This window comes from Erpetoichthys calabaricus, chromosome 8, assembly GCF_900747795.2.
Source record: "Erpetoichthys calabaricus chromosome 8, fErpCal1.3, whole genome shotgun sequence".
In the NCBI taxonomy this organism is placed as follows: Eukaryota; Metazoa; Chordata; class Cladistia; order Polypteriformes; family Polypteridae; genus Erpetoichthys; species Erpetoichthys calabaricus.
The window spans coordinates 1,681,976-1,754,064 of NC_041401.2; the positions used below are offsets into that span (position 1 = coordinate 1,681,976).

A 72,089-nucleotide genomic window follows, 5' to 3' on the forward strand; every position below is an offset into this window, starting at 1 on the left:
AAACTAAAGTACATGATGTGGCACGATCGGAATTTCGTTTAGGCGGCACGGTGGCACAGTGGGTAGCGCTGCTGCCTCGCAGTTGTGAGACCTGTCTGGGTTCGCTTCCCGGGTCCTCCCTGCGTGGAGTTTGCATGTTCTCCCCGTGTCTGCGTGGGTTTCCTCCCACAGTCCAAAGACATGCAGGTTAGGTGGATTGGCGATTCTAAATTGGCCCTAGTGTGTGCTTGGTGTGTTTGTGTGTGTGTCCTGCGGTGGGCTGGCACCCTGCCCGGGATTGGTTCCTGCCTTGTGCCCTGTGTTGGCTGGGATTGGCTCCAGCAGAACCCCGTGACCTTGTGTTCGGATTCAGCAGGTTGGAAATGGATGGATGGATGGAGGGGGGCGGGCTTATTGCTTGGACACAAATGAGACTTCATGGGACCCCCAAAGACCCCACTCAAAAAAAAAGCACAATCATTGGGGACTTCACGGCTTCAAAATGGTGCAGCTGGAATAAGTCAGGGGCTTATTGTCATTTATACTATACTGTATAAATATACCGTCTATATACTATACTACTATATAATATACTGACTATACTGTCATTTGCTTGGTAGTGGCACTAAGGTCCAGAAGCTGCCATCGTCACCAAAGTCAACAGCTCCCTGGACGGGACCTGGCCTGTCACTCGCCATCCTGTACTCCTCTATGGAAGCCTCCTTGTCAAAGGCTCTACACAGTACTGTGCAAAAGTCTTTGCCCCCTAGATTGGTATGCTGCCATTGTCTGAGCTGTTTGCTCTCCTGCATTAGCACAGATTCCCAAAAGATCCGATGTTAAGAGAAATCCATGCATTCCCTTCAAAAAAAGTAACCCGTGAAGTAAAGACCTGTTTACATTTGATGCATCCTGGTCGACACAAGGGTCCACATGACACAACCTTTGTCATTAGTCCTGGTGTGCAAACCCTCGGCGTTGGCAAGCACATACAGTACCTCCAGAATTATGTAACCGTGTTGGCACAACCCCATGTGTGCCAACTGCACATGCGCTAGGCCAGAATGCACGCTTGTTGGTGGAACGGTGTTGTGATTTGCCACTACCCCACACCATCCACCCTTAAAAGCACACAGTGATAGCCCACCTGTCCACAGATTCAGAGGCAGAAATCTCACAGACCCTGGGCACAGATGGCAGTTTGCACAAGCAGAAGTGGGATTACCCGTAAAATGGATATATAAAGGCAAACAAAAAAGTCAGGTTAAGATAATAATAATAATAATAATAATTCATTACATTTATATAGCGCTTTTCTCAGTACTCAAAGCGCTATCCACACAGGGAGGAACCGGGAAGTGAACCCACAATCTTCCACAGTCTCCTTACTGCAAGCAGCAGCACTACCACTGCACCACCTGTGAGGACAAGATGAGGGATTCTGTAACCTCACAGTGTCATGCAGGGCCGCACACCGAAGACTTGAACTTCAGACAGATGAGGGTCCCGCCGTCCACCCCGTACCAACACATCTGCTGTGGCAAGCGTTAATGGGCCTTAACTGAGCCATTTCAGATCAAAATGTGCCCACTTTGTAAGTGCCAGTGCAGATTTAACAGAGGTGTCCTTGATCAATGCAGAACAGGCTGACCGAGTGGGAGCACAGCAAGGCAGGGGTAGTAAGGGAGAAAGAAACTGGGAGTACTGGGACATGTGAATGAAAAGGGTATAGGGTGGACGGGACAGCTGGACCTTCAAGTCATCAAGTCAAGAGCGAGCAGAGCAACATGACACAGGGTGGGCAACCCGCATCAGCGAGGGCGCTCCCAGCAAACAGGAGTTTCAAGAAGGGATTTGGGAAAGACCAGAAATGCAGGGGTCGGACATGGAGATGGAGTGAAGCAGACAAGAGGAACCCCAAACCAACATTAAAACTATTCACAGGAAGCACCGGAACCCAAGTACATCCTGCCGACAGTCCAAACAAGTCTCAGCGGAGGTGGTCTTCATGGAAGTGCTGCTACCAAAAAGCCCAAGGACTTCACTACATAGACGACAAAATAAATAAATAAAAAACATACGAGGACTGGAGTGCTGGACTGACGTGTCCACATCTGAAAGGTACTTCATGGAGAGCTGGACAAGGAGGAGTGGAGCCCCCTGCAGGACACGAGCTCAGAAAAGCAGTCCAAGTGGAGGCCGAGGACAGCAGCTTAGCAATTCACACAAACACTGGCTGGGCCTACAGACGCTCATGGAGCTCCTCTACTCTCGCACTGGACGCTGTTTATGCCCGCTTCAGTCGCCATAACAGACAGCCCACCATTCAGTAGGCTGCAGCACCACATGACTTGTCTTTCTTTGTCCTTACCCAACAAGTTCACGTCCATAAAGCACCAGGATTGGACTGAATGTCAAGGGCGTGTTTTAACAACCAGCAGCAGACTTGAGTGGCAGACGGCTTAAGGTGATGAGAGGATTGAGCAGCTGCCAACTGGGCGGGGTTAGATGCATGGGTGGGGCTGGAGAGGTTAAGAGGACCCTCCCATTTTCAAAGGTCCACTGAAATTCTCCCTCACATGTGCTAATCAACACGTAACAAGTCACCACTTTCCAGCTCCATGCTGACCGGAGCAGAGCGACCAGATGGGGCTCTTGGAACTTCTGAGGATATTTCAGGCCAGGAAGGCAGAGCCTGACATGAACGCCGTCTTTCAGGGTTGTGTGCTGACCCTAACCTCACATTCACAAAGAACAGGATTGGCATAATCGCATCCATTTTCCTAATCTGCAGGGCCGCGGTGCAGACGGAGAATATCAGAACAAGCCTCGGGGCGGCAGGGCAGAGAACAAACCCCTAGGCGGGTGCCATTCCAGTGCAGGGTGAAGGGGTCAAGTTTAGCTGCTCAAATCCACCCTAAGCTGCATGGCAGACAAGGGGGCAAGCAACACGATTAACAAACAGGAGGCACGTTCAGTCAAAGCCAAGTGTATCTAGCCAGGCTTCACCAGTGGAGGGCCTCCAGCCATGGATCACAATGTCCTCCCTGTAATCTCCACATTTCAGCACCTCATCCTCTAATTTGAGGGAGCTCACATGACACCCCTCCCTCCCCCCCATTGGGTTTCTTAATCCCTGCCAGACATTGGTGCCACTGCTGAGGGTTTATTTCAAGCACAAAAACGATGTCAGCTCGTCACATTAAAAAAAACACAATGTCATATGACAAAATCATGACCAAGTATGAACTAATGAAAAACAAGGCATCCTTTGATATATCCGAGGTAATCTGTGGATGCCCACCTGTTTCAAAATAACAAGTACCTGAGTGCCAAAGAAAACTCCAAGTGCATGACCACAGGACTGGTGGCACTCACTGCAAACGTAATAAAGCACCAGCACACATTAAGGAAACATTCCAGATCGTCCCACTCTCGTGTCCAGTTCCCATGTCATCCCAGCCAGTCCAGAGAGTTTGCCTCCCCTGTCTGGATAATAAGATCTGTTACACCAGAGTCCACTTTATATACTCTGTGATGGTTAAGGGGCTTTGGACTTCAATCCCTGAGGTTCAAATCCCACTACTGACACCACTGTGTGACCCTGAGCAAGTCACTTTGGGGTGTCATCGACTGTACCGCAACTGTTGCAAGTCACCCTGGAGAACGGAGACGGCCAAAAACGGTGCAGTGGAGCACCGCCACACCAAACTCCATGGAGGACTCTGCACCACTGCTTGTTTCGAGGGGCTCGTCCCCTTCAGTTTTTTCTTCAGCCTATGAAAGGACTGATCAAGTCCAGTGTGGCCCCAGCAGTGTGTTTGGCTCGTTTTCCTGTTGCAGGACAAAGCGGCGCCGTCCAGTGGGGTAGGAGGCACCAACTGCAACTTGAGCAGATCAGATGTTTCTCTACACCTCAGAATTCCACTGTGCCACTGCCAGCCCCAGTCCCATCATCAATGAAGACCAGTGTGCCAGGACCCATGGCATCATCATACACACAAACTCCGAGCATTCAAAGGTTTGGAATCGCCCAGAACTTTGATGTTTCTGATAGAATCGATATGCTGATAATAAAGCACCATTAAAAACAGACTGAACTACACCCAAGGCATTGCTAAAATTACAAACGGCTATTACTGCTTGCAGTGACCGATTTTTTAAATTTATTATTCACCTATGACCACAAAGCCCCATTTTCAGCAGCCATGCCAGTGTCCTAATGGTAAACTCTTCTAGCTCGTCAATTCATCAATCCGATTTATTTATTAATTGGTTACTAGGGGGCTTCGCTCACCAACCCTTTTTCCCCCTCCGCCAGCGCTACGCGTTGTTGTGAAGAGGGGGGCTGAACGCACCCCAAGGAGACGCGGTCGCTTCTCTGAAACCCCTCTTAAACGGTGATACAGCGGGAAACAAATATTTTTTTTTTTTTACCTCCTCTTTGGTTGATCAACTGCTGGTTGCTGCTGCCGTGCCACATGATCTGCATTTCGTGCAGCGCTTTAAACGTTTTAAAAGCCTGTACAGCAGCTGTCCTTTTGTCTCACTGCCTTGTCTCTCTTCTCCCCCAGACATCCTCAAACACCACGAGATCTCTTTCGCTGTTCTGTTATTTCACCAAGTAATAGTTTCCATTCGTTTGCACTAATGTGATCTTTCCTCTCATTTTCTGAGACTTTCCAATTTTCCTACTTCCATTATCTCTAACCTGCTCTGCATGTGTATCACGGGACTTGCTTCCAAAGGTATGACGTGACTTGACCGTTTCGCGGAAGAGTGAAAGTGTCTCTCTGTCTCGCAGAAAGTCAGTCTCGTATTGTCGCAAGGTTTTTTTCTATAAGAGAGATTAGATGTGGAGACAAGTTAAGCAAAAATGGCCCCTTTTATTGGCTAACTCAAAGATTACAAAATGCAAGCTTTTCAAGGCAACTCAGACGCCTTCTTCAGGCAAGATGGGGCCTAAGTTGCCTTGAAAGCTTGCATATTGTAATCTTTCTAGTTCGCCGATAGAAGGGGTCATTTTGCTTAACTTTTCACCACATCCATAATGGCTAACACGGTACAATACCTTGGTTATTAGAGAAACCTTTGCAGTTATATGAGCACAGCTGAAGTCTGCCATTGTCTTTCCTCACAGGTGGCGCAGTGGTAGTGCTGCTGCTTTGCAGTAGGGAGACTGTGGAAGATTGTGGGTTCGCTTCCCGGTTCCTCTCTGTGTGGATAGCGCTTTGAGTACTGAGAAAAGCGCTATATAAATGTAATGAATTATTATCATTATTCCTTGGGTTGCAAGGTCCTGGTGCTGCTAAAGTTCAATATGGCAGGCAGGGTGGTGTGGTGCGATGCTTGTGGCTCTGGACTTTGGAGTTCAAGAGCCTGAGGTGGTGGGTTCAGATCCTGCTACTGACACAGTCTGACCCCGAGCACGTCACTTCAACTGAGCAAACAAAAGAAATGGAACCAATTGTTTCTCAAATGTTCTAAAATGCCTTGCATGGTTCTAAGGTTCTAAAATGGCCACTGACAACAAACTAAAGGTTTCATACAAAGGTATCCACTAAGAGAGCAAACTGGATCCAAGCAGCGGACGGCCCAAATGAAGGCCTGCACAAGAGGAGAAGGACATGAGAGTGCGCAGTGTGAAGGTTCCAGAGCAGGATGCTTTCCTAGTGACACATGAAAGTCACAATTCCTCAGCCAAAAAATCAAACACCACAATGCAAACAAAAGGGGGGCCTAACATGGACCACTGAACCACACTGACATCACATATCAACTCGTATCATAGCCAACGGGTTGCAAGATGGCAGTGCCCAGGAAGTTTTTGGGGGGGGACGGACAACTTAAAACAGCAAACATTTGACAGTGAAGTTCTGAGGAAACAAAAATGAAGTGCAAAAGAAAAAAAATCCTATTGAGAAAATCATAAGAATGTACACATGATGATAAACTTGAACTTGGATCTCAAGGTCTGGTCACAATGGAGGGAAACCTGGGAAGTCCAAGCCAGGGGGTCGTCTGATTGGTCTCCGGAACTAAGCCAGGAGGAGCCAAGCACTAGACGAGACCACCACACAGGCAGAATCAGATGACCCAGAGAGAGCCCGAAGCCCACGAGACAAAAGCCAAAGGGTGCACAGAGAAGGGGGGGGGGGTCACACCAACTACTAAGCGTTACATTTTTTAGATATTTACAAACTTTACATTTTTTTTTTTTTTTTTTTTAGCTTTATATGGTTCTTTTTTAAATGGACCTTAAGAGTTCTGCACAGTGTTGTGTCAAACAAGTGCAATGGTCAAAGATCCCACTGTCATACGGCACTGAATCTTTTTTTACCGGTTTTATTTAGAAAAAAAAGTTTTACAAGCTATCAGAAATTATTTTTCACATGTGAAAATTTAACAAATGTAAAATCAAGAGCCCCAGAAAAACATGGAAGAAAAAAAAAAAAAAAAAAGTAAAAAAAAAAAAAAAAAAAACAAACCACGACGAGTGCCTTTTGCTTTGAGACGTCCACAATAATGCCACGAGAGCAGGCCCGCCCACCCACCCACCCACGGTCAACTACATGCACCACACTGGCGGCCAAGGGGAGAGGCGGCAGAATCAGCAGCACTCCGGGGCGCCTCCAGGAAGGCACGCTCCGGCTGGCACACACTCCGGCCTCGGGCACACTACCTAAAGACACTGAGCTCCACACCTTCAATGGGTTTAACTGGATATGGGGACGGGGGGGGGGGGGGGAACGGGTTGGTTTCGGGTTAGGGGACAAAAGGGGAAAAAAAAAAAAACACAGAGAGGCTCCAAGGCTGAACTGGCTCAGCGCTACACCTCAGGGGAGCCCCCAGCCTCGCATTAGTGTCCATGGGAGGTCCGCTGGCAACTTTAGTCCGCCACCTTTTCCACTGCCTACTACTTTACAGGTGGGTGTCATGTGGTCTGTTCCCATCAAAGCACAGCAGCGGAGCCCTGTTAAAACAGAACCTTTGGTGGCAGCGTCATGCGAGAAATCAGTGCAGCGGGTGGATACCACAACTCTGGGGATGGCGTCTCGTCACAGACCATGTGACCTCTCATCACTCTCTATTACCAGTGGCCTGCAGCGAGGAGATAAAGGGAGGAGTAAACGGAGTTGCCGATGTATTTTAAACAATTATGGGGAAAAGTGCAGTGTGTCCGGGGCACGGTGTGTGTGTGTGTGTGTGTGTGTATCAGAGGGGCAGGGCTCACTGTCCAAGTCACATAAAAATAGAAGTGGGCTGATCCATCCATTCCTTTAACACTCCAACTCCCACCCCCCCAACCCACCATATGCCTTGCGCCATTTCCAGTTGTCCCCAAGAGTTGGGGAAGGGTTGGGGGGGGGGTACAGGGAGTCGTCTAACTAAAAGGAGCTCCTCTAAACCGGGTGGCTCAGGCTTATGTCTAAGAAAACCAAAAAAAAAAAAAAAATTTAAAATAAAAAAAGGCAAGAAAACCAAAAACAATAAAAGTCTAAATGTCCACATAGCCTCCCGTCTGTTCCTGGTACACCTCAATGACGTCTTCATCCTCCATCCCCAGCTGAAATGAAAGAGAGGAAGTCCATTAGTTGACCCTCTGCTACACCATCCCAGTCGGGGACCCCGAAGCTGTCTAACTGGGAAAAGCCCCCCCCAGAGACTTCCAGTCCAGGAAACTGAAACCTTCAAGTGGTCTGTGTTCTAAAATGAGATGTGCTGACATGATGCCCATCATGGCTGGGTGGGGGGGGGGGGGTTTCGGGGCCTGACTCACAGCCCTTTACCTCTGGGAGCCTCCAGCCAGAAGGTGTAGATGTGCCAGTGAGGCTCCATAGTGTGTGTGTGTGTGTGTGTGTGTACGCAAGCGTCACTCAAGGAAGAAAATGGAATAAAAAATGGCTTTGTTCACCTCTTTAGGAGTCTGATTGTCGGCGATTCTCTGTCCTTCAAAGAGAAACCTAAGAGAGTTCATGGGCACACCCTGAAAAGAAAGAGGTTGACAGGAGTTAAGACACATCGAAAGAAAGACAGAGTGTGCATTACCCATAAGCCCCTTCCCTCCACAGAGACCTTGTAAGGAGAAGACCTTCATGAAGGAAATCAAGTTAATCAAGGCTGTCTAAGCAAAACACGTAGAGCACCTTGGCAAAAGTATTCCACTCTCCGGATTTCAGAAGATCTGCGCTCCTAGTCTTCCAGTATATATATATATATATATATATATATATATATATATATATATTTTTTTTTTTTTTTACTTAGCAGTTCATCATTAAAGCCAAAATAACTCATTTCTCAAATGTATATTTCTTAAAACTGAAGAAGCACTGCCTGCATAAATACTACAAGGCGGATTACAATTTGGTTCCTCGGTTTTGTCTTCTTATATTTGTTAATGAGCTTTCACTGTTTATTATCAGTTTAGTAAGTGAATGACGCACCGGCCTCAACTTACACTTGACTTTACTGCTTTTTGTGACTATGAAAATGAAAAGGTTTTAGCCCCCATCTTGTGCTCCAATATTTTTGCATACACATAACACACCGGATAAGGTGAATAACCCGGTTAAGGCCGAAACCTGGTTACTTAAAAATCCGCATTTATGTGGGCAAGGAATCTTCTTTGTCAAAACATTCCTCCTCTTCTTCTTTCGGCTACTTCAGTTAGGGGTCACCACAGTGGATCATCTTGTTCCATATTTTCCTGTCCTCGTCATCTTGTTCTGTCACACCCATCACCTGCATGTCCTCTCTCACCACATCCATAAACCTTCTCTTAGGCCTTCCTCTTCTCCTCTTCCCTGGCAGCTCTATCCTTAGTACCATTCTCCCAATATACCCGGCATCTCCCCTCTACACATGTCCAAACCAACGCAATCTTGCCTCTGTGTCCTAATTGTCCAACTTGAGCTGATCCTCTAATGTCCTCCATTTCTAATCCTGCCCATCCTCGTCACACTCGATGCAAATCTTAACATCTTTAACTCTGCCACCTCCAGCTCTGTCTCCTGTGTCACCATCACCAGCCCATATAACACAGCTGGTCTGACTACCGTCTAGACCTTCCCTTTCACGCTTGCTGATACCCGTCTGTCACCAATCACTCCTGATACTCTTCTCCACCCTTTCCACCCTGCCTGCACTCTCATTTTCACCTCTCTTCCAAAGTCCTTAAACTTCACCAAAAAAGTCATCATCAGCCTTTGTGAATGTGAAAATAAGTAGCAGGCCTGTGATAATGTCCTTGTGTTTTACAAACATGTCAAACTGGCGCTTTATTATGATGTGATTATTTTTGATTCCACACAGCTCGCACTTTTCTGCTTCGCTGTGCGACTTCAGCCCTAAAAGTATGAGCTTCACACCGTACGCCCAGCGCTGGTGGTACAACAACGCTGCTGGTATTCTTATGTATAAGGCTACTCATTACTTTAAAAGGGAACTGAAATACGTACCACATGTCAGGTTTAACGTGTTACCCTGTAACAATAATAATACATTTTATTTATATAGCGCCTTTCCCATGCTTAAGGCACCCTACTGCTTTCCAGATTGTGTTGCTGATTTTAGCATTGGATGTTCAGCTCATCAACCCAAACATACAATTTCTAAAATACTGAGAGGGATTACTTCAGCCAGGAGAAGGAATGATGCGATTACTCAAACATTTGCCTCTTGGGGACGCTTCTACCTGTAGCTGCTGAAAATGTGTGCCAAGTTAACATGTGCAGACTGACAGTGTGCAGTGGGCACACGCAGGCTACAAAATCCTTAACAGTAACACGGTTATGGGCTCAGATGGTCACGTAATCGGGTTATTTGTAGAGAAATCTACCATTGTTACAGAAACCAGGTTATTGACCCGTGTAAAAGTCCTGGCTGAGCAAAATACGTGGCGTTTTGGAAATTAGGGTTCTGTGAATAACCGGGTTATTGAGACACATGTGAATGTGCCTAATGAATGGACTCGGATCTTTAGATAAAATGTAAAAATCAGATAAGAGGAATCAGAGTAAACACACAACATCATCATTTCTAAAAAGCTACTTAATAAATGAAGTCATAAGGCTATCTAACACCTGCACTGCACACGTGAAAAGCTACTCTCCTCAAACTGTTGAGCACAGTTCAGCGATAATTCAACTCGGCCCACTGAACACAGCCAGCCCTATTCATCTAAACCTCACCAATTACAGACCATCACCATGACATGGAAGTCAATGCCACAAGACCACCACTGGGCCTTGAGCAAAGAAAATTCCAAAGAGAAGTGGGGTTATGGGAAGGCTGAAACTTGTAATCGGTTTAGGGTTAACAAAGCCATTTCTAAGGCTCAGGGACTCATGTACACCAAGTTGAGTGCCTCATCTCAAACAGAGGACATTTGGAACAGGCTGGCCTGCCAAAATGACCCCAAGAACACCATGACAACTCACTCAAAGAGACATTTGGTTCATGGGGAGAGTAGAGAGGACAACACCTCGCCTATCCAAGAGGAACCACCAGAGCAAAGAAATTCAATGACCTTCAAGCCTTTAAAAATAATGTGCTACGGCCAAGCAAGACAAACGTTAAAGGCTCTGGACGGCACAGAGTCCATCAGACCTACAATAAAACATGATGTTGCTAGTGTGATGGTGTGGATAACTTACACAATTCCTGGTTCATTCAAAAATGGTAGCACATTAAATGTCCTAAAGGAGAATATCCACTCATCTGTCTATGACCACAAACTAAAGCATAACTGGGTTTATGCAGCAGAACAAGGAGCCAAATCACAAAAGCAAGTCCACAACTGAAAGGCTCAGAAGAAACAAAATTCACGTCATGGGGCGGCACAGTGAAAGTTCTGTCTTGGACCACAAAGAGAGGCTGAAACAGGAAGCTGACGCTCACAAACTCGCCAGTGTCTCTAAAATTCAAGCAAAGAGTGGGTGAAAACTCCCCCAAAGCGATGGGGAAGACTAATATCAAAGTGTTTAGTTGTGATTATTGCTGCTAAAGGTGCTACAATCAAGTGCCAACACTGTGATGGCCAGGTCATTCTCACATGGGTGATAAAAGTGTTGGGAGAATTACAGGCCTGCTTTAAAAACCACACTGTGTGTTCATTCAGGGCCGCCTACTCCAATAGTGCATTTCTCTGCTCCTCAGGGACAAGCTGTTAGAGATGGGAGTAGATTCAAACCTGGTGGCATGGATCGTGGACTGTCTTACAGACAGACCTCAGTATGTGCGTCTCAGGAACTGCAGGTCTGACATTGTGGTCAGCAACACAGGAGCGCCGCAGGGGACTGTGCTTTCTCCGGTGCTGTTCAGCCAACATACATCAGACTTCCAATACAACTCGGAGTCCTGCCACGTGCAAAAGTTCTCTGACGACACTGCTATCATGGGCTGCATCAGGAGTGGGCAGGGGGAGGAGTATAGGAACCTAATCAAGGACTTTGTTAAATGGTGCGACTCAAACCACCTACACCTGCAGACCTATAAATACCTGGGAGTGCAGCTGGATGATAAACTGGACTGGACTGCCAATACTGATGCTCTGTGCAAGAGAGGACAGAGCCGACTATACTTTTTTAGAACGCTGGTGTCCTTCAACATCTGCAATAAGATGCTGCAGATGTTCTATCAGACAGTTGTGGCGAGTGCCCTCTTCTACGCGGTGGTGTGCTGGGGAGGCAGCATAAAGAAGAGGGACGCCTCACGCCTGAACAAACTGGTGAGGAAGGCAGGCTCTATTGTAGGCATGGAGCTGGACAGTTTGACATCTGTGGCGGAGCGACGGGCGCTGAGCAGACTCCTGTCAATCATGGAGAATCCACTGCATCCTCTGAACAGGATCATCTCCAGACAGAGGAGCAGCTTCAGCGACAGACTTCTGTCACCGTCCTGCTCCACTGACAGACTGAGGAGATCGTTCCTCCCCCACACTATGCGACTCTTCAATTCCACCCGGGGGGGTAAACGTTAAAATTACACAAAGTTGTTGTCTGTTATACCTGCATTGTCATCACTCTTTAATATTGTTTTTTATCAGTATGCTGCTGCTGGAGTATATGAATTTCCCCTTGGGATTAATAAAGTACCTATCTATTTGGTCTAAAGGCCCAGGGACATTCAATATGTAAAATATGCAAAACCAAGGGATATTAGGAAGGGGCAAATATTTTTAGAAAGCACACAAGTACCACAGCAGCTGCTCCACTGCAACCACTGGACACCAATGGCTTTCTGGTGTGAAAGGTGCCATATAGCTCCTAGCCAGCCGCCAACTTCCATTTTGTATGAAAGCACCCTGCACTTCCTGAATGCAAGCGTTCATCTGGTTGAGGATGGATCTGAACCACTAAAGGCCTGCCAGCTGGCCAGACCACCCCTTACGGTCACACATACCTGTCTCTGGCAGTAGGACTCTTTGAGCTTCTTTAAATGTGTTGTCATCTTCACTTTAAAATGGATCTCGCTGTTGTCCTGAAAGCACATGAAAGATTAGTGCAATTTACACCACATGCAGCAGGCCACACAAAACCCCAAAATGGCCGGCCAGCCTGTTTTCAAGACCACATACTAATAAACTCTCTGCCCACAGCACCCCTCATTTCAATGTAGTTCATCTGGTTTTACTTGTGCCATTACACAGCTCTCTGGCACCCCCTCCCATCAAACAGGTCTTCAATTTTTCCCCACTTACTGAGCCAGGGATGCCAACGTAAATGTAGGAGTAATGTAAAACTGACTACTACAGGCAGACTTCTGGTGCAAAATGCCGCTGCTCGATTTTTAACTGGTACAAGCAAGCATGAGCACGTTACCCCGATTTTGGATTCCCTTCACTGGCTTCCAGTTTGTTTTCAAATCCATTTTAAGATCCTTGTATTTGTTTTTATATCCTTTAATGGTTGTGCTCCATTTTATTTGTCAGAACTGCCGCACCCTTATGTACCGTCACGCTCTCTCAGGTCAGCAGACCAGATGCTTTTATTTGTTCCTAAGACACAAAGCAAACTCCAAGGTGATCGGGCTTTTATCAGTTGCTGCTGCAAGTTAGGCAGGCTCCTTTCACTTACAGTCTTTAAATCGAATTTAAAACCACACTGTGACTCCCTGGCCTTTAACCCAGTATGATTATGTTGACTATCTATGTACTTTTTATTGTGAATCTCTTCAGCTCTTATGTGTTTGTGTTTCTTTTACTATTTGGTTATTTTTTGTCTGATCTATTGGGGTTTTTTTTATTATATATCACTTTGGTCAGCCTTGATGTTGTTTTTCATGTGCTTTATAAATAAATAAATAAAAAATAAATAAAATAAATAGACTTGAGTCAGGCAGGAGAAGAAAGGCTCCTGGACAATAAGGACGTCAGTGGAGGCAGCCATGATGTTCAAGCAACACACCGTGTGATGCGCTGCTCTGGGTATTCAAGAAGGTGTGCGCTCACGTGACCTGTTTAGGAAATATCATTCTGTCATGTGCCATATAGATTTTATTTCTAATTTCCATAACAAAACCAGAAACACATTATTATTATTATTATTATTATTATTATTATTTCAATCACCCATGGCCTGCTGTTCCTTTTCTCATGCAATTCCTGCACTTTCTTTTCACTGTAAGGCTCTGCATCGCTCTGTCGTGGTGAAAAAGGAGCTGAGCCGTAAGGCAAAGCTCTCAATTTAGCAGTTGATGTATGTTCCTACCCTCACCTATGGTCATGAGCTATGGGTAGTGACCGAAAGAACAAGATCGCAAATACAAGCGGCTGAAATGAGATAGGGTGAGAAGCTCAGTCATCCGGGAGGGGCACAGAGTAGAGCCGCTGCTCCTCTGCATTGAGAGGAGTCAGATGAGGTGGCTCGGGCATCTGATCAGGATGCCTCCGTGGTGAGGTGTTCTGGGCATGTCTAACTGGCACGAGGCCCCGAGTAAGACCCAGGACACGCTGGAGGGACTATGTCTCCCGGCTGGCCTGGGAACACCTCGGGATTCTCCCGGAAGAGCTAGAAGAAGTGGCTGGAAAGACGGAAGTCTGGGTATCTCTGCTCAAGCTGCTGCCCCCCGCGACCCGACCTCGGATAAGCAGAAGAGGATGGATGGATGGATGGATGGTTGGATGTAAGGCTTCTCGGTTTGTGGAAATATCAAGAAAACTCTTTGTGTCCAGAGGTTTCTAAGAAAAAAAAAAAAAAGTCAGACATGGACTGGTAGATGGCACCAAAACAATACTGTTTTAAATTAATAAACATTGTTAGCCCACCCTGACACTGAGAAGCCAACCACTGCAGATCTCTGGGCACGCTGAAGCACTTTACTGCTTGCAACTTTTTTATGGATTGGAATGTTACAATTGGCGACACGGTGGCGCAGTGGGTAGCGCTGCTGCCTCGCAGTTGGGTGATCTGGGGACCTGGGTTCGCTTCCCGGGTCCTCCCTGCGTGGAGTTTGCATGTTCTCCCCGTGTCTGCGTGGGTTTCCTCCGGGCGCTCCGGTTTCCTCCCACAGTCCAAAGACATGCAGGTTAGGTGGATTGGCGATTCTAAATTGGCCCTAGTGTGTGCTTGGTGTGTGGGTGTGTTTGTGTGTGTCCTGCGGTGGGTTGGCACCCTGCCCTGGATTGGTTCCTGCCTTGTGCCCTGTGTTGGCTGGGATTGGCTCCAGCAGACCCCCGTGACCCTGTGTTCGGATTCAGCGGGTTGGAAAATGGATGGATGGATGGATGTTACAATTTCTTTGGATGTGTTGTTTTAGCGAGTTAATACCAATGTTGGGTCTATAGAGGGATTGGAAATGTGTAACGAGAAAAATGCAGACTTGTTGAATGCTGATTTGCCCACCACATATAAGACAGACCTCCATTACTGGCAGCAGACTCTTATCTTGTCAGTATTAAATATTGCTGCTGGAGACCGACACAAGCCAAAACAAATTCATCTGCAAAAGTGAATCACAGTGCTGACTGGACAGAGTGGTTGATGTCCTTCAAGGAAACTTAAGAAGTCCAACTGCCTTTTTAAACAAAAAGTTGCTATATAGACAACTAGCCATCCCCCGCAGCTTTGCCCACATACTAGTGAAACAGGACAGTGAGGAGGACCCTGCCCAGCTCTGTATTCCTGACGTCACTCTGCCGCCTCCCCTCGGCCCGCAGCCTGTGTCTCAGATTAGTGCGAATAGATCGCTCCTGCAAGCGAACTATGATTCTTAGCGCAATGAAAGAAGTCGCAAAATCAACCGGAATACGAGGGGGGGACCCAAAAATAACTGGAATTTTGTTGTTGTTAGGTTGGTACTTGTAGTACGTGGTTGGGCCGCTAGGGCGATCTAGTTACACTCCTCACAAGTCAGTCTGCCAAGTGCCATCAGTCTGGAAGGTTGTGCTTGTGTTCAGTGAATTTTTTTGTAAAAGTAGGTTGCGCAACAGTGTGAGAAGGAAACGCGCTGATTTGTGGGAGTCGGGCGATTGGTTCTTTCATCATGACAACGCTCCATATCTCACACTGCTCTCAGCATTGGCCAATTTTTGGCAAGAAACGGTATGACAACCCTGAACCACCCACCCTACTCACCGGATTTAGCTCCGTGTGATTTCTTTTTGTTCCCTCGGATGAAAAAAGACTTGAAAGGAAGGCGTTTTGCTGACGTCGAAGAGGTAAAACAAGAAACGACCAGAGCATTAATGGGCATTACTTCAGACGAATTTAAAAAATGTTTCTTACAATGGAACAAACGGTTAGATAAGTGTATTTCCGCCAATGGAGAGTACTTTGAAGGAGACTAATTGTAGTTTGTACAGAAAATTAAATTAAACATGTTTTAAAAATATTTCCGGTTATTTTTGGGTCCCCCTTCGTATATAGAAAAAAAAATCTAAATCCGTGAAGTAGTTCTCTCGTTCGCTAACTAAGTGGAGTTAAGGTTACATACGCCCTGAGGCAGACGCATGAGTGAGGAGGGCCACGACCCGCAGCCCGATGAGTCTCTCTCGGATTCACGCTAATAAATCGGTAACGCAAGTGAACTATGATACTTAGTGAGAAAGTCGCAAAATCAACAGAATGTTCAAGCAAATTATAGAAGAAAAAAAAACGTTAAATCAGTGTAGTAGTTCTCTCGTGAAAAGCGGACAGACATACAAACAGGACTAAAAAACTATCAGACATTTCACGCATGGAGCACGAAATTTTTCAAACCGTTTCTTAGCAAGCACCTATGGGCCAAGGGTAACCTACATTCCAAATTTCAAGTCCCAAGTCTTCATGGTGCGGGAGATTTCGTGATGAATGAGTCAGTGGGATTTGGCTTTTATATAAAGTATATAGATAAATCACATAAGACAGGCTGGTGGCCAAGCCATAGAAGAGCCAAGGAGAACCCTGGGATCTGGGCATAGAGTTGCTGCCCCCGTCCACACGTGTGAGACTGGTAAACAACTGCTGGCAAGGGGGAGTGTGACAAGACCAAAAGCTGGCAATTTCATGACATGAAAGCAGCTGTCTGTACTCTGTCAATGCAGCAAAACTAAAGTGAAAAATCATTAAAATGTAACAAGTACATTAGAACACTGTAGGTGAGAACAGGCCATTCAGCCAAATGAAGCTCGCCAGTCCTATCCACTTAATTCTTCCGATGTAGTATGCGTTTCTGGGGTTCTTAGGGTCTGTGCAGTGAAATCCTCACTTGCACTTGCTAATTAACACACAGACCCTCGCTACTCTAACCACAAACATTAGTAAGCAGAACTACCCGACCTCGAAACTGAAATAACCTTGAAGTGATGGGATCATACCTGACTACTGTCAATGATGGAGAATCCACTGCATCCACTGAACAGGATCATCTCCAGACAGAGGAGCAGCTTCAGCGACAGACTGCTGTCACCGTCCTGCTCCACTGAAACTGAGGAGATCGTTCCTCCCCCACACTATGTGACTCTTCAATTCCACCCAGGGGGGTAAACATTAACATTATTCAAAGTTATTGTCTGTTTTTTACCTGTACTTTTATTACTCTTTAATATTGTTTTTTATCAGTATGATGCTGCTGAAGTATGTGAATTTCCCCTTGGGGATTAATAAAGTATCTATCTACCTACACCGCCCTCTAGTGTCTGAACTCTGTAATACGTTTATAAGGTCCTCACTAAAAAGAAAAACAACATGCAGCACGTCGCCACTCTCTAGTGACATGATGAGCGTGTAGAACTACCTGATCTCAAAACTGCTCTCTGCCTCACCTGAAGAATCTCTCAATAGGTTTGCCATAGCAACACTGATTTAAGGTCGACATTTAGATTTCTTCATGAAAGGCGCAAGAGATGGGATGGAAAAGGGAGGACCCACTAAGTAAGTCATTTGCAGTGATACATAGATATTTACTGGTCATAAGCAGCCGTCATGACTGAAGAAAACAAGAAAAAGCAGCATGACTGACCGACAGACTGACAATGTTCTTTTTTTAAATTGTGGTACTTGATGCATGTTGGTCAGACATGCAAGTAAAAGCCTCATACCACCACTACCAGCATTGCAAGCTATTTTCAAGTACAGTCATATGAAAAAGTTTGGGACCCCCTCTCAGCCTGCATGATAATTGACTCTCCTTTCAACACTAAAGATAGCAGTGGTATGTCTTTCATTTCCTAGGAGTATTGCTGTGTTCTCCGAACAAAGATTTTTAGTGACGCAGTATTTAGTTGTATGAAATTAAATCAAACGTGAAAAAACTGGCTGTGACAAATGTGGGTCCCCTTGTCATTGTGCTGATTTGAATGACTGTCACTGCTCAATGCTGATTGGTTGATGAGCTCGTTAAACCTTGAACTTCATAGACAGGTGTGTCCAATCATAAGATATAAAGGTATTTAAGGTGGTCAATTGCAAGTTGTGCTTCCTTCCCTTTGACTCTCCTCTGAAGAGTGACAGCATGGGATCCTCAAAGCAACTCTCCAGAGATCTGAAAACAAAGATTGTTGAGTCTCCTGGTTTAGGGGAAGGCTACAAAAAGCCATCTCAGAAATTTAAACTGTCAGTTTCTACTATAAGGAATGGAATCGGGAAATGGAAGGCCACAGGCACAGTTGCTGTTAAACCCAGCAGGTCTGGCAGGCCAAGAAAAACACAGGAGCTGCATATGAGCAGGATTGTGAGAATGGTGACAGACAACCCACAGATCACCTCTAAAGACCTGCAACAACATCCTGCTGCAGATCTGTACATCGTTCTACAATTCAAACATCTGTATGGCAGGGTGATGAGAAAGAAGCCCTTTCTGTACTCACACCACAAACAGAGTCGCTTGTTGTATGCCAATGCTCATTTAGACAAGCCAGATTCATTTTGAAACAAAGTGCTTTGGACTGATGAGACAAAAATGGAGTTATTTGGTCAGAACAAAAAGCGCTTTGCATGGAGGAAGAACACCACCGCATTCCAAGAAAAATACCTGCTACCTACTGTCAAATTTGGTGGAGGTTCCATCATGCTGTGGGGCTGTGTGGCCAGTTCAGGGACTGGGGCCCTTGTTAAAGTTGAGGGTCGGATGAATTCAACCCAATATCAACAAATTCTTCAGGATAATGTTCAAGCATCAGTCACAAAGTTGGAAGTTACTTGTGCAGGGGTTGGATATTCCAACAAGACAATGAACCAAAACACAGTTGGAAATCTACAAAGGCATTCATGTAGAGGGAGAAGTACAATGTTCTGGAATGGCCGACACAGTCCGCTGACTTGAATATCATCGAAAATCTTTGGGATGACTTGAAGCAGGCTGTCCATCAAATTGAACTGAACTGGAGAGATTTTGTATGAAGAATAGTCAACAATACCTCCATCCAGAATCAGACACTCATCACAGGCTATAGGAGGACAGCGTCTAGAGGCCAAAAGGAGGCTCAACTAAGTATTGATGTCATATCTCTGTTGGGGTGCCCACATTTATGCACCTGTCTAATTTTGTTATGATGCGTATTGCATATTTTCTGTTAATCCAATAAACTCAAGGTCACTGCTGAAGTACTACTGTTTCCATAAGGCACGTCATATATTAAAAGGAAGTTGCTACTTTGAAAGCTCAGCCAATGAGAAACAAAAATCCAAAGAATTAAGAGGGGTTCCCTAAACTTTTTCATATGACTGTATTCTAGGAAACACATGGCTCTCTGGTCCAACAGCACTTTTCTGTCTCTGTCATGCCACAGTGTCAATCATCAGAATTGATCGTCAAGCTGAACTCTTGCTTTGGTACGTGTTGCACTGTACCGTCATTTCATCACTTCTCGTTCGTCGTCAATGAAAAGACTCCTCCATTTGGCTCGATAGTGAGCCGAGGTTGTGGCTCTCATTCTTTTTTGTGCATGTCTGTTTTTAGTGATCGGAGTGTCAGCCTGTGGACGAACTGCACGGCCTGTGCAATGTGGTTCTCAGAGTTTGTTTGTGACCGCGTGATGTGCCTTTTAAGTACAGACTTGCTCGTCATGTCAGACAGCAGAAGACTCCGTCAAGGCCACGTGCCTCCTCTTTTCCTGCCAAGCATGGCTTGGGACTGAATTGCCACTGTGCTTTTCCTGTCAATTATGGCGAGTGCCTCTTCTTTTCACTGCACGAGCCTGAACCCAGGCTTGCTGTCAGAAACACCTGTGGCTCGACTGCATTGGTGAGGCAGCCAACACCGCCAGCCTTGTTCTACCGCAGCGCATGTCACATCATAAGCTCAAGATCAAGGCCCTTTGGACAACCCATGGCATTTTACCATTAGTCAAACCACAAAACGTGGATTTCCCCATCTGTGATATCTAAATACTCAATTAGGAAAAAAAAAAAAGAATAAACAAAACTATAAAAAATAAATGAATCACATGCCCACCTGTCAAACTGCACCCAGCATGAATGATCCCATTGACAACTGCTTGTAACATCACCTGCTGCAGCCACCCAGCCAGCCTTCCTCTCACCGTTAGTTTCACTACAGCATCTGCAGTGTGAACGCTATGCACACGTGTGGTATCTATATAAATCTAACTTTCATTTTGCTTAATACAGTAAAGCTTTGCTATGGATTCACATATCTGCACCTACTAAAGTGTAACCCATTTTGTGACATCCGCCATTTACCTGTCCCTATTCATGGCCATGTATGGTGGGGTTGGCGGGGTGGAGGGGGAAGTGGTCGTAAAAGGATTGTGGTGCCCTTAAATCTCTGGAAGCTGTGTGAACTCCATGGCTCAATGTGTGTCATTCTGGCACTGAGAGGCGCGGGTAAGCCACTGAACCCCATTCATAATGGGGACCGGGGAATGGAATTGTTCCCCATAAAAGTGGAATTCCCAGTTAAGTGTGAGTTATACATTCACACTGATTAAGCCCCAGCTCCTTGTACACACCGCCATTCGCTACTACCGATTGGATGGTCATGTGAGGTCCTCAGATCGGCACTGCCACGGTCACACCTGGCCTCTGCCGGAGGGCCTACAAGACGATGGAACTTAACTATAGGGGAAGTATAAGTCGTCAATAAATGTTCTGTAGGTGAACATGAGGAAGAATCATTACCAAGAATGGAAGCGTGAAAGCAAAGGGCCGGTATGCCTGCCTGACCCCCAGGTTCCTGCACAAACCTAACCCTTTTTGCCATAGGATCCATGCTTTTTCCATACCCACAAGTAGTTTCAGTATCTAAGGGGTTTCTCAGGAACGTGTCCTCCTGCAGGTTGACTGTATATATAGGGATCAGCATCCATTGGAGGGGGGAATTTCCTTATATATTGAATTAAACATGTATTTATTTTTTAATATAAATATTTAATAATTGATATTTGGTTCATTGAGCACCCCTACGGTGGCACAGTGACACAATGGTAGAACTGCTGCCTCACAGTAAGGAGACTGGGGATTTGCATCCCAGGTGTTCCCTTCATGGAGTTTGAAGGATCTCTTTGTGCCTACATGGGCTTCTTGCAGATTCTCTGGTTACCTCCCACAGTCACTGAACAATGGAAGGTGTCAGGCCCATTAAGGTTATCATCAGGTAATAACAGATTAAATAATCAGAAGATGGGGAAAATCCGAATGAAAACCAGGATCTGGACAGAAATGGTAAAAAAAACCAAGTTAAAAAATGCACACACAATATTACTCTCATCTAATATATGAAAAAGACTCGGATATTCCAATAACAAATGCCCAAACTTTAGTTTCGCAATTTGTGCATTGACCCCAAAACAGAAACTGGGAAATAACAGTGGGCTCAATGAGGCTAGGAGTCCAAATGAAAAAAGAAAGCAAAATGATGCAGTCACTGGGGGACCCCAAACCGGAGTTGGAGACCCCTGTGATAGGCCTTACCTGTCCGATGACTTTCAAACTTAATGTACTCGCCATCCTTCTTGTATGCTGAATCGTGACTGGATGGTTTAGTTTCCTGCAAAAAAGAACAAGAGAAAGGCGTCTGAGCTGTCAAGGATGCATCAACTTCATCCCATGTGAAGCCGACCGCGCTCGGCCCACGTCACGGCAGGCTACCCAGAAGAATACAAGAGCAGCAGCTGCTGCGTCACTTCAGAATAATGAGACACTATCTGGGGATCAAATGTGGACTTTTCACACTTCTGCCATCCAAGAGAAGATACTGCAGCATCAAAGCCAGATCTGCCAGGCTGCAGGAGAGTTTTTACCTCCAAGCTGTTAAGACTCCTTAACACCAGGCTGCCCCCTGGGACCTTCCACAAGGCCTCAACCAGCTCTAAAAACAGAACTTTTATACATGTGAACCACTTTCCTGTAAAGACGAGTGTGCAGGTAGAGAAGAACTGAAAATCTCATACTGACCTTTAAGGATTTTGAGACACTTGATATTCTTCTGCTGTGAAACATTCTGACCTGTCATTGTTTACACGTCTTAAATAACTATTATCATACACTGATCATTTCTGTATTATCTATTTATTTATTTATTCACAAGGGGGGCTCTGCCCCCTGCTCGCTTCGCTCGCCTACCCCCGACGTTGCGTATCCTGAAATACATTAGTCGAGCTTGTTCGTCTTGGAGCCGTGCCCGCTTTGCATGCGGCATTTCAGACGCGCGTTGTAGGCGCCTGCGTTCATTGATTTTATCCAGGCGGGCTCGTGTTTGTATATCCGTCAGTCGAGCTCGTTCGTTTTGAACCCATGCCTGCTTTGCTTGCACAGTTTCAAACGCGCGTTGCAGGCGCCTGCGTTCATTGATCTTATCTAGGTGGTCTCGTGTTTGTATTGTTGAGCTGTATTGTGTTTGAATTCGGTGTAAAGCGTTCAGCGGTTTGTACAATCCCAAGCAGCATATTATTCCTAACTTCACTCCGCAGTAGTGCCACTCACAATATGGCGGGTGATGCCTGCGCCTTCCGTAGTAGTGCCACTCACAATATGGCGCTCACGCCTGCACCTTCCGTACTATCATTGTGGACCTGTGGGGCTGCCGTAGCCTCTTCCGTTTGAATCTGGGCTGCAGCGCAGAGTCCTCTTTTTTGTATGGCTGTGTCGTTAGCTATGGGCGTGTTGTTGCTTCATTTCTCATTCGTGTCAGTTGAGCTGTTTCGTTTTTGGGCGGTGACTCCTTCGTTCGCGGTGGATAAGACTTCACGTGCGGTTTATGAGACACGCGCTGTACGCGCCTGCGCAGTATGTCTCATGGTCCCATCGCCGTGTACCTGCGTCCATGCCATCCGGTTTACCATTCTCAGTTAGTAATATGGATTATATTATACATCTTAGGGCGGAGTGGTGGCACTGAGGCTAGGGATCTGCACTGGCAATCAGAAGTTTGCCGGTTCGAATCCCGTAAATGCCAATAGGGACTCTGCTCTGTTGGGCCCTTGAGCAAGGCCCTTAACCTGCAATTGCTGAGCACTTTGAGTAGTGAGAAAAGCGCTATATAAATGCAAAGAATTATTATCTTACACATCAATGTTGTTGCTACTTCTTTACCTTGTCTTTGCACAATGTCTTGTGTTTTAATTTTTAACTTTAAATTTTAATTCTATTGTTAATTTATTATTTGCACATCACGTTGTTACACTGTGGACCCTGGGGCTTCGCAATTTCGTCTTATCTGTATACTTGTATATGGTTGAGATGACAATAAAGTTCACTTTGACTTTGTAGTGGGCCTGCAGGTCAGAGCCAAGGGGCAGACCGAGAGATGCAACTGGACTAAAAGTAAATTCAGACTTTGGTTGTAAATGAGAAAAAAAAAGTGAAGTTTAATGTCAAGTCTTACAGGTGGTAAAGTATCAGAGTGAATTAGGAGGCGTGAAAGGTCACACAGCAAGTGTTCCTGATGCCCATCACTGAAGCCAACTGCCGTTCCAAATATGATTAAGGAGAGTCACTTCACTGTAGTGGCGGAAATGTGGAGCCATAGAATAACAGCGATGGCAAATTCTTTCACTAGCAAATTGAATTAGATGAAATTTAATGTCAGTAAATGTAAAGAATTACACATAGGAAGTAAAAATGTTTGAATACACAATGGGCAGTAGGAAAATCGAGAGTACACCTTATGAGAAGATTTAGGAGTCATAGTGGACTCTAAGCTATCGACTTCCCGACAGTGTTCAGAAGCCATTAAGAAGGCTAACAGAAAGTCAGGCTATATAGCGCCTTGATGTGTGGAGTACAAGTCACAGGAGATTCTGCTCAAGTTTTATAACACACTGGTGAGGCCTCATCTGGAGTCCTGGGTGCAGTTTGGTCTCCATCTTTCGGCTGCTCCCGTTAAGGGTAGCCACAGCGGATCATCTTCTTTCATGGCCATAAAGACTAGAAAAGCACTAGAAAAGGTCCAGAGAAGAGCGACAAGGTTGATTCAGGGCTCTAGGGGATGAGTTATGAGGAAAGATTAAAAGAGCTGAGCCTTTATAATTTAATCAAAAGAAGATGAATAGGAGACCTGACTGAAGTGTTTAAAATTATGAAGTGAATTAGTCCAGTGGATCGAGACAGTGATTTTAAAATGAGTTCATCAAGAACACAGGGACACAGTAGGAAACGTCATACAAACATTAAGTTTTTATTTACACAAAGAACAATAGACACTTGGAGTAAGCTACCAAGTTTGTGTGGTGGACAGTAAGACTTTAGGGACTTTCAAAATTCGACTTATTGTTTTCTTGGAAGACTAGGGGGTTCTGTCCCCTGCTCACTTCACTCGCCAACCCCCGTGAGGGCCCTACGCACTCGTCATATCCCAGATCTGCCACTTGCAATGAATCGAGCTGTGCTTTTGGATAAACACGAATATCAACTCTGTCTTTGATATCTCAGTCTCTCAAAACTTATTATCACTGACAATTTGTCACATGTTGGTTTATTATATATGCGCGTGTGATCTTTCGGATTCATACAGAAAACCAAGAAAACTCCTCTGTCCATGTTTTTCAGATATATTTTGTGTAAAGTACGATACTTTTGGACGTATGGATTTGTTTCCATTATTGGCTGTATAATTTCTAGCACATCCGATCATTTAACTCTTTTGATTCTTTGTTCCATCGCTTCTCCATGATCATAAATATAAACCTGACCAAATTGTGGTTTCTTTGAAATTAAACTTGTAGTAGCTTTAATTGTTGCGGGTCCACAGACTCTCATAGTGTATGGTCCTGAATCGTGTAAATCTACGTTTTCAGCATTGAATGATGCAAACAGATTATTGTAGATTTGAATATTTTGCCTGTATTGTTTGTGGATTTCACTTTCACCAAATAAATCTTTTAATTCTCACGGGTAGGGCTCTTCATTGGGGAAGAAACTCTACTTTTTCCTGATGGCAACATGAATTAGACGATCTACAAGTCACTGACTTAAAGTTTAAAGCCAAACAATATCTACAGACTTCTGTCATATTACCTACAGTTAGGTCCATAAATATTTGGACAGAGACAACTTTTTTCTCATTTTGGTTCTGTACATTACCACAATGAATTTTAAATGAAACAACTCAGATGCAGTTGAAGTGCAGACTTTCAGCTTTAATTCAGTGGGGTGAACAAAACGATTGCATAAAAATGTGAGGCAACTAAAGCATTTTTTGAACACAATCCTTTCATTTCAGGGGCTCAAAAAGTAATTGGACAATTGACTCAAAGGCTATTTCATGGGCAGGTGTGGGGCAAGTCCGTCGTTATGTCATTATCAATTAAGCAGATGAAAGGCCTGGAGTTGATTTGAGGTGTGGTGCTTGCATGTGGAAGATTTTGCTGTGAACAGACAACATGCGGTCATAGGAGCTCTCCATGCAGGTGAAAGAAGCCATCCTTAAGCTGCGAAAACAGAAAAAAAACCCACCTGAGAAATTGCTCCAATATTACGAGTGGCAAAATCTACAGTTTGGTACATCCTGAGAAAGAAAGCAAGCACTGGTGAACTCAGCAACGCAAAAAGACCTGGACGTCCACGGAAGACAACAGTGGTGGATGATCGCAGAATCATTTCCATGGTGAAGAGAAACCCCTTCACAACAGCCAACCAAGTGAACAACACTCTCCAGGGGGGAGGCGGGTGTATTGATATCCAAGTCTACCATAAAGAGAAGACTGCATGAAAGTAAATACAGAGGGTGCACTGCAAGGTGCAAGCCACTCATAAGCCTCAAGAATAGAAAGGCGAGATTGGACTTTGCTAATGAACATCTAAAGAAGCCAGCACAGTTCTGGAAAAATATTCTTTGAACAGATGAAACCAAGATCAACCTCTACCAGAATGATGGCAAGAAAAAAGTATGGAGAAGGCGTGGAACAGCTCATTATCCAAAGCATACCACATCATCTGTAAACCACGGTGGAGGGAGGCAGTGTGATGGCTGCCAGTGGCACTGGGACACTAGTGTTTACTGATGATGTGACACAGGACAAAAGCAGCCAAATGAATTCTGAGGTGTTCAGAGACATACTGTCTGCTCAAATCCAGCTAAATACAGCAGTCAAATTGATTGAGCTGCGTTTCATGATACAGATGGACAATGACCAAAAACATACAGCCAAAGCAACCCAGGAGTTTATTAAAGCAAAGAAGTGGAAAATTCTGGAATGGCCAAGTCAGTCACCTGATCTTAACCCAATTGAGCAGGCATTTCACTTGTTGAAGACTAAACTTCAGACAGAAAGGCCCACAAACAATCAGCAACTGAAAGCTGCTGCAGTAAAGGCCTGGCAGAGCATTAAAAAGGTGGAAACCCAACATCTGGTGATGTCCAGGAGTTCAAGACTTCAGGCTGTCATTGCCAGCAAAGGGTTTTCAACCAAGTATTAGAAATGAACATTTGATTTCCAGTCATTTAATTTGTCCAATTACTTTGGAGCCCCTGAAATGAAGGGATTGTGTTCAAAAAATGCTTTAGTTGCCTCACATTTTTATGTAATCGTTTTGTTTACCCCACTGAATTAAAGCTGAAAGTCTGCACTTCAACTGCATCTGAGTTGTTTCATTTAAAATTCATTGTGGTAATGTACAGAACCAAAATTAGAAGAAAGTTGTCTCTGTCCAAATATTTATGGACCTAACTGTATGTCCATATATTCAATCTCTTTTCACTCTTCCGTTATTTCATGGAGTAATAGTTTCCGTTTGTTAGCGCTAATGCAATCTTTACTATCAGTTTTTTGAGACTTCAAATTTGAGTACTTTCATAATCTCTAACATTCTCCGCATCTGTGTATCGCGCCAATGTTTTTGCACCTCTTTACGACGTTCCACTTTGTCTTCTACTCTTTAGTCTTTTACTTCCGCCCCCGCTTAGACCTGTTAGGTTTTCAATATCAATTGGTCCGGGCGGATTAGAACTTTCCTTATTTTCCGAATTTGCACTTAGATTATTATTGTTCTTTTTTTGAATTCTTTTCTCTCCAACACTTTTAGGCCTCTTTTCGACACGCTGCCCTTTCTTCTTCACTTCGTCATTGACGTTTCATCTAGAACGTATACAATTGTTGTACAGAAAAGGACTACATTTGAAAGAAACAAATAGATTGTCTTGTATTAAAATGAGGAAAAGGTAAAAAATTATAAGAGCTGAGAGCACAGGAATTGTCTGTCAATAGCATTCACACGAATGAGAGGTCAGTGGACTTTGGGCCTGGTTAAATCTCCTGGCAGAAATTCTCTCTCTGAAAAGGTGTCGTCTCGTACCAGGATTTTTTTATATAACAGAGAAATGAAAAACAGAATGCTGCAGAGTTAAGTAGCTGTTATGAATGGCGGCAAGGCAGATCAATCATTACTAGTGCTGCTTCACAGATCTAGCGTCACAGGTTTGAATCGTGTGCACGCATCAACACTAAGTAAGCACTTAACGCTGCCAAATAAATTAAGTTCAATACGCAAACTTACTGTAATGAAAGCTGCCCCTTTGGTCCTTCAGGGTTTGATCGTTTCTTCCCGTTTCGTTTTAGAAATGTCCCCAGAACTCTGTCGTCGATGATAGCTGAACATTTTGGCCTGATCTGTTCCTCATACTGCAGCCTCTCATAACAAAATCGGGGCTCATCCCCTGATGCAGGCGAGTGGTGAAATATGTCCCACTCCCCTCAACAGAGGCATTCTTCCCGAGTGGCCAGAACTTCACATTATCCTTACATGTCACTTGTCTGCTGCACTGCCGTACCTTCCAGTCGCATATTTTACTCTTTTTGTCTGCTCTCTGGTTTGTTGGATCTCCTCCTCAGTTGAATACATACGGCTCAGCGATAAGGCTAAACATTTCTTTGCCTTTAGAGTTGGACACTTTGCTTATTTAAAGTGACAGCTTATTTGTCTAAGCCTATGATATGAAAAAAAACACCAAGGTCTGTGTGTCCAGTTCCCAACAGCAGACTGATTGGTCAGTTTGTGTCTGGTGATGCAATAATAGAGAAAGTGTGGGGCGCATGAGGAGGAGCAAAGGCGCACACACACCAAGAGAGTCTTGAGAGACGGGCTTTAAGGGAACGCGCTCATGAAAGGGGGAGTGCCAGGTGAAGGGACGGTCAGACACTTGTAAATACAGAGGAAAGGCACTGAAAGGACACGAAGGGGCAAGAGACGGCCAATCATTTCAAATGATGGTATTACCAGTCATCGACAGGCACCACGGCTAGTCCTGAAATAAAACGTATCTGATAGCAGTAAATTCACAAAATCAAAGTGGTGTGTGCAGCATTCACAACACAAAGAAACTGCACTCCAGGGGGGATGAATCATGGTGGGAGATGACTTCACCAAGATGAGGGGCAAAGCCTTGGTGGTTTTTTTTGTTTTGTTTTTTTTTTAAATATTTTTATTTTATTAATTTTCATTGTAATCATTCCATACAAACAGATCAATTTATAACCCAACAAAATTGAAGACAAATCAAACCCCACCCCTGAGAAGGAGAGCTTAGCTAAAGGAAAATTGCCAAGATGAGGGGCAAAGCCTTGGTGTTTTTTTGTTTTTTTAAATGGCTGAATCTCACTAACAGTTTTTTACTTTCTTGTATACGAAGTACTGTAATCATCCAAAAATTCAATGTCGAGATTTTGATGAATCCCAACGTTTTAGACCTCCCCGATTTTCTTATATACGAAGTATAGGGAAAGTATTGGAATTCTCCAAAAATTCCATTTTGAGGAATCTCAACTTTTTAGACCTCCGAAAATACCATTTTTGGAATTCAGTCTCTGTGTGTGTGTATATTTTTATTTTATTTTTTTTGTTCTTTGTTTCGCCTTATACAATTCTTGTATTAGGGAATTTGGTAGTTTTCGCATACCCCTTGGGGTCAGAGCGCAGGGTCAGCCATTGTACAGTGCCCCTGGAGCAATTACAGGTTTAAGGGCCTTGCTCAAGGTCCCAGCAGAGCAGGATCTCTTTTGGCAGTGACGGGGATTTGAACCTGCAACCTTTGGGATACCAGCGCAGATCCTTAGCCTCAAAGCCACCACTCCGCCCTAAATTTGTATATAATTTGTATATAAACACGATAATTTGAGAACACTTTCACTTATTAGGTCAACCAAATTTTGCACACAAGTATTAAGTTACAAAACAGATTTCTATCAAAGTTTGGGCTTTTTCTGTTAACCAGAAGTGGTACTTTACCTCAACACATAATTTTTTTTTTTTTATTATTCATGCAGCTGCAGAGTCTGATTTATTCAACTTTACTTTAATAATTGTTCAATATATTATTAATTTGATTTGCTGTTGATGGTTCTTTAATGTACACAATATAAAATATACAAGGGGGCTCCGCCCTCTGCTCGCCTACCCCTGGCGTTGGGTATCCTGAAATTCATTAGTCGAGCTCGTTCATTTTGGAGCTGTGCCCGCGGCATTTCAGACACGCGTTGTAGGCACCTGCGTTCATTGATTTTATCCAAGCGGGCTCGTGTTTGTATATCCGTCAGTCGAGCTCGTTCGTTTTGAACCCGTGCCTGCTTTGCTTCCGCAGTGTCAGACACGCGTTGTAGGTGCCTGCATTCATTGATTCTATCCAGGTGGGCTTGTGTTTGTATCGTTGAGATGTATTGTGTTTGAATTTGGTGTAAAGCGTTCAGCGGTTTGTACAATCCCAAGCAGCACATCATTCCTAACTTCACTCCACAGTAGTGGAGACTGGCCTCACCGTGCACATCCAGGCTTTCTCTGACCACCAAAGAGCTTACAGAGAAGCACTAACTTCTGCCAAGAACACCCATTATGGCAGAATAATAGAAAGTGGCCATGATAACCCAAGGATTTTGTTCTCTGTAGTTAATAAACTACTCGAACCCGCATCTGGCCCAACTACCTCTTCTACTGAAGTCTGTGAGGAATTCCTCCACTTTTTCCGTAACAAAATTAAAGATCTAAATAATTCAACTAACATAAATACATCATCTGTTTATATCTCTCCCTGTTTTCCCACTCCATCCAGCTCCTTCTCTAAGTTCTCACCAGTCACTTCTGCGTTTGTTAATAACTTGCTTTGTAAGATGAGGACTACTTGTGTACTGGACCCCATCCCCACCACACTACTTAAATCCTGCCTTCATGCCATAATCCCGACTGTTACAACAATAATAAACTCATCCCTTGACACTGGCTCTGTGCCGCTCACTTTTAAAATTGCTTCTGTAACCCCAATGTTAATAAAGTCTGGCCTTGATGCTGACAATCTTAACAATTCCCGGCCTATTTCCCACTTACCTTTCCTGTCAAAAGTTCTTGAGCGTGTTGTAGCTTCCCAACTCACCAATTACCTAACCTCTAATAATTTGATGGAACCCTTTCAGTCTGGTGTCAGGGCGCGGCACAGCTGTGAAACTGCTCTGCTACGGGTAACCAATGATTTGCTTATGGCAGCAGACTCTGGACAAACTAGCATATTAATTCTGTTAGACCTCAGTGCAGCATTTGACACTGTTAGACATGACATCCTACTGTCCAGAATGGAGAACATGCTGGGTATCTCTGGCACTGCCCCTCCAGTGTTTCAAGTCCTATCTGACTGATAGGCAAGAGTTTGTTAGTCTTGGCAAGAGCAGGTCCAGCTCAGCGCCAGTCACACAAGGAGTCCCTCAGGGCTCTGTCCTCGGTCCTCTGCTTTTCTGTATTTATATGCTTCCCCTTGGCCATATTATCCGTAGTTATGGATTGGGTTATCATTTTTATGCAGATGATACTCAGCTCTACTTCAATGTTAAAAGTGAAACTTCATCAGAGCTTTCTTAGCTCACAACCTGCCTTAGTGAAATTAAAACCTGGATGGAGCAGAACTCTTTAAAATTAAATTGCAATAAAACTGAACTCCTGCAAATTGGGACTAAAATGCAACTTTAATAAAATGAGCTCCTTCCCAGTCCATCTTGGCAGTGATCTCATCAGACCTGCCTCTACTGTAAAAATCTTGGTGTCATTTTTGATTCCTCCCTCACTTATTCCGCCCACATAAATCACATTAAGAAACTTTCTTACTTTCACCTCCGTAACATATCCCGTGTTCGCTCCTTCCTCTCCTTCTCTAATGCTGAGAAACTTGTCCATGCTTTTATCACATCCCGCATCGATTATTGTAATTCCCTACTGGCAGGTGCCCCTTCTAATCTTAAATATCACAGTTCCAGCTTATTCAAAACTCAGCTGCAAGAGTCCTTACTCGAACCAGCAGCAGCGAGCACATCACACCCATCCTGCTCCGTCTTCACTGGCTCCCTGTGTCCTACAGAATCGAATATAAAATCCTTCTAATAACCTACAAAGCTTTAAATAACCTCGCACCAAACTACATCAGTGACCTTCTCCATCAGAATGTGCCTGCCCGCCCACTAAGGTCCTCTGATTCTGGTAATCTTGTTGTGCCCCTCACTAATCTACACTCCATGGGTGACAGGGCCTTCAGCTGTATAGCGCCCAGACTCTGGAATGACCTACCAAAATTAATCAGGTCAGCTGACTCCATGAATTCTTTTAAAAAACAACTCAAAACTCATCTGTTCAGTTTGTCTTTTAGCTCTACTTGACTTTATTACCCTTCTCTCAGTTTACTTCTCTGTCAAGATGCTCATGTAACCTGTGTGTGTGTGCGAGACCATCGATTATGTTGTCTGTTTTTTTTTTCAGAATTTACTGTCTTAATCTTCTTTATTTATCTGTTTGTACAATGCTATATACTGTATATTCTGCCGTTCTTTATTTATTCTGTAAGTGCCTTGAGCATGGGAAAGGCGCTATATAAATAAAATGTATTATTATTATTATTAGTGCCACTCACAATATGGCGGTGACGCCTGCACCTTCACTTCACAGTAGTGCCACTCACAATATGGCAGTGAAGCCTGCGCCGTTCGTACTCTTTGTGGACCTGTGGGGCCTCCGTAGCCTCTCACATTTGACTCTGGGGCGCAGTGCAGAATCCTCTTTTTTGTGTGGTTGTCTCATTGGTGGTAGCTATGGGCGCGTTGTTGCTTCATTTCTCATTCACGTTAGTTGACTTGGGCCATGACTCCTTCGTTCGCGGTGGATACGACTTCGCGTGCGGATTATGAGACGCGCGCCTGCGCAGTACGTCTCATGGTCCCATCGCCGTGTTCCTGCGTCCATATCCGGTATATTCTCGGTTAGTAATATGGATCGTATGTACTCACGGATAAGTTCTATCGCAGATAAGTCAAGACTTGATTTTACTGTATAATTTCTGGTATTTTATAATGTCGGTTGTATAAGTGGAATGCAGAAAACTTGCGCTATTGGTCCAAGAGATTACGATATGCTAACTCCCACCTGAGAGAGTAACCACGGAACACACTGCCTTTTTTTTTTTTCTATGTGGGTGCAGCAATGCGCTGTATCAGCGTGTGCTCCTAACCTCTCTGTCTCTCTATTGTGCCTACATGACCACACGGTAATACCTGAACTATTCCGAAGCGACATTTGCACAATTTTGTCTATCTCATACACCTTTATCATAAGAGCATCCCTTATCTACGATGGAGTGTTCGATCAGAAGACAATAGGACGCTGGTTTTAAATTAAAAGTCGTTGAAGTAGCAAAACAAATTGGTAACTGCGCTGCTGCAACAAAATTCGATGCATGTGAGAAACTGGTGCGAGATTGGAGAAGGCAAGAAATGTCGCATTTTTGAATGGGCATATAAGTCGGGTTCTGTTTTTAGGATCAATTTTTTGGATTTCAAGACCCAACTTATATGTGAGTATATGCGGTAATCATCGTCTTGCGGTTTACTCCTCAAATATCCATCCCCATATCGGAGTATACAGTGCATCCGGAAAGTATTTACAGCACATCACTTTTTCCACATTTTGTTATGTGACAGCCTTATTCCAAAATGGATTAAATTCAGTTTTTTCCTCAGAATTCTACACACAACACCCCATAATGACAACGTGAAAAAAGTTTACTTGAGGTTTTTGCAAATTTATTAAAAATCAAAAAATGAGAAATCCCATGTCCATAAGTATTCACAGCCTTTGCTCAATACTTTGTCGATGCACTTTTGGCAGCAATTCCAGCCTCAAGTCTTGTTGAATATGATGCCACAAGCTTGGCACACCTATCCTTGGCCAGTTTGGCCCATTCCTCTTTGCAGCACTTCTCAAGCTCCATCAGGTTGGATGGGAAGCGTCGGTGCACAGCCATTTTAAGATCTCTCCAGAGATGTTCAATCACATTCAAGTCTGGGCTCTGGCTGGGCCACTCAAGGACATTCACAGAGTTGTCCTGAAGCCACTCCTTTGATATCTTGGCTGTGTGCTTAGGGTCGTTGTCCTGCTGAAAGATGAACCGTCGCCCCAGTCTGAGGTCAACAGCGCTCTGGAGCAGGTTTTCATCCTGGATGTCTCTGTACATTGCTGCAGTCATCTTTCCCTTTATCCTGACTAGTCTCCCAGTCCTCATCCCCACAGTATGATGCTGCCACCACCATGCTTCACTGTAGGGATGGTATTGGCCTGGTGATGAGCGGTGCCTGGTTTCCTCCAAACGTGACGCCTGGCATTCACACCAAAGAGTTCAATCTTTGTCTCATCAGACCAGAGAATTTTCTTTCTCATGGTCTGAGAGTCCTTCAGGTGCCTTTTGTCAAACTCCAGGTGGGCTGCCATGTGCCTTTTACTAAGGAGTGGCTTCCATCTGGCCACTCTACCATACAGGCCTGATTGGTGGATTGCTGCAGAGATGGTTGTCCTTTTGGAAGGTTCTCCTCTCTCCACAGAGGACCTCTGGAGCTCTGACAGAGTGACCATTGGGGTTCTTGGTCACCTCCCTGACTAAGGCCCTTCTCCCCCGATCGCTCAGCTTAGATGGCCAGCCAGCTCTAGGAAGAGTCCCGGTGGTTTTAGAACTTCTTCCACTTACGGATGATGGAGGCCACTGTGCTCATTGGGACCTTCAAAGCAGCAGAAATTTTTCTGTAACCTTCCCCAGATTTGTGCCTGGAGACAATCCTGTCTCAGAGGTCTACAGACAATTCCTTTGACTTCATGCTTGGTTTGTGCTCTGACATGAACTGTCAACTGTAGGACCTTCTATAGACAGGTGTGTGCCTTTCCAAATCATGTCCAGTCAACTGAATTTACCACAGGTGGACTCCAATGAAGCTGCAGAAACATCTCAAGGATGATCAGGGGAAACAGGATGCACCTGAGCTCAATTTCGAGCTTCATGGCAAAGGCTGTGAATACTTATGTACATGTGCTTTCTCAATGTTTTTATTTTTAATAAATTTGCAAAAACCTCAAGTAAACTTTTTTCATGTTGTCATTATGGGGTGGTGTGTGTAGAAATCTGTGGAAAAAAATGAATTTAATCCATTTTGGAATAAGGCTGTGACATAACAAAATGTGGAAAAAGTGATGAAGCGCTGGGAATACTTTCTGGATGCACTGTATGAGAAAGTCGAGGGGTGAGCACTCCCGATTTTTTTTTTTTAATTCCTCTTTAAAGCAACTCGGATACAATGCTTTACAACATGTCTGCAACCCAAAATGTGGAATATGTTTTAAAAAAATGAATGTAAGTTTAGGCTTCCCTCCCCGCCATTTTAAGGTGCAAAAACAGACAAGGTGTTTTTAACCCTTAAACCACCAGAACTGGATATAGTCGCATCCCAATGCAGTTTGCCAGCACACCAGAGTTGACCATTCCGTGCCATACATTCATTGAGCAGCAGCCTCGTGACCACTGGCGCCTTCTGTGTGCAGCCAGTTCAAGCGGCGCAGTTGGCTCTGTGATTTACTTAATTTCATCAATGATGTCAGTTGCACCTTGTACATGTAATAATTGATTGTTGCAGTGTTTTTTTTTTGTTTTTTTTTAGTTTTTACAGTTCATTGCAGTGTGTAAAATGATCCGTGTTGCAGTAATTGTGATGCATTTTACATTAAAAAAAAAAAAAATGTGTTCCATTAAAATTTCACTTTTTCTGGGTGAATTGTAACGTTTCCTTAAAAAGTGCAGCAAAAAAGTATTTGGCGTCCAGGGGTGCATTAACCCCCAAGTATGTGGCAGGTTAAGTGTTAAAAGTTAAAAAATATATATATATTACACTGCATATTAATATTCCATGACTGTAAAGAAATAACTTCAACTACCAAATCATTTAAAAAGACACATCAGGGGACGTCGTCCTTGAAACTGCTGAGAAAGTGCCACGTTCTAACAGAGCTGTTAATTCAGTCAGCTCTTTGTACATCCATCACAGTCTGGTGCGAGTCAGCCACCCACGAGGACAAGAACAGACTATAAAGAACAAGCAGGTCTGCAGAAAGAAAAAAAAAAACCATTGGCAATAAATACCAGCCCCAGGGATCGCTATCTTTCTTGAGCAAGGAAAACCACGGCCGAGTCCTAGCACCCCGCATACGTTTGGTTCACAACACTCTCCTCTGGTGCGCTTTAGACATTTGGTGCCAAACAAAGAGACACAAGAGCCACTGCTTTCCATCTTTCATAAGAGTCACGAGCAGGAACTGAGCAACGGCTCCCACTTTGTCTCTTCATTGGTGCAATATAAATAAATACTTTAACTGTGCGCCGCATGCGTTATGTAAAACATGGTATATGCCCAAAAGCAAGCAGACATCCCTCCAAATGATTGAGTTCTGGTGTAAAGGCCACATTCTTTATTAACAGGTGCACAAAATCCGTGTGACCCTTTCTAGTGCCGACGGAGATTCCATGGCTGTGCTCTTGAAAGGCTCGGTGACTTTAAACATTGCACGGTCCTAAGATGCCACAAATCAGTAAGTGAAAGGTCATCTCTGCTCGATGTGCCCCAGTCAGTTGCTAAGTGTTATTATTGTGAGAGGGGAAGCATCAGGGAACAGCAGCAGCTCAGCCAAGTGGCAGACCATGAAGACTCATAAAACAGGGCCACTAAGTGCTAAAGTGAGTAAAAATGGCCTCTGGAGGGCAATATCAGCACAAGAACTGGGCGTCAGGAGCTTCATAAAATGGGTTTCCATGTCCAAGCCCAAGATCACTATGTACAACACCAAACACTGGCTGGAGTCGTGTAAAGCATGCTGTCCGCCACTGGACTCTATAGAGCCGTGGAAACGAGTTCTCTGGAGTGATGGATCAAGCATCACCATCAGTCAGTCTGATGGACTAATCTGGATTTGGTAGATGCCAGGACACCACCACCACCACCACCTTCTGGACTGCACACTCTATAAAGTTTGTTGGACGAGGGAAAATGGCAGGGTTGGGGCTAGGCCGCTTGGCTCCAGTGAAGCCTACTGTCCCTGGATACAAAGACATTTTAGACTTTGTGGTAACAGTTCCAGCACGACCTGTGACTCCATTCACAAAAGTCAGACTCATAAAGACATGGAGGACCTGGAGTGGCCTACACGCAGCCCTGACTCCAGCCCTTGTTGAACACCTTTGAAATGAATTGTGTCATCTCATCCAACATTAGTACCCAACCTCACAATGGGCACAAACTCTCAAGACACTCCAAAATCTTAACGGAAAGACAAGTAGAGGCTGTTCTTGGAATAGGATATCAAACAAGCTCATAAAGATGTGATGGTCAGGTGTTCACAAACTTTTGGCCATATAGTGAAGGGAACATAAAATATTCTTGTCCAGTGCAATATCTTCATATTTGGAGAACACAAGTTGTGTAATTTGGGCCTATCTCATGCAATATACGTTGAGATGTGCGTTGATCTTATATATAAATGTCTACGTGGAAGTGTGTCTGTCTGTCTGTCTGTCTGTCTGTCTGTCTGTCCAGCCTGGAAGTGAGAGGTGGAGTCGGGCTAAGGGCTCCACCTCCGAGGATACGCAAGCGAGGCCGGTGCGTCAGCAAAACGAAACCTCCGAAGAAAGAGTCACTTGCTTATCCGCTATTACAAAAACGTGATGAGCGCATCAGCAAAACGGCATCCCTTTTAGTGAGGCGACTTCTCTGACAATTTCAATAGTTTCTAGGACCACCTGTTTTTTTACAGCACGGGCTTACACAGCTAGTATTTTATGTATGTGTGTGAGAGAATGCTACTTCTAAGTATTTACAGTGGGTATAGAAAAGAATCCCCCCTTTCAAAATATTCCCATTTTTCTTGCTTTACAGCCTTAAATGTAAACACACAAACCAATACTTTTTCCAGCTTTACTTACACAATGCAATCTCTAACATCCAAGTGAAAAATCACAGCTAAAGTTCAGAAGAATGATATAAAAAAAGCACAAATAAGAAATATTGAGATTAATAAAGGACCCCCCCAAACTCCATCAGGTGCCAGTGCCCACCATTTCCATCGCGGTTACTGGCTGTGCTCAGTTGTAATGAGTGTGATTAGTGAAGCTGTTCCTGGCTCATTCATTCCCTTGCTTGGCAGTGCCACTGACAGCACACAACTGACTGTGGGTGGCAAGACACTTTCAGAAAATCTCAGGGAGAGAGTTGTGGACAGAAATAAGGCAGGAGATGGAGACAAAAACATCTCAAAGGCTTTATCAATCCCAAGGAGCTTAGTAAAGTTCATCATAAAGAAGTGCTTGGTACTACTAGGACCCTCCCTGGATCCTCTAAACTGGATGGAAGAGCAAGGAGGTAATTGGTAAGAGAGGATACCGAGAGGCCAATGGCCACTTTGAAGGAGTTACTGGATTTGATGGCAAAGAGTGGTCATTAATGGTGTGCAGGTGACAACAATTTCACAAGCGCTCCACAATTGTGGCTTGTTCAGGAGGGTCGCACTTCTCAACAAAGGCCACATTAAGGCTCGTTTGAGCTTTCCCAGAATACACCTTGAAGATTCTGATGCCAAGTGGAATAAGGACTTATGGTCAGATGAGATCAAAATCAAACTATTTGGCCTCGATACCAAACGGTCCACCAATGCAGCTCACCATTCACAACACACCATACCTACAATAAAGCATGGTGGGGGGCATCATCCTGTTGTGGGGGGCCTGGGGCTCTCGTTAGGGTAGAAGGACAAATGGATGGGGCAAAATACCGTCAAATTCTTGAGGAAAACCTGCTACCCTCTGCCAGAAAGTTGAAGATGGGGCAGAATGTTCACCTTTCAACACGACGACGACCCGAAGCACAAAGCAAAATGGACCACACAGGGGCTGAAGGAGAAAGAAGTGAATGTCCTGGTGTGGTCAGTCAGAGACCAGACCTAAGTCACAGTGAATATCTGTGGAAAGATCTGAAGATAGCAGACCACCAACGCTCACCATCCAATTTGAGCGAACTTGAACAGTTCGACTGTAAAGAAGAGTGGGGGGCAAATATTGAGTGGGCTCAATCTAGGTGTGCAAAGCTGAAAGAGAAGAATCAACAGACTCAGGGCTGTCATTAAAGCAAAAGGGGGTCAACAAAATGACATTGACATGGGGGGGGGGCAATTATTTATAAATCTCAGGATTTCTTGTTTTTGATTTTTTATAATTTTTCTGAACTGTAGCTGTGATTTCTTTCACTTAGATGTTAGAGATTGCATTGTAAGTAAAGCTGGAAAAATATTGGTTTGTGTATTTACACTTAAGGCCGTAAAACAAAAAAAATGGGAATATTTCAAAGGAGGGGATTCTTTTCTATGCCCACTGTGTATATTGTAGATGTGAAATGAAAGCCTGAGAGAACTGGAGACAAACACGGGTTTGAAGGGAGGGAGCCAACAAGAGACCACCGAAGTCAGAGCATAGGGCCTCAAACTCCAACCAATTTCACTCAAAGCAGTTGCTTAATTAGGCGCCGATTCTTGTTGTTAATTAAACTCGTTCTTTAATTCCATGGCTTGTTGTTGCTGCTTTCATTGTGCAATAGCAGACATTTCTGAAATTGTTGATTTTCTCTTTTCTAAGAGCAGCTCTGTCAAAATGTTTTGTGGACCTGAGCAGATCAGCATTCCCGAGACCTTCACCTTTCTTTATTTTCAGATATTGTATGATGAGCACCAGTTGTTTTGGCTCATTTTGTATCTCATTATCATTTGGCTGCTAATTAAGGAAAAAGAAACAACTAAGGGGTCTGAGTCTTCAAGAGCGAGTCAAATGAAATGAATTCAAAAGAACTTAATTAGGAGCAAAAACAAGTCACTAATTAAGAAGAGGGTTAGAATGAAAACCTGCAGCTACTGGGGCCCTCCAGAACTGGAGCTGGGGACCCCTGGGCTTGACCACAAAGAGCTTTAAAAACTAAAAGGAGAAGTTTATATTGAACTAGCTGTGTAAGCCCATGGTGTAAAAAGCCTGGGGTCCTAGAAACTATTGAAATCGTCAGAAACAAAAATTGAAATGTAGAGATGTCAGGTAATTGAAAGGAACGACTCTGGGCGTCTCTCTCCTAGGAGGATTCATTTTGCCGATGTGCTCGCCTCGCTTGTACATTAGCAGAGGGAGGAAATGTAAAAGATACCTTTTTACCGATGTGCTCCTCTCACAGGCAGTTTTACGTTGGCAACAGAGTCGCTTTCTTCTTCCAACTCGTTAACTTGGGCCATCTTGCCGGCTCTCTGAGCTTCATGCTGAAGTAGCCTCACACTTCCGGGCCAGACAGACACACACACACACACACACACACATACATTTCCATGTGTAGACGTTTAATTTTCTGTTTCCTCCAAGGTGGAGCCCTTACCCCAAATCTACCTCTCACTTCCGGGCCGGACAGACACACACACTTCCACGAGTAGACATTTATATATACAGAAGGGAGCAGATAGCCAATGTAATTTTAGAAGCATATGAGTGATGCGCTCCCAGGGTTATAAGTGGGTAACCACTCTTGCTGCTGAATTCTGTATGTATTGTAATTTGTTTAGACTCCGAGCAGGGATACCAAAGAGCACTGCACTGCAATAGTCAAGTCGCGAGGTGACAAAAGCAGGAACTAGCATCTCAGTCACACTATCAGAGAGCAATGGGCGCAGCCCTTGAAATTTGCGTAAGGTGGAAAATGGCAACCTTGGTAAGATTATTAACATGAGGATCAAAGGAGAGTGTAAGATCAAGAACAGCAGCAACCTGCGCAGACAAGGATGTGATAAAGCCCAGGATTTTTACTGAGGAACTGTCTATTTAAAGTTCTTTAATGTGCCTGGAGATACAAAGATTAATGCCTCAGCTTTATCGCTTTTCAGTCTGAGAAAGTTTTCAGACAACCAGGAGTTTGATGTCAGCCAGACAGGCAACCAGTGCAGGAGGAGGTCATGTTTGTGTAAGCTGTGTGTAAATACATCTGTGTGTCGACAGCATAACAATGAACCGTGCCATCCAATAATACAGGGCGAGTCAAAAATATGTTAACATTTGAATGGCAGAAACAAAACATACTTCACCATCATGTTCACACATGGACCATCATAACTGCCCACAAAAATTGTATACAGGTATACACATAGCAGTACCATTAGTGTACTCATCCTGTAAATGACAAAAAGCAGAGGGACATGAACTGGACATCCTGGAACAAGACAGACGGGTCAGACCTGAACCTGCCGACGTTCCTTAAGGTACGATTTAAGGCATGCAAGAGCTTCTCCAGCAATACTGAATTCCTTCTTCTTCTTCTTTTGGCTGCTCCCATTAGGGGTCACCACAGTGGCTCATCTTGTTCCATCTCTTCCTGTACCTCATCATCTTGCTCTGTCACACTCATCACCTGCATGTCCTCTCTCACTACATCCATAAACCTTCTTTCAGGCCTTCCGCTTCTCCTGTTATTTGGCAGCTCTATCCTTAGCACCCTTCTCTCTCCTCTGCACAAGTCCAAACCAATGCCATCTCGCCTCTCCAAACACCCACCAAGAGCTGATCCCTCCAACGTCCTCATTTCTAATCCTGTCCATCCTCGTCACACCCAGTGCAAATCTTAGCATCTTTAACTCTGCCACCTCGAGCTCTGTGCCACCGTCACCCGCCCATATAACACAGCAGGTCTCGCTACCATCCTGTAGACCTTCCCTTTCACACTTGCTGATACCTGTCTGGCACAAATCACTCCTGACACTCTTCTCCACGCACTCCACCCTGCCTGCACTCTCTGTTACTCTGTAATGTTGCTCAAGTATTTACTCATTCACAAGTCTAATCAAAAGAATGTGACAATGGACCATACCAAAAGCAGCTGTGAGGTCTAAAAAGATTACTAGTGTTAAAAGCCCAAGATCTGCTGCGATTAGCTGATCATTAGTCACCCGGACAAAAGCCGTCTCTGTACGCCGATTGGCCCTAAAACTGATCGCCGTGTTATGGCAAATCACAAACTGTTCCTGGTATGGTGGCTTCTGTTTATTGCGGAGAACCACATTCCATGTATTTCAGATGCACTTTAATGCAGGGCAGGTTTCATCCGACAGGATCAGACAGAGTGGTTAAAGCAGGAGAACGTCAGGAGAGCACATCACAAATGTAACCGACAAGTGTGATCCGCCAGACTCTGACACACTGACTCCAAGTGTACACGTTACTGCAGAGGAGCAACTGCATCATCCTGTTGATGCTTATTTTTAAAGTCAACCACAGAACGATGAGTAATTCTGAACCAACGCCTGACGGTATGTTCAGACACAACAAGCTGGACCTGCCACTTACAGCTCTGTTACCGACTGCAGCAGTTCTCCAGAAGCCAAGCCAGAAGATCTTACGTGTTTTTAGGAGGTTGTTGGTTATGATTTAAATATTATTTAGATTTCTCTTTCAAGCTTCTGTAAAGTTCTAATTTCCCACTGGGGACAAATAAAGTCCATCTATCTACTTTTGCAAGCACCTGATATCAGTGGTGGACACCGGTACAAAATTAACAAAAACACATTGAGACAACGGAAGCAGCCCGAGAGATCTCAATGCACACCAACAAGACGCTGGCGGCTGCTCTACTTCAGATTGGTTTCAGGTCAGACATTTGTGAACTCGTCAGTTCATGACAGCAAGGAAGAGAAATGCAAAATTAAACTTCACAGCTGCTGCGTTGAGTGCAGTTACCACCGTCACATCTACAGCCCTGGAAGTTTGGTCAAACTCCATATATGCAGTGATTGCACTGGGATTTGAAACCAGAGTTCCAGACTCGCAAGGGAGAAGGGCCGACTACTGTACCACCAGGCTCTTCCAGTAACCTCCATTTACAACAATCCTTCTCCCCTGCTTGACACTTGAGGCACAACAAATCAGCAAAATAAAAAGATTAACTCAGCGGGCAAGTGAAAGACACCACAGCGGCACAAGCTCTACAGTCCTGGGATCAAACCCCAGCCTAGGAAGGGTTGGTGTGGAGTCTGCACCTTCTCTCCTCATCCATACTGACCTGTCCCTGGGAAGTCCAGGTTAATTTTCACATCTCTTAGACACTGGTCCAGGATTCACTGACAACTGCAAACTCAGACTGGTGCAGTAGAAGTAAATGTGGGAAATGCACATGGCCAAGCACCCTGCCCATTGACCAGATTTCTGTTGTGGCCACAATTGGCTCCTTGGAGGCTTAACTGGTTTAAAACTGGTCTGCTCTATGTCCAAGCTGCATTGCTGGTAGCATTTGAATCAACAGATCACCAAATTAGAAAACCCAAAAGCCTTCACTGAGGAATGGCCAGCAGGGGGTGTCCGATTTGGTCTGGTCTGTTCTGGCTGACCGTGGGCCGGAGGTTTATATTCTCCATTGACTCTGCTGACCAAGCTTGTGTTTTCGTTTTCTTCTCCTTCAAAGTTCAATTAGCGGACAGAGATTGCTGGGCTCCATCTATGGTGGGTTCAGAAGGTGCTCAGGCCCCTTGAGTTTTCTGCATATTTTCTGGTGTTGAACATTTCATTTGAAATTGACAATATTTGTTATTTTTGCCTATCAATCTGCACTCAAGAACCCAGAAGGGCAAAGGTGAAAACATTTTGCACAAAGTTTTGTAAATGTATTACATATCAAAAACAGAAATCTCTCATGCATGAAAGGAGTGCCAGAGCAGAGTCTGAATACAAATTGTGGTCAGCTGCATCCCGTTTGCTTTCATTCTCTTTCAGATGTTTCTAGAACTTGATTGCAGTCCACCTGTGGCAAACTGAATTGACTGGACATAACTTAGAAAGACACACACGTACCCGTACTGCATGTCTGGACAAAAACCAAGCCATGAAGCCTCAGAACTGTCAGTAGATGATCAAACTGTGGCGAAACATAGATGAAGCCAAGTGGATCAAACTATTTCTAAACCTTTGTGTGGTCCCACAGTGGCCTCAAGAATTGTAAAATGAAATTAATTTGAAACCACCAGGACTCTTGCTAGAGTTTGCCATGGAGCCAAACTGAGCAACTGGACAGGAAGGGCCTTGATCAGGGAGGCAAGTAAGAAATGACCATTAGGTTCTTCCATCCCAGTAGAAGATCTATGAAGCTCGGTTAGAACCAGTCAGAAGGACAAACACCTCAGTGGCACTCCATCAATCAGGTGTTTCTGTTAGAGTGGTTAAGTGTAGAAGGCATGAGACAGCCGGCTTGGAATGTGCAAACAGCATTTAAAGGATAAATGGGATTAGACAGGAGTCCCTATGGACTGTGATGTTTGCGGATGACATTGTGATCTGTAGCGAGAGAAGGGAGCAAGTTGAGGAAACCCTGGAGAGGTGGAGAGGAATGAAAGTTAGTAGAACCACCATGTTTGTGAATGAGAGGGAGGTCAGTGGAATGGTAAGGATGCAGGGAGTAGAACTGGCGAAGGTGGATGAGTTTAAATACTTGGGATCAACAGTAAGGAGTAACTGAGAGTGTGGAAGAGAAGTGAAGAAGAGAGTGCAGGCAGGGTGAAATGGGTGGAGAAGAGTGTCAGGAGTTATTTGTAACAACAAGAGTGACAGGGAAGGTCTACAAGATGGAAGTGAGACCAGTTATGTTATATGGGTTGGAGACGGTGGCACAGGAGACAGAGCTGGAGGCAGCAGAGTTAAAGATGCTAAGATTTGCATTGGGTGTGACGAGGATGGACAGGATTAGAAATGAGGACATTAGAGGGTCCGCTCAGGTTAGACGGTTGGGAGACAAAGTCAGAGGCGCGAGATTGTGTTGGTTTGGACATGTGCAGAGGAGAGATGAGGGGTATATTGGGAGAAGGATGCCAAGGATAGAGCTGCCAGGTAAGAGGAGAAGAGGAAGGCCTAAGAGGAGGTTTATGGATGTGGGGAGAGAGGACATGCAGGTGGATCTGCTGTGGTGACCTGTGGTGTTGTGGGTCCACAGCTCTCTTAGCATAAGCCACCTTTAAATAAATAATCACGCGCTCGCGGCGTAGCGAAGGGGCATGGTAGTTTGGCTGAAGCAGTTCCCGGGTGGGTTCGTGCTGCGGACGTTTCTCACCTAAGTGCACAGGTGAGGGACGGTCCGCAGCGTAATTGTTCCCGGGAGCTGTTGATTGCCACAGCTGCCACGTCCATTATAAAGAGAAGCCCGAGACAGTTAGGGGTAGAAGAAGAAGGAGAAAGAAGAGAACAGAGGTTGTGAAGGAAAAAGCAGGAAGCATTGAGGAGAGAGAAAGTCGGTGCGGGAGAACAAGTGAGCGAGAGTGGGCTCGCGGCAGCTGAGCAGACAGCCTGGGTGTTTGGCCGACACCCAGGGGAGTAGTAGATGTGGTCGCTACTGTAGAAATTACTTTGAAGAGCAGGACTGACCGGAAGGTGGGAGACTCTCCACGTGAGGCCGTGGGAGTCGGGACTTGGTGTCCCCAGCGTGAGAGCCTTGGTCGTTAGGGAGTCCCAAGTCACTGTCAGGAGGAGCAGACCGGAGCCAAGGATCGGTAAGGCGACTGACAGTAGTAGCAGGCATTGAGAAGGTCAGCTGCAGAGAGAGCATTTCACCTGCTGCAGGGCCCAAATGGGAGAAGCGGGTGAGACGCTAGTGTAGAAGCAGCACCGGGCTGGTCATTGTTTTAAAGGACTGCTTCCAGCAATGTTTTAACCTCGTTTAACCCCTACTCTCTCTTCTGTTTCCTTTTCCGGTTTCTTGGTGGTGGCGCACCGTGATGTTCCAACATGGATGGATTAAAAGCCAGAAGTCTGCATGACCATCATCATCAAGTCCTTCCGTGAGAACCCTAAATACAAAGAGGACTATTTCATTTATGTGACGTAGAATGCCCAGAGGGGACTGGGTGGTCTCGTGGCCACCTACAGATTTTTTTTTTACTCCAGCCGTCAGGAGTTTTTTTTTTTTTTTTTCTGTCCTCCATGGCGTATTCTATGTTAACTAATGTCTTATTTTAATTTCTTATTTTGTCTTTTACTTTTCTTTTCTTCATTATGTAAAGCACTTTGATCTACTTTTTTGTATGAAAATGTGCTATATAAATAAATGTTTTTAAAGGATTGTTTTTCTGTTGTTTTTAAACTTCCACATTTCTTTTACAGATTATCTATTGGAACTTTGAATCACTGCACTATTTGAACACTCTTTTGATTTTATTGATTTTAATAAAAGCACTTTTGCACATTTTCATCATCCCCTTGCTGTGTTGTTGCCTCACTGTCTAGCTCATCGGTACCATTACCGACGGTGTTGGGTTCAAGGGCTCCCAAACAGCGGATGGTAGCATGGAGCAGAACCCGCATCGTCACATGACCCCTAACAGGAGCAGCCGAAAGCAGCAGCATTTAAAGGACAAATACTAAACTCTTTGAGCAGAACTCCCAACACTCTGTCTGGTATAAAGACCAGACACTGCTCATCACCTGTCTCATACCATCTCCACAGTCAAACATGGAGCAACATTGTGCTATGCTACGTGGACAGGCTGACTGGTCAGACCTGAAGGAAGGATGAATGCAGCCAAGCAGTTCAATGACATGAAGCACACCATTAAGACAATGTTGGAGTGGCTTTGGCAAGTCTGCAAGAGTCCTCATGTGGCTTGGCCAAAGTCCAGACTTAAACCCCACAGAATTTGTGTGAAGAGACCCTGAAGATGGGCATTTACAGACGCTTCCCATCCAATCTAACAGAGCCTGAGAGGATCTGCCAGGAAGAACAGGATCAAGTGCCCAAATCCAGGTGTGCAAAGCTTGTAGAGACTCGCCAAGAAGAATCAAAGCTGGCATTGCTGCTGAAGGAGAATCTACAGAGTACTGAATGAAGGGTCTGGATATCTCTAGGACAGAGGTTTCAGTTTTTGATTTGTAATAAACTGGCAGACCTTTCTGCAAACATGTCTTCACTTTGTCACCATGGATTAGTGATTGTAGATTGATGGGAGAAATTTGTTATTTTTTGCTATTTCAAATTATAACTACATCACAATAAAGTCTGCAGAAAGTGAAGGGGTCTGTACACCTTCTGAGTTGACTGCAAGTTAATCAGCTTCAAAGTGCTATATTTTCCTATCTGTGCAAAAACATTCTGCGTCCATACATGTACTCATTACGTACTTGGTCATTTGTAAAGTTTGTACTGGCATTTATCTACGAGTCCACTGCAATTCCCTAAGCCTGCACCCACTGAAGGGCACTAAACAAAAATAAACTGAACTGATGGATGGACAAAAGTCTCCAATGTCATAAGTCCAATAGCATAAAAACACACACCTAAATACCTCTGTTAGCGGATGATCTTGGGTATCATCAAGCACCAAAATACCACCATGAGGACATCCACTCATCCATCCATTTTTAAAACACTCCCAATACGGCCTTCAAGGGAGCCAAATTAAAGTCACCAAATTACATTTGCACTGTACAAGGAAAACCTGCAGGCCGCATTAAAGATAGCAAATCTCCAATTCAAAGAGCATGCATCAAAAACTTGACCACAGGGCCCTCTTCTTGGACTCCTGACATAGCATTTCCATTTCAAACTTAGTTACCCACTTCATGGTCGTGGGGTGCCAAAGCAGATCTCAAAAGTCATTACTGCAAGGTGGGTAAGCACAGCAGTTCTGAAAGGGGGAGCACACATATTAAAGTATTCAGACTCCTTCAGTTTTTCACATTATTTTTCATGTTGTGGCCTTGTGCTAAAATTTTAAATCTGACCCCCCCCCCCCCCCAGTAACACTGAATATACCAGAATGTCAAAAAAACAAAAAACAGGATTTTAGGATTTCTTGCAAATTTATTACAAAAATTGAAATATCTCATTGACACAATTATTCAGATCCTTTACTATGATGCTGAAATTTGCTCAGGCGTATCACTGAGAAGTTTGAAGTTAGGCTGCGGTCAATTCAAATGACTGGACATAAACATAAGTTTGACAAACGAGAGGAGAACATTCAGCCCATGAAGCCTGCTGGTTCAGTTGATAGCTCAGTCATTTGTACATCTCATCCAGATTCGTCTTCAAGGCTGTGAAGGTTTCGTCTTCAACTCCATGTCTCAATAGTTTGTTCCAAATCCCCTCTTTAGGAGTAAAGAACTGCTTCCTGGCATCAGCCCTAAAGGCACTTCACCTTAATTTCATGGGTGTCCTAGGTCTCCTAATTCGCAAAGTTGAAAGAATTATTCTGGATCAACACCTTCGTGAAGACTTGGATTAGTTCCCCACACAGTCTCCTTTCTTTTTTTTAAGAAAAGACACACAGAAGGTCCACAGATGACAACTTGTATCAGAGCAAAAGCCAAGCCATGAGGTTGAGGGAATTGCCTGCAGAGCTGAAAAGACAAGATTGTGGGACAGGCCTCGTGATTGAAGTGCACAGTGGTCTCCGTAATTCTTAAATGGAAGAAATCTGAAACAAAACCAGGACTCTTTCTGCAATTGAGCAACAGCTGACCAAACTGAGTAACTGGATGGGAAGGGTCTTGATTGGGAACACAAGAAAGAACCAAATGGTCATTTCTAATCAAGCTGCAGAAGACCTCTGCTGAGACGGGAGAACCTGCTGAGAAGGACAACCACCTCAGCGGCATTCCATCAATCAGGTGTTTATGCTGGAGTGGCGAAGTGTAAAAGGTATACAACAGCCGGCTTGGAATTTGCCAAACAGCATTTAAAGGACAAATGAGATTAGCCAGGAGTCCCCATGGACTGGGATGTTTGCTGATGACATTGTGATCTGTAGCGAGAGTAGGGAGCAGGTTGAGGAGACCAGGGCAGGAATGAAGGTCAGTAGGATCACCAAGACAGAATACATGTGTGTGAATGACAGGGACGTCAGTGGAATGGTGAGGATGCAGGGAGTAGAGTTGGCGAAGGTGGATGAGTTTAAATACTTGGGATCAACAGTACAGAGTAATGGGGATTGTGGAAGAGAAGTGAAGAACCAAAACCAGGACTCTTTCTAGAGCTGGCCACCTGAGAAATTGGGAGAGAAGGAACTTGACAATAGAGGTGACCGAGAACCTGATGGTCACTTTGGCCGAGCTCCAGAGAACCTACAGTTGTGCTTTAAAGTTTGTGAACTTTTTAGAATGTTCTATATTTCTGCATAAATATGACCTAAAACATCATCAGATGTTCACTCAAGTCCTAAAAGTAGATAAAGAGAAACCAGTTAAACAAATGAGACAAAAATATTATACTTGGTCATTTATTTATTAAGGAAAACGATCGAATATTCCATATTTGTGAGTGGCAAAAGTATGTGAAGCTCTAGGATTAGCAGTTAGTTTGAAGGTGAAATTCGAGTCCAGTGTTTTCAATCAATGGGATGACAATCAGGTGTGAGTGGGCACCCTGAGTTTTGATCTATCAAAGTCTGCTCTTCACAACACGTTTGTGGAAGTGTATCATGGCACGAACAAAGGAGATTTCTGAGGACTTCACAAAAAGAGTTGTTGATGCTCATCAGGCTGGAAAAGGTTATAAAACCATCTGTAAAGAGTTTGGACTCCCACCAGTCCACAGTCAGACAGATTGTGTACATATGGAGGAAATTCAAGACCATCGTTACCCTCCCCAGGAGTGGTCGACCAGCAAAGATCACTCCAAGAGCAAGGCGTGTAATAGTCGGTGAGGTCACAAAGGAGGACCCAGGGTAACTTCTAAACAACTGAAAGGCTCTCTCACATTGGCTAATGTTCATGTTCATGAGTCCACCACCAGAACACTCAAAAACAATGGTGTGCATGGCAGGGTTGCAAGGAGAAAGCCACCGCTCTCCAAAAAAACATTGCTGCTCGTCTGCAGTTTGGTGAAGATCACCAGAAGGCTATTGGAAGAAGGTTTTGTGGACGGATGAGACCAAAATAGAACTTTTTGGTTTAGATGAAAAGCGTTATGTTTGGAGAAAGGAAAACACTGCATTCCAGCATAAGAACCTTATCATCCTATCTGTGAAACATGGTGGTGGTGGTATCATGGTTTGGGCCTGTTTTGCTACATCTGGGCCAGGATGGCTTGCCTTCATTGATGGAACAATGAGTTCTGAATTATATCAGAGAATTCTAAAGGAAAATGTCAGGACATCTGTCCATGAAACTGAATCTCAAGAGAAGGTGGGTCACACAGTAAGACAACGACCCTAAGCACACAAGTCGTTCTACCAAAGAATGGTTAAAGAAGAATAAAGTGAATGTTTTGGAATGGTCAAGTCAAAGTCCTGACCTTAATCCAATCGAAATGTTGTGGAAGCACCTGAAGCGAGCAGTTAATGTGAGGAAACCCACCAACATCCCAGAGTTGAAGCTGTTCTGTACGGAGGAATGGGCGAAAATTCAGGGCTGATCAACAGTCACCGGAAACGTTTAGTTCAGTTATTGGGGGGTCACAGCAGATACTGAAAGCAAAGGTTCACATACTTTTGCCACTCACAAATATGTCATATTTGATCATTTTCCTTAATAAATAAATGACCAAGTATAATATTTTCTCTCATTTGTTTAACTGGTTTCTGTTTATCTACTTTTAGGACTTGAGTGAACATCGGATGATGTTTTAGGTCATATTTATGCAGAAATATAGAAAATTCTAAAGGGTTCACAAACTTTCAAGCACAACCTAAAGGACTCTTAAACTGTAAGGAAAAAAAACATTGTCTGGTCTAATGAAGTCAAGATTAGTGTGTCAGGTGTGGAGGAAAGTGGGCACTGTTCATTATTCTCCACAGCGTCATTCCAAAAGTGATGCATGGTGGGGGCATCTTCAGGGATTAGACAACGTCTGCTTATTGATCTCTATTAACAAGCCATGCATCCATCAGGCCAGTTTGACACTGACAATCGGCCCTACCTGTCTTTAGGCCAGTGGTATTCCGAGACCAGTCCTGGATGTCTCCCCCATGGCTGTAAGTTGTTATTCCAACCAATTCTTACCATCAGTGAATCACTTGCTTTTATATTGTTGGACAGGTTGACCTTTTTTATCATCTTACTGTAGGAAATTGTGCAGGGACCCTCAAACCACATGAAATAGAAACCAAGTTTAGCATGACGTCCAGAGGAAACCGAGTACCACACACAACCTCTGCTATGCCATACCAAAGATGAACAAAGAACGGTGATGCCACATGCTGCAGGGTTGTTTTTTCAGTGGCTGGGCCTGAGAGACTCATCAGGGTCGAGGGACAGCTGAATGGAGCAAAATCCTTAATGAAATCCTGTGGACCTCAGACTGAGCCAAAGGTTCATCTTGCAACAGGACAAAGCAAACACAGGAATGACTTAGCGACAACTCTGGGAATGTCCTTGCACTGCCCAGCCAGAGCTGTGAAAGACCTGAACATAGCTGCCCACCGGTGGTCTCATTCCAACCAGACGGAGATTGTGAGGATCAACAGTGAAGAATGGCTGAAAATCCTCAGATCCTGGTGTATGTTAAGCTTGTCACATCAAACCCAAAAAGATTCCAGGCTGGAAAGGATGTACTGAGGGTCTAAATCCTTGTTGCCAATGTGAGATTTATATTTTAATAAACTTTTAAAATCCTGTCTTTTCCTTTCTGATTCTGGTGTGTTCAATGTTGCATGACAAAGGAAACCACGAATGTAAAGTGAATTGTGCACAAGGCTGCATCATAAAAAGTGATCGGGTCTGCAGATTTACTGAATCCACGTCGTCTGTGACGTATGGGAGGAAAAGCCACAAATCTGAAAAATACCCCGAAAAGCAGGAGCACAGCCCTCAATCCACGATCTTCAGTAAAAACAACACAAACCTACCCGGCGTTTGAGCTCGAACTGGCAGGCTGTCTTCGACTACCTGAATCCACAACCCATCTAGCATTTAAACGAGAGTCCATAAACCTTTAGCCCGCTGTCAGATACCCCACATCCAGCCCGTCTCCCACAACATACTCCGCTTTCACCCAACAGCTCCAACCCCAAAAACCAGATCGTACTCCAGCACTTCTAATCCCTGAAAACAAAACCTCACTGTGGCCTCCCGCTCCACAATCGTTGCATTTTCACAACGCGAACCGAATTTACATCCCTCGGGCTCAAGGAAAGAGAAGGACGGGCGAGTCGGCACGCGTGCGGCGTCTTGAGCGGCGCAAAAATCCCCGCACTCGGGCAGACGTCGAGGTCGGGAGCAGGCCGAGCTCCGCGCGGCCCTCACTCTCAGCGGAGAGCCTTTCACTTGGTTCTCCGGCCCCCTCTTAACAGGAGAACCCTCAGACTAAGCCAGCTATCCCGGTGTGCCGCCACTCACCTGGTCAGACATGTCGCTTCGGCCTGAACGCTGCTGCTCTCGGGACCGCTATTGGTATCGCACTCGGTTCGCTCTCTCAGCCGTAAACTCACACAAAAACACAGCCGTGACCTCACTGGAAAGGGGACGGACTTCCTGCGGAAGTTGCGTCATTTCCACCGCCCCTCGCGATGGGGATCCTCACAATGAGGTCGCGCGATAATTGGCAGGCTCGTGCGCTGCTGACTGTGACCGCGTAATTTGAAGCGGAGTGCGTGAGTACGAAAATGTCATATTGGGCTTCATCTAAGCTTATCAGGAGCGTCCCAACTTCCTTTATTCTGATGATTAAAAACACAATACATCATTTAGATACGCTTCATCATCTTCCACTTTAATAACTGATGATTGTGATTTGATCAGTAAAATCTTGCCAAATAAAGTAATTCGTAATCTTTACACAAAACAATTCTACCCATCGCAATTTTGTAGAAACTGTCTTTGATCTGTAGGCAATCTGTTATAAAGAACTTGCGTGCTAATTTCCAAAAGTTACCTTTGCCTCCAAGAGCTAATGAGGTTCATTATAAACTATTTGGTAAAATTTATCCATCAGGAGAATTCGTGAGTGTTATGTATCTTGCCTTTGTTAATTAGCAATGTTAATTACTTAATTTACATAAAGACATGAGGTGTGCTTAGCCTTGTGGGAAATAGGAAGTGTTGTAGACATCCATTCAAATTTGAGTAAAAGAGCACGTTGTGTTACCTGCGTCTCTGTTGTTATTATTTGTTGGAGTTGAAAGGAACACAACAAAAAGTGGCGACGAGGATGGGATACGAAACCACTGGGAATAATTTTTGGAATTCGCAAATTTCATCAATACCTATTTGGGAGAAAGTTTACCCTTCTTACATAACAGTGAGGCATATACTTAATATTGATCAGAACAACTACATATTTTGTGTTGTGGACATTGAAACTACGGACCATCTGTTTTGCTCGTGCCATTATAGTAATACATTCTGGAATGATTTATATTCGATTGGCTGCAGCCAAAAAAAAATCCCACTCTTTCTCATTTTATTAGAAATGATGTCATCTTTGGGATTCTAATGGAGGATAAGAAACGTCAACGTTTGTTGAATAATAATATTGGCCTCCTCATTTTAGGAACATTCTTTATTCATCCATCCATCCATTATCCAACCCGCCAAATCCTAACTACAGGGTCACGGAGGTCTGCTGGAGCCAATCCCAGCCAACACAGGGCGCAAGGCAGGAAACAAACCCCGGGCAGGGCGCCAGCCCAATGCAGGGCATTCTTTATTCACAAATATCCATATTACTAACTATATCTAAAACTAAACCTTCACTGATGCTTATTATCAAAGACTTTACTTTGTATTGTAAATCATTATAAAATATGGAAAAGAAATCTGGGGAAAAATTGCTGGATATTATTAATGATTTTAATTTATATGAAGAGACCCCTTAACTTTTTTTCTTCTTCTTCTTCTTTCACTTGTATTTCTTTCTTTTTTGTGTGCTCTGCTTAATTACAAAATTATTGAAATATGAAAATTATATTTTTGCGGTATTGGACAGTGTAATAAACAAAAAGAACTTCCACAAAGGAAAAAGAGTTGGGGACTGTCCCTGTATAATGTCCACAGGACAAAAGAAAAATGAGTAATCAAAAAAGAGGATGAAATAATTTTAGTGGTTGACAGTGAGTATTTACAAACGATGGCTTTTCATACAAGTACAAAATCCATCTATCCATCCATTTTCCAACCCGCTGAATCCGAACACAGTGTCACGGGGGTCTGCTGGAGCCAATCCCAGCCAACACAGGGCACAAGGCAGGAGCCAATCCAGGGCAGGGTGCCAACCCACCACAGGACACACACAAACACACCCACGGGCCAATTTAGAATTGCCAATCCACCTAACCTGCATGTCTTTGGACTGTGGGAGGAAACCAGAGCACCTGGAGGAAACCCACGCAGACACGGGGAGAACATGCAAACTCCACGCAGGGAGGACCCGGGAATTGAACCCAGGTCCCCAGATCTCCCAACTGCGAGGCAGCAGTGCTACCCACTGCGCCACCGTGCCGCCCAAGTACAAAATGGTGGACGAAAATGAGCTGGCAGGAAATGATGTCGAAACGGGCAAACGGATATGATGTCATCAAAAGTGACCAGAAGTGATGTAGTGGTGGAAGTGATGTCATCTTCTGGAGACCGGAAGTGTCATCATTGGTCAGAACCGAAAGCGAAGTCATCAAGTAATGCCAGAAGTGATGTTTCGGTGGCCATCTTGGAACCCAAAGTAAGGTAAGGATGTTATTGTTCTTCTTTTGGTCTTAAGAAAGAGAGAGAAAGAGAGCTGTTAGTACTGAAAATCAACCCTTTGTCTCGCGATATTTCACTGTTGACTGCCTCCTAATCGCACGTGTGTGACAATAGTCAGTTGTGTGTCTGAATGTTCAGCAGTGAAGCAGCAGTGGAGCTCCTGCCCTGTCCTGCAAGTGTGTGTGTATTGCCGAACCGATGGGCTGGTGCCCTGTCCAAGGTTTGTTTCTGCCCAATGCTAACTAGGATTGGCATCCAAGACCCCCCCTAACCCTGATCTGGATTAAGCAGGTTACAAAATGACATGACATGTAAGGAGTAAAGGCTTCTGGGTAATACCTTTGGATTGAATAATGGGAGATGTTGCTAATATGATAAGAAGGTTTATTACATGATATCCTCCTTTTTTTAGTTTTGGTAGAAACCCAACAGAATATCAGAAAGAAAAAGAAATGGAGAAAACTCTTTGCAAATATCCCGAGTGTGCGGACAGATCCAAAATCAATGGCAAGTAGAGGTACAGTTTGTTCAGTTTCTCTTTGTGTTCTTCCAGTTGGAGCCCAGGCAGGTGAAGTGACTTGCTCAGGGTCACACAGTGGTGGCAGTAGTGGGATTTGAACCCACGTCCTCAAAACCTTATTCACTTTACCAGCCTGCCAGACACAGACAAGGAGACATATGTTTTGCCCTCATTTTGAAATTTAAGCAGGTAATGTAAGGAAGGCTCAGCAGCGCTTGTAGTGTAAAGAAATCAAATATTTCCCAGCCAATCCCAGTTCAATTTTAGTTTAAGATTACATCTTTGACTCCAGCAGACCCCCGTGACCCTGTAGTTAGGATATAGCGGGTTGGATAATGGATGGATGGATTACATCTCGCCTAAAGAAGGGGCCTCGAAAGTCTGCATATTGTAATCTTTATAGTTAGCCATTAAAAGGGGTCATTTTGCTTGACTTCTCACTACATTCATATTAATGTTTATTTTATTTATTATACTAGCTGTCCTCCCGCGGCTCTGCCCACGTTGTAGTGAAACGGGACAAACTTTAAAAACCAATTTAAAAAGTGTAAGCGTAAGGTAGGTACACTCTGATGTCAAATGTTGGCACTGTATCTGATCGTGTTCAGCTCGGACAGGAGAGCGTCATCCGCATGGGGAGAAAAGCATGTGGCCGTGACATCTCTGCCAATGAGCAGCTACCCTCTAAAACACACGTCTCTCAAAAATGTCAAACGTTACTCCTTAACAATCTGTAGATGATAATGTCTGCTGAGCAAACGGGTATCACTAGTTAAGCGGAGGCGAGGTGCACTCCAACACGTGGCGAGAGACAGAGAGACTCGTACGGAGGCTGGTGCGTGAGTGAGGAGGGCCCTGCCCCCTCCCCCGCTCGTCCCACAGCCTCTCTCTCGGATTCGCGCAAATAAATCGAACTCTGATTCTTAGCGAGATGAGATGAGAAGAAGTCGCAAAATCAACCAGAATGTTCAAGCAAATTCTAGAAAGAAACCCAATCTAAATCCATTAGGTAGTTCTCTTGTGAAAAGTGGACAGACAGACAGACAGATGTTGAATTTTATATACAGTGTAACAAAGGCGCTATATTGCGCCCAACCGAACAATCAGACACAGATGGACACAGAGGCATGTGTAAACTAAAGACATGTTTTATTTTTCTTCACCCGTGGACGCACGTCTTCCCTGTGACCCACAGGCAATACACAGTCCATAAAGCACTATCCCAACACAACACAACAATCCTTCCTTTTACCACCACTCCTCAGCAAGTGTAGTCCTCCTCCTCCCGACCCTAACCCTTTTTATAGCCCACCCAGAAGTATTCCAGGTGCTTGACAACCTGATCCTAATTGCACTTCCGCGTGGGGCTGAAGATTTGTCCAGCCTGGCTGCTGACTCCATGCAGCTCCCCCTAGCGGCCACCCGAGCCCCCAACCAGGCTGTGGAGGACTCCATCTCCCATGGAGCCATGCGACAGGTTGGAGGATCACTGTCCAATTTTTTATACAGTCCATCCAGAAAGTATTCCCAGCGCTTCATCACTTTTTCCACATTTTGTTATGTTACAGCCTTATTCCAAAATGGATTAAATTCATTTTCTTCCTCAGAATTCTACACACAACACCCCATAATGACAACGTCAAAAACGTTTACTTAAGGTTTTTGCAAATTTATTAAAAATAAAAAAATTGAGAAAGCACATGTACATAAGTATTCACAGCCTTTGCCGTGAAGCTCAAAATTGAGCTCAGGTGCGTCCTGTTTCCCCTGATTATCCTTGAGATGTTTCTGCAGCTTCATTGGAGTCCACCTGTGGTCAATTCAGTTGACTGGACATGATTTGGAAAGGCACACACCTGTCTATAGAAGGTCCCACAGTTGACAGTTCATGTCAGAGCAAAAACCAAGCATGAAGTCAAAGGAATTGTCTGTAGACCTCCGAGACAGGATTGTCTTGAGGCACAAATCTGGGGAAGGTTACAGAAAAATTTCTGCTGCTTTGAAGGTCCCAATGAGCACAGTGGCCTCCATCATCCATAAGTGGAAGAAGCTCAAAACCACCAGGACTCTTCCTAGAGTGGGGGAGAAGGGCCTTAGTCAGGGAGGTGACCAAGAACCCGATGGTCACTCTGTCAGAGCTCCAGAGGTCCTCTGTGGAGAGAGGAGAACCTTCCAGAAGGACAACCATCTCTGCAGCAATCCACCAATCAGGCCTGTATGGTAGAGTGGCCAGACAGAAGCCACTCCTTAGTAAAAGGCACATGGCAGCCCGCCTGGAGTTTGCCAAAAGGCACCTGAAGGACTCTCAGACCATGAGAAAGAAAATTCTCTGGTCTGATGAGACAAAGACTGAACTCTTTGGTGTGAATGCCAGGCGTCACGTTTGGAGGAAATCTGGCACCATCCCTACAGTGAAGCATGGTGGTGGCAGCATCATGCTGTGGGGATGTTTTTCAGCGGCAGGGTCTGGGAGACTAGTCAGGATAAAGGGAAAGATGACTGCAGCAATGTACAGAGACATCCTGGATGAACACCTGCTCCAGAGCGCTCTTGACCTCAGACTGGGGCAACGGTTCATCTTTCAGCAGGACAACGACCCTAAGCACACAGCCAAGATATCAAAGGAGTGGCTTCAGGACAACTCTGTGAATGTCCTTGAGTGGCCCAGCCAGAGCCCAGGCTTGAATCCTATTGAACATCTCTGGAGAGATCTTAAAATGGCTGTGCACCGACGCTTCCCATCCAACCTGATGGAGCTTGAGAGGTGCTGCAAAAAGGAATGGGCGAAACTGGCCAAGGATAGGTGTGCCAAGCTTGTGGCATCATATTCAACAAGACTTGAGGCTGGAATTGCTGCCAAAGGTGCAGCGACAAAGTATTGAGCAAAGGCTGTGAATACTTATGGACATGGGATTTCTCAGTTATTTAATTTCTAATAAATTTGCAAAAACCTCAAGTAAACTTTTTACATGTTGTCATTATGGGGTGTTGTGTGTAGAATTCTGAGGAAAAAAATGAATTGAATCCATTTTGGAATAAGGCTGTAACATAACAAAATGTGGAGAAAGTGATGAAGCGCTGGGAATACTTTCTGGATGCACTGTATAGATATGTTTTTCTATGTTTGGGTTGGTAAAGGGGAATGGCCTTTGTTATGTTCCGTGTGCTTTGTGGGTGGGGCCACCTGCCAATCACTGCAGAGAACGCCCCTCCAGAGTTTTGGGGGTTAATGTGCTTTTGCTTTGCTTTGTGTTTCTGGAAATTCAACCCTGTGCTCTGCGTTTGACTCACCTCTTGGATTGTTTTTTTGATACGGTCTTTATTGATATTTTGAACCTCTGCTCTGTTATCGACTGTGATTTTTGGATTCCATATCAGATCTCTGTTTACTGTGTATCACCTTGCCATGTCAGCTCTTTGTAGCTTTAGGGCTTGCACAGCCTTTTGTGAAAATAACCCTTGTAAGAGGCAGCCCGGCCACAGACAGACACGACAACGCAGTGTCCACCACACACACGTTTATTTGCACAACTATTTACAAATGATTTACATAGTCCAGTCTTTGGTTCCTTCGGCTACCTCCACTCCTGTCTTGCAAGCTCCATCCTTCTTCCACCCGACTCCGGCTCCTCGAATGGAGTCAGGTGGCCCCTTTTATGTGCTCCAGGTGCCTGACGATGAACTTCCGGCAGCACTCCCCAATGTGGCGGAAGTGCTGCCCTTGCACCCGGAAGCACTCCGGGCATACACCATCCCTGGTCTGTCAACACTTCCTAGTGTCCCGAAGCGCTGTCCCCCAGGGATCAAGAACCGTCCAGGTGCCCAGGGAAAAGAAGTGCCAATCTCCCAGTTCCTCCTTCCTCCAGGCGTCCCGGCGGGGCAGGGTTCCTGGCCGTCTATCACACCCTTTTATTTTTATCAAGATTCGTCTCAGCACTTTTTACTAGTCGGGGTATTTTGACGGTGTTTCCCCCCCCCCCCCCCCACCTCTAGTGGGCAACCTTGGAGTTGTTTTTGGTACCTGTGCTTTCTGAGCACCGTGCCAACCCCTGGTTTGGCGGGTAATTACACTCATTCATGCCTGTAATCCGTCTGCCATGCATACACACGTGACACTAACCAAATTCTTTGGCTAAACAGGCTGTTCAAAATTTTGATGCATTGTTAAATAAGGTTAATTATTTTTGTCTTGATGAATGAGGTCAGTTTTGTTATGTCCAGTTCTATAAATGATGCTGAGCCGAGGGGGGCAGGCCCACCTGTTACTGTAGCCTCCACAGCATTTAAGAAGAAGCAGCGGATGAAATGGCTGCTGTGACCCTGAGGTTGTTCCTGTCTTTTGAATTGTGCTGTGTTGGTTTTCCTTTTTTTTTTTAATTCACTGCTCTTGATTCAAAGTGCTGGTTCTGCTTTTTCAAATATTGGCTTTGTTCACTTTCAGCTCTGCTCCTGCTCATATCTTTTCTTTTATCCTTGATAGAATTCCTTCAGTAAATATTGTAGTATTTGTTTAATACAGTTTTCTTGGGCTTGGATTTTTTTTCCTGTCTTTTTGTTGGTGACGGTTATGCCTGTGCCTCACTGTTGGGCTGTAAGCTGGCCTCTAGAGTTTGGGAACAGGCTGCTATAAGCTGAAGTCCCAGACATGGTTAAAGGATGTGAGGTCCCCGAAATAAGCCACCCAAGTGTAGGCATTGCCCATTCTGCTAGGCTTTAGTGGCACACCAGGTCTGTTAAGACAGCCGGTTTAACGGGGATGGAGACATCCAGTCGAGCAAATTCCAAACTAAATGGCCGAGCTCTTGGTATCGGGACCAGTCTCTGGTAACAAAGGTGCAAATCTGAGTAGCACTGATGTCTTTGCAGAGACTGTTTCAGGCAAGAAGGCGTGAGATGGACTCAAGCAAGAACAAAGACCAATAATTCAAGGAAGGATGCCCGGCTCACTGATGGGAAGGCACTGGTTCTGTAACTGGAAGTGACTTTCATCCAATCCAGTTTTTTTTTCCAGCTTTGTCTTTTAGCCACGGTGAAGCCTTTTCTATCTCCTAGGGATTTTGAGAGAGTTCCTCGTGCTTTTATTTTTTTCTCAATTTGATTAGTACGTGGACCCAACAAACAGACACGCAGGACACAGGGGAAAAGCACTAAGAAGATTTTTAATTTCTTTTTCTTCCTTTTCAGTGCCTCCAAGCACCACAGCCACAATAAACACAAGTACAGTGCAATCCCTCTTAACTGGCCTCGCATTAACCGGCCGACGGATTAACCAGCCTGTTAAAATAATTTTTTTTTTAATCCTGAGTTCTTTATATTATATGTATGCACTTCCTTCTTTCCTGGAAGGTGAGAGGGCTCCTACTTTCAGAGTGATTTCGTTTACATATTCCTTTATGAATTTTCCACCCTGCCTTCTTCTTTCTACCTGGCAGCTCCCCTGCTTCTCGGGCTTCGCAACAGGGAAGTCGCCCTACCTGCAAGTACAGGTGCCTTCCACACTGGTCCGGTAGCCCTCCGATCCTTGGCTACGTCAGGCTCCATCCGGATCGAGACTTGGGTTCTTTCCACAGCGGCCAGGGCGCTCACGCTGGGGCTAAACCATCCCAAAGCCTCCACGACTGCTGCTGCCTTTCGATGGCCAGTCGTCTTCAATACCAGTCACTCCAGCTCCGTGATCGCTCAGCTGGAGCGACCGCTTTCTTCAGCCCCACCGAGTGTCGGCCAAACACTCATCTGCAGGGGTTCACCTCCCAGCTGCCTGCCTTTACTCCATCGAATCTGCTCTCTCTCGCTCGCTCTCCTGCACCGGCTTTCCTCTATCTGCTTCCTTCTCCATTAACCTCCCGTTCTTTCCTGTTCTCCCCCTAGCCGCCTCGCGCTTCTATTTATCACAGGGACAATTATGGATGCGGGGGACTCCTCACCTGTGCACTTAAGCAGATAGATAGATAGATAGATAGATAGATAGATAGATAGATAGATAGATAGATAGATAGATAGATAGATAGATAGATACTTTATTAATCCCAGGGGGAAATTCACATACTCCAGCAGCAGCATACTGATACAAAAAACAATATTAAATTAAAGATTGATAATAATGCAGGTATACAGACAGACAATAACTTTGAATAATGTTAACGTTTACCCCCCCGGGTGGAATTGAAGAGTCGCATAGTTTGGGGGAGGAACGATCTCCTCAGTCTGTCAGTGGAGCAGGATGGTGACAGTAGTCTGTCGCTGAAGCTGCTCTTCTGTCTGGAGATGATCCTGTTCAGTGGATGCAGTGGATTCTCCATAATTGATAGGAGCCTGCTCAGCGCCCGTTGCTCTGCCACAGATGTCAAACTGTCCAGCTCCATGCCAACAATAGAGCCTGCCTTCCTCACCAGTTTGTCCAGGCGTGAGGCGTCCCTTTTCTTTATGCTGCTTCCCCAGCACACCACCACGTAGAAGAGGGCGCTCGCCACAACCGTCTGATAGAACATCTGCAGCATCTTATTGCAGATGTTGAAGGACGCCAGCCTTCTAAGGAAGTATAGTCGGCTCTGTCCTTTCTTACACAGAGCATCAGTATTGGCAGTCCAGTCTAATTTATCATCCAGCTGCACTCCCAGGTATTTATAGGTCTGCACCCTCTGCACACAGTCACCACTGATGATCACGGGGTCCATGAAGGGTCTGGGCCTCCTAAAATCCACCACCAGCTCCTTGGTTTCTGCTGGTGTTCAGGTGTAGGTGGTTTGAGTTGCACCATTTAACAATGTCCTTGATTAGGTTCCTATACTCCTCCTCCTGCCCACTCCTGATGCAGCCCACGATAGCAGTGTCATCAGCGAACTTTTGCACGTGGCAGGACTCCGAGTTGTATTGGAAGTTCAATGTATATAGGCTGAACAGGACTGGAGAAAGTACAGTCCCTTGTGGCGCTCCTGTGTTGCTGACCACAATGTCAGACGTGCAGTTCCCGAGACGCACATACTGAGGTCTGTCTGTAAGATAGTCCACGATCCATGCCACCAGGTATGAATCTACTCCCATCTCTGTCAGCTAGTCCCTAAGGAGCAGAGGTTGGATTGTGTTGAAGGCACTAGAGAAGTCCAGAAACATAATTCTTACAGCATCACTGCCTCAGTCCAAGTGGGAGAGGGATCAATGTAGCATATAGATGATGGCATCCTCCACTTCCACCTTCTCCTGATATGCAAACTGCAGAGGGTCAAGGGTGTGTTGAACCTGTGGCCTCAGGTGGTGAAGTAGCAGCCTCTCCATGGTCTTCATCACATGTGACATCAGAGCAACAGGCCGGAAGTCATTCAGCTCACTAGGACGTGATACCTTTGGGACTGGGGTGATGCAAGATGTTTTCCAAAGCCTTGGGACTCTCCCCTGTTCCAGGCTCAGGTTGAAGATGTGCTGTAGAGGACCCCCCAGCTCCGATGCACAGACCTTCAGGAGTCGTGGCGATACTCCATCTGGACCAGCTGCTTTGCTGGCACGAAGTCTCCTCAGCTCTCTGCTCACCTCTGCTGTTGTAATTGTGGGTGGGGATGTCTCTCCTATGCTGGTATCAGCAGAAGGATGTGTGGAGGGTGCAGTACTCCGAAGTGAGAGTGAGAGTGGGTTAGGGTGGTCAAACCTGTTAAAGAAGTTGTTCATTTGGTTTGCTCTCTTCACATCTCTCTCGATGGTGGTACCCCCGCTTCGAGCTGCAGCCAGTGATGATCTTCATCCCATCCCACACTTCCTTCATGCTGTTATTCTGCAACTTCTGCTCCAGCTTTCTCCTGTAAATATATCGCCCACATCACGAATTCCCCAGGAACCGATCGGCCACACATACTCGCTAAGCGATTATTTATTTAAAAAGTGGCCTTTTTGACTTGAGTGGTGGACCCGCTACACCACACTGTCCAGTCGTTGTATGAGAAAAAAACCTGTGTGCGAAATCGTGGATGAAGCCTTGTGGATATGGTTTCTTCAGGAACGTCGAAGAGGTACAGTACATACCTTAGAAATATTTTTCTACATGAAAATAGGTATGCATCGGATTAACCGGCCAAAACGGCAACAGGCCATGGGTCCAGTCCCGAGGTGGCCGGTTAAGAGGGATTGTACTGTAAATACAATACTCTATATATCTCCTCCACATCTCCCAGCAAGCTTTGTCCACCTCCCCTGGGTCTTCTGCAGTCCTTTAAACAGTCCTCAACCCAGAAGTGCTTCTGTTCATCCTCTCACGTGACTTGCTAGCACTTCCGAGTCAGAAGGAGAACTCAAGTTCTTCAATCAGCCCAGAAGTACTTGCAGGCTATGGGGAAGACATGACTCCCCAGGTACTATTGCAGCGTCCCCTGGCGGCACCTATGGTACCCAGCAGGGCTGTGGTACAAAACTACATGTCCCAAGGTGCCCTGCGGGAATCTGGGGCACCGCTACACTGAAGAGAAGGTGCCATCTAACATCTTGGGGGAAGTAGTGTCCCAAAGAAGTTGCCTTCCCACATCCTTCCATTCTGTGGGTGTCCCGGCCGTCTATCACAACTGTAACTCATTGTATTCTGAGATCAGCAAATCCCTGATTCGCAGGTGGCAGTTGGTTCAGAATGCTGCTGCTCGTTTTTTGGTTGGGGCAGGAAAGTCTGCCTCTGTATCCCCAATTTTGGCCTCCTTACACTGTTTGCTGTTTAGTTTTAGAATTGATTTTAAAATTTTGCTGCTGGTTTTTAAATCAATACACAGGTCTGCTCCCTAATATTTATCTGAATTGTGTCTTTTACACCAGCCATACAGAGAGCTTACATCTACCGGTCAGGTGTCTCTTGTGGTCCCGCATACTAAGTGTAAAACTAAAGGGGGTCTGAGGTTTTACAGCCGCTGCGCCTCATCTGTGGAATTCTTTATCTTGCTACATTCAGGATGCACCTTCAATTGATTTGTTTAAAATGAGACTGAAGACCCATTTGTGTTCTTTAGCTTTTCATGATCTTCAGTGATACTGGTAATCCCACCTTCTTAGTCAGTGGTTTGTTTCGCCTTCCTGTTGGTTGTTTTACGTATTTTTGTCTTACACTTCTTGTATGTTCTATGTGAAGCACTGTGGCTGCGGCAATACTGATGTTGTATTAAATGTGCGCTATAAATAAACTGACATTGACATCGAGAAGTTCCACTTTCCTTCATAAACCAGTCATGCTCATCCCATCTATGATTCTTCCCAGCATACTTGCTGAACTCTTACGAGAATTCTGAGGAAATTTTCAGGGTAGCACTCTGCTCTCACATTCTCCAAGATGACCTTCCTCTGAAACTTCTTTCTGAAACTAAAAAGTTGATGAGCCGCTTCCACCCATGGGAGCTGAAAGCTGAAAATCTCTTCTCTTTGTGGACCAGAAATTAAGTACTGGGGTGTTGTACCATGTTAGCCATTATGAATGTAGTAAGAAGTCAAGCATGATGACCTCTTTTACTGGCTAACTAAAAAGATTACAATATGCCAGCTTTTCGAGGCAACTCAGGCCCCTTCTTCAGGCAACCATAAATGAAAACTTATTTGAGTGGATACAGTCTTAGACAGTAAGTCAGGAAACTAAACGGTGAAAGAAGGGTGGCTTCTACATTCCAAAACACACTACAAAATCTACTATGAAGTAACTTGAGATACCCAAGGCCATCGCTGTCCCTAGAAGTGAACATCATTGAAAATCTGGGTGTAGAGCTTAAACGTGCTGTGATGGCCCAAGAATACCTCATAGTGGAAAGCAATTTGTAAGGAAGAATTTGGACAAATGTCCGAAACAAGATTTTCACATCCATTGTTAACTCAAGAGGCACGCTTTCAGGCCTGCATCAGCCATAATGGGAACCTGGCTTTAACCATTCAAAAATACTTTTACATGTCTGAAAAGCAACAAAGATATCCTGCATGAGAGAGGAAAACCATGAAACCCCTGATTAAAGCCATGATGCATCTTCATAAATAATTTATTTAAAAAATAATCAAAAGTGAAATGAAGACAAAAAAGATCCAAAGCAAACAAGACTAGACTACACAAGACTAAATCCGTTGCTCTTTACCTTTGGAAACCTAAATCTGCAACCTGATGGCAACAGCTGGAATTTAGAGAAAAGAGGATGGCTACTGTCTGACAGAATTGATTTGGCTTTCTTTCTAATCTGTTTGCATTACATTTCAGTGATAGAGGTCTGCTGTGAGCCAGTGAGGTACGCCAGCAGCAAACTTCTGGAACTCTGACACGTTCTTCAAACGCTGTGTCTATGAGGCCTGCTGCATTGTGCAGGACCCTTCTCACCCCTCGTGGATTCTGCAGAATCGCAGCTAGATCTGTCAGTTTATGTGAGAGCTTTCACCCCCCATGTTCTCAGGCTCCCCAACGCAATGCAGCCCCTCATGATCTTCCAGTTTATCACTTTATCCATTACAACAAGAGATCAGCCACCGCATCGAACTGTGAAACCTGCATTTACTGGGTGTTAGTGCAACTGTGGTAGGGAATTGCATCACTACATTATCTTCAGTCTGAGTCCTCTGATCCTACTAAGGGTTCCTGCCGTATGGAAAATACTGTAACCACCAGGGGGCGCACCCTGAGCCCCAAACCACAGACACAGTGAATCCCAACACGTTTCTAAGGTAAAATAAAACATTTATTCATCCACAAGCATGTTCCAAAAACTACCTTTCCAAAAATCATCCAAAATAACAATAAATTAATCCAAACTCTCTTCCTTTCTCCTCCAGTTGAATGCTGCCCACTGCCTCCTGACTCGGACTCCCTGAACCCGGAAATGCTTCCGATGTTACACTATATCTTCCTAGAAGCACTTCTGGGCTATAGAGAATGCAGGAATGTCCTCTTCCGACAGCACCCTCTATCAGCACACCCAGTGACCCTGACAGGGCTGCACTTCTGGACTCCAAGACCCAAACACCCCTGCGGGTATCCCAACTGGGCTGCCACACAAGGACCACTGCCACCTGGCGTATGGGTGATGGAACTGCTTCTGACTCATCCATCCATTATTATATACCAGCCGGGCACAACATTATTTTCTTGTCCCGCCAGCCTGGGCAGGATGCCTGTTCTCCTCCTACACCATCTACTGTGGTCCCAGTACCCTTGAGCGTGCTACCAAAAGTCTTAAATGACTACCGACTGGTGACTCTGACCTCACACATGATGAACAGTAAGATTCATGTCTTCTGCTTGTTTATTACCAATCCATCCAAAACTACTAATCCTGCTGTTCAGATATTCCCAACAGTCTTTCAATATACTTTTTGTTGAAAGATCTTCTTCATGACCATAGAGATGTACACAACATGTCATGCCTAACTAAAGCTTATGTAAATATAACGGCATTGGGCCCATTTCCACCTGTATTGCAGAGACAGGAGGAGATCTAAATGCTCCACACCACATATGTGAGCCTTACGCTTCTATTTCATCTACCTTTTCCAATACAGATGGGAGCAGCAGACCTGTAAGCAATGCCCCCATAATCTATGACTGGTCTCATTAATGCACAGCAAAGTGTATTGGGAGTCATTCGATCCCCCCCCCCATCACACCCCCACTAGACATCTAATGACATTCAGAAAAACATTCCACTTTCCTATTATTTTGTCAAGGTAAATCTCATATCCATCCACATTCCCAGGAATTTCATCACTGACACCTGTTCTCTAGAATAGAATAGAATACAATAGAATAGAATAGAATACCTTTTATTGTCACTATGCACATATACAATGAGATTAAAAGCAGCTCCTTCAGTGCAGACATACTGTATATGTAGAACACAACAAGTAAATAAACAAACAAATGGTGCAAAAAGTTGTGAAAAAAAGTTCTGTGACGCTATATACAAATGGAAAGAATAATAACTAAATCGAGTTATTGCACATTATTTAAATACTGGAAAGAATAAATAACTATTGCACTATTGGGTTATTGCACATAATTTAAATTTTGCACAATAATGATGATCATGTGCAGTGAGTAGTGGATGTTGGACCCTGAGAGTAACGATATTGTACAGTATACAGATATTACACAGTTATTATCAGTACCATTTAGATATTGGATATTGCACAGTTGATGGATAGAAGGAAGTCCAGGGGTTGGGGGGTTAGACTGTGTAGTCAGTGCAAGTGTGAGTTTATAATGGTTATGGCTTTTGGGAAAAAACTGTTGTTGAGTCTGTTTGTCCTTGTTGTGATGCCCCTGTAGCGCCTCCCTGAGAGCAGCAGGTCAAACAGATCAGAGCCAGGGTGGCAGCTGTCCTTGATGATGTTTTTTGCTCTGCTGAGGCAGCGGGAGGTGTAAATGTCCATCAAGGAGGGGAGAGGGCAGCCGATGATCTTCTGTGCTGCCTTTACTACTCGCTGAAGCCTCTCCCTGTCTGCCATGGTGCAGCTGCCGTACCATAATAATTTTAATAATTTTTTGCATTTATATAGCGCTTTTCTCACCACTCAAAGCGCTTAGCAATTGCAGGTTAAGGGCCTTGCTTAAGGGCCCAACAGAGCAGAGTCCATATTGGCATTTACGGGATTCGAACCGGCAACCTTCCGATTGCCAGTGCAGCTCCCTAGCCTCAGAGCCACCACTCCGCCTGTACTGTACCATACTGTGATATAATACGTCAGCAGGCTCTCGATGGACGAGCGATAGAAGGTCAATAGCAGGCTGGAGTCCAGGTTGTGCTTTCTGAGGACCCTCAGGAAGTGTAACCACTGCTGAGCCTTCTTGATGACTGCTGTGATGTTGTCTGTCCAGGAGATATCAACGGAGATAAGGACGCCAAGAAACCGGAAGGTATGGACCCTCTCCACACACTCGCCGTTGATGTAAAGGGGGGCTAAGTCGGTGCTGTGCCTCCTGAAGTTGACAATGATCTCCTTGGTTTTCCTGGTGTTCAGAGCCAGATTGTTCTTTGAACACCAGGCTGCCAACTTCAGGACCTCCTCTCCGTAAGCTGCCTCGTCTCCCTTTGAGATGAGTCCAACCACTGTGGTGTCGTCAGCAAACTTGACGATGAGGTTTTTGTTGTGGGCCGGACTGCGGTCGTGGGTGTAGAGACAGTACAGAAGGGGGCTCAGCACACAGCCTTGCGGGGTACCTAGGGGTCTAGATTGTCCTTAGGATCTCAGATCTACTGTCGGCTTTGACGAACAGTAAAACAAACAACCAGAGGCTTTGCCACAAAGACCCAGAATCCTCACTGTGCACCCCACATCTCCACTTCTTGTGTTGCTCCCTGAACGTTTTTAACTGTTAAACGTTCTGTCCCATCGTCAGCACACAATGACTTACATATCCCAATATATAGTGCATTGGGAATATCTCTTATCATTATATGGAACAACACCAGCTGCTCTCTTCTACCCGTCGCTTGCTGCCGGCTCCTCACTAGCCCAAGCCAGCCGAAAGTCGACCAACAGCTGCTGTCGTCTCCTTTCGCGGTTTCCGCTGTGCGCTTGCGTACGAGCGAGCCCGCCTCTTCCGGTTAGGCGCCGACGCTTGCTGGCTACTGCGCATGCTCCCGTCTCGGGTGTCCGCGTGGTGAGTGGAGAGCGCGTGTCGTTGCAGTGCAGAAGAAGCGCGCAGTTTTCAGAAGTTTTTATTTCGGTATTTTTTTTTTTGCCGTCCACACATTCCGGGAGCTGTTCAGTGGGACAGCGGCCCCGATTATTTTCCTACGTAGTGTCGTCTTTTTCTGAATCAGAATGCTGGTGCTGTTCGAGACCGCGGCGGGCTACGCAATCTTTAAGGTGAGTTTTGCATGGTGGTGAGTGGCCCTTCAGGAAGTGTAAAAAGTCGTTTAAGGTGTTAATTTGTCGAAAACGGGCTTGCCCACATATACCTACACGAAAACCTCCAGGTCATTGGTTTCGTTCCGTAGAGTGGGGCCTCCGTAGCGGACTCGCCTGCGGTCTTGCGTAAAGCGCAGCGCCCCCATTGGAACCAGCAAGCCCGCCTCCTTCCCCACTTGACGATTCTTTCTGTTCTCTCAGGTTCTGGACGAGCGGAAACTTCAAGAGGTAGATAGCCTGTGGAAGGAGTTTGAGAGTCCGGAAAAGGCCAACAAGATGTAAGTAAGCTATGTGACCGAAATGCGTGTCTTGATTGAGTTGCATGGTGCCAGCACGAGGCCACCCGGAGCGTTTGCCCATATCCGCCAACTGATTTTGTGTTTGACATTCCGCAGAGTGAAGCTGAAACACTTCGAGAAGTTCCAGGACACCACTGAAGCTTTAGCAGGTACTGAGCCCGCGGAATACCACACAATACCGAAAAAAAGGTGCGCTATCCGCACCAGCGTGGCATTTTCTGCCCGTCTCTTTTTAGGGCTTTACATTCAAGCGGTGCCCACCTAACAGCGCCAGTTGGAGGGGCCGGTGCTCTGATTTGCGGCGTCTGCTTACATTTTGTCTTTTTTTTTTTCTTTACCCAAAAGCGGCCACTGCGCTAGTGGAGGGCAAGATTGGGAAACGTTTGAAGAAAGTTTTGAAGAAGGTGGTAGCCAAGGAGGCCCATGAGGAATTGGCCATCAGTGATGCGAAGCTGGGGGGCGTCATTAAGGTCAGCTGATCTTTTGAGCCGTCTAGCCAGGCAGCGCAGTTGAACGTATTTTGCACACCCATCAATGATGCATGCCAAATTTTCTGCTTTCTTGTGATGAAAAGTTGAAATATTCGTCACTACCTCTGAGATGGCAAAGTGTGCACTGTTTCAAAAAAAACAAAAAAACCTGTTATGGCTTCAAATGACTTTTCTTTTAATGCTTACCTTTCAGGCAGTCCTTGGAAAATGCTTTAACTTATTCTTTCTTTGACACCTTCAGGACAAGCTGAGTTTGAACTGTGTGCACAGCCCAGCAGTGGCCGAGTTAATGAGGGGAATCCGTACCCAACTTGATGGACTGATCACTGGTCTTCCTCCTAGGGAGTTCACTGCAATGTCTTTGGGTTTGGCTCACAGGTATTTATTTATCAGATGGTTAGGACTGTACATTGACAGTCTTACATTTTACTGTTGTCAATGATGCATTCTGATTGACTGACTTTCTGTGTGAGGTATTTTTATCAGATTTCGTCACTACCACTGAGACAACTGCTAAAGAAACAATGTGAGAGCACCCATGACCGCCTCCTGCTTCTGATGCGCAATCTTTGTTTTTTTCTTTCTTGAACAGCTTGTCTCGCTACAAACTAAAGTTCAGCCCAGACAAGGTGGATACCATGATTGTACAGGCCATCTGTAAGTATCTTCCACTCACAACCAAGTGATTTACTTTGGCAAGTTGCTCTGCCCATCCAGTGTAACCACATTAAAACTTCATCAGTCATTCACATTGTGGTGTTTAAGCATTATTATGCATTTCTCATAGTTCTGCTTGTTCCCTTGTCACGATGTACTTTCATAATCAAAACATTTACAAAAAAAAAAAGAGAAACCTAGATAGTTTGAACTTTATATGCTGTGTTGTGATGTAAATAATTGGTAAAGGTAACTGCCGTCTAGAAGGGTCCCAACATGTTTTATTATTAATAATTTGATGGAACCCTTTCAGTCTGGTTTCAGGGCGTGGCACAGCTGTGAAACTGCTCTGCTACGGGTAACCAATGATTTGCTTATGGCAGCAGACTCTGGACAAACTAGCATATTAATTCTGTTAGACCTCAGTGCAGCATTTGACACTGTTAGACATGACATCCTACTGTCCAGAATGGAGAACATGCTGGGTATCTCTGGCACTGCCCTCCAGTGGTTCAAGTCCTATCTGACTGATAGGCAAGAGTTTGTTAGTCTTGGCAACAGCAGATCCAACTCCGTGCCAGTCACACAAGGAGTCCCTCAGGGCTCTGTCCTCGGTCCTCTGCTTTTCTGTATTTATATGCTTCCCCTTGGCCATATCATCCGTAGTTATGGATTGGGTTATCATTTTTATGCAGATGATACTCAGCTCTACTTCAATGTTAAAAGTGGAACTTCATCAGAGCTTTCTCAGCTCACAACCTGCCTTAGTGAAATTAAAACCTGGATGGAGCAGAACTCTTCAAAATTAAATTGCAATAAAACTGAACTCCTGCAAATTGGGACTAAAATGCAACTTAATAAAATGAGCTCCTTCTCAGTCCATCTTGGCAGTGATCTCATCAGACCTGCCTCTACTGTAAAAAATCTTGGTGTCATTTTTGATTCCTCCCTCACTTATTCCGCCCACATAAATCACATTAAGAAACTTTCTTACTTTCACCTCCGTAACATATCCCGTGTTCGCTCCTTCCTCTCCTTCTCTAATGCTGAGAAACTTGTCCATGCTTTTATCACATCCCGCATCGATTATTGTAATTCCCTACTGGCAGGTGCCCCTCCTAATCTTATATCACAACTCCAGCTTATTCAAAACTCAGCTGCAAGAGTCCTTACTCGAACCAGCAGCAGCGAGCACATCACACCATCCTGCTGCGTCTTCACTGGCTCCCTGTGTCCTACAGAATCGAATATAAAATCCTACTAATAACCTACAAAGCTTTAAATAACCTCGCACCAAACTACATCAGTGACCTTCTCCATCACTATGTGCCTGTCCACCCACTAAGGTCCTCTGATTCTGGTAATCTTGTTGTGCCCCTCACTAATCTACACTCCATGGGTGACAGGGCCTTCAGCTGTATAGCGCCCAGACTCTGGAATGACCTACCAAAATTAATCAGGTCAGCTGACTCCATGAATTCTTTTAAAAAACAACTCAAAACTCATCTGTTCAGTTTGTCTTTTAGCTCTACTTGACTTTATTACCCTTCTCTCAGTTTACTTCTCTGTCAAGATGCCAACGTAACCTGTATGTGTGTGTGCTAGACCATCAATTATGTTGTCTGTTTTTTTTTTCAGAATTTACTGTCTTAATCTTCTTTATTTATTTATCTGGTTTGTACAATGCTATATACTGTATATTCTGCCGTTCTTTATTTTATTCTGTAAGTGCCTTGAGCATGGGAAAGGCGCTATATAAATAAAATGTAGTATTATTATTATTAACTGGAGTGCTTTTGAGCTTCTAGACTGGGACATGGATATAACTAAATGGATTATTTTGCTCTGTTAATCACATCTGAGTTTTTTTGCCTGTTATTGTGTAGATATTTTTTTAACTTTGTACTGTCCAGAGACATGATTTAAAGAAGTACAGTATACAGCACTTTTCTAGCCTAATCAAACCATTTCCCATAGAAAGTAGGGAACCACTTCAATAACCTCCAATGTTTAGCATCCACCTCGATGATGTAGATGCCATTTATGTGCCAGTATGCGTACCACATATTATGTATTAAATTGTTAATGGGTGAGAGAGAGTGTGTTAGCCAGAAAGAGACGAGGGTTAATTAGGGAGCCAAAATGACCAGGCAGTGGAGATACACCCTACACTTTACAAAAGACGCTCAGGAATCTTTTATGACAACGGAGTCAGGACCTTCTTTTTACATTTAACCTAATAACTAGTCCTGGGGTACTGTACAATGGCTGTGCTTGGACCTCCAAAGATTATGCGAACAGATAGTTTCCCCTTGGAGACTAATAAAATATATTACTCAAATTAACTCTGGAAGACTGCCTACCCCCCCTAAAACACTGGGATCCACTCACAGATCACAGGTGGGTGTGTACTGTTGGCCTTACCAACACAACTTCTAG

At 44.7% G+C, this 72,089-nt stretch overlaps 2 protein-coding genes and 1 non-coding gene across 4 annotated transcripts in view; 2 read left to right on the forward strand and 1 right to left on the reverse strand.

Moving 5' to 3' along the window:
• Positions 1-6,292: 6,292 nt before the first annotated feature.
• sumo1 (small ubiquitin like modifier 1) lies at positions 6,293-51,660 on the reverse strand. Of its 2 annotated transcripts, XM_028806148.2 has the most exons (5): positions 51,505-51,660; positions 21,333-21,408; positions 12,385-12,462; positions 7,895-7,966; positions 6,295-7,546 (listed from the first exon to the last, which is right to left on the reverse strand). In XM_028806148.2, exons 2-5 carry the CDS (start codon positions 21,366-21,368, stop codon positions 7,478-7,480), a joined length of 255 nt encoding a protein of 84 aa, XP_028661981.2. In that variant the 5' UTR covers positions 21,369-21,408; positions 51,505-51,660; the 3' UTR covers positions 6,295-7,477. The 2 variants fall into 2 exon arrangements, with proteins under 2 accessions (XP_051787133.1, XP_028661981.2); XM_051931173.1 differs by lacking the exons at positions 21,333-21,408; positions 51,505-51,660 and having other exon boundaries at positions 6,293-7,546; positions 12,385-12,878.
• A 16,247-nt stretch (positions 51,661-67,907) lies between these two features.
• The window catches only part of nop58 (NOP58 ribonucleoprotein homolog (yeast)), a 9,628-nt gene continuing 5,446 nt past the window's right edge, over positions 67,908-72,089 (forward strand). Inside the window, exons 1-6 of the mRNA XM_028806149.2 lie at positions 67,908-68,161; positions 68,405-68,481; positions 68,599-68,651; positions 68,848-68,972; positions 69,235-69,371; positions 69,586-69,650. Of these exons, the coding sequence (XP_028661982.1) occupies positions 68,117-68,161; positions 68,405-68,481; positions 68,599-68,651; positions 68,848-68,972; positions 69,235-69,371; positions 69,586-69,650 (502 nt within the window). The 5' untranslated portion in view covers positions 67,908-68,116. The remainder of the gene's footprint in view (positions 68,162-68,404; positions 68,482-68,598; positions 68,652-68,847; positions 68,973-69,234; positions 69,372-69,585; positions 69,651-72,089) is intronic.
• LOC114656828 (small nucleolar RNA SNORD70) lies at positions 69,419-69,510 on the forward strand. Its single transcript, XR_003717115.1, has one exon. It is a non-coding gene; the product is annotated as a small nucleolar RNA SNORD70 (small nucleolar RNA).

Excerpts from the sequence above, each read along its gene's own strand:
- sumo1 (XM_028806148.2), bottom strand. The coding sequence starts at position 21,368 with ATGGCGAGTACATTAAGTTTGAAAGTCATCGGACAG. Across the intron at positions 12,463-21,332 it reads GTTTGAAAGTCATCGGACAG|GACAACAGCGAGATCCATTT; the intron begins GTAAGGCCTATC and ends ATGTGCTTTCAG. Across the intron at positions 7,967-12,384 it reads AGTCCTACTGCCAGAGACAG|GGTGTGCCCATGAACTCTCT; the intron begins GTATGTGTGACC and ends CTTTCTTTTCAG.